This window comes from Oncorhynchus masou, chromosome 11 (genome assembly GCF_036934945.1).
Source record: "Oncorhynchus masou masou isolate Uvic2021 chromosome 11, UVic_Omas_1.1, whole genome shotgun sequence".
Classification (NCBI taxonomy): Eukaryota; Metazoa; Chordata; class Actinopteri; order Salmoniformes; family Salmonidae; genus Oncorhynchus; species Oncorhynchus masou.
This window is the reverse complement of record NC_088222.1, coordinates 492883-564971: the sequence shown is the minus strand read 5'-3', so window position 1 is coordinate 564971 and position 72089 is coordinate 492883. Positions and strand designations below refer to the sequence as shown.

The window sequence follows — 72089 nt, the reverse complement described above, 5'->3', positions numbered from 1 at the left end:
GTGGGCCAAGACTATGGTGGAGTGGGGCCCACGTCCCGCGCCAGAGCCGCCACCGCGGACAGATACCCACCCAGACCCTCCCCTATGGGGTTAGGTTTTGCAGCCGGAGTCCGCACCTTTGGGGGGGGGGGGGTGGTACTGTCACGTCCTGACCTTAGTTCCTTTTTTATGTCTCTGTTTTAGTTTGGTCAGGGCGTGAGTTGGGGTGGGCATTCAATGTTTTTGTTCTATGTTTTGTATTTCTGCTTTTGGCCTGGTATGGTTCCCAATCAGAGGCAGCTGTCAATCGTTGTCTCTGATTGAGAACCATACTTAGCTAGCCTGTTTTCCCACTCTTGTTTGTGGGTGGTTATTTTCCATTTCAGTGTTTTCACCATACGGGACTGTTTCGGCTTTCCTTTATTCTCTTGTTTTCTGTATTCATTAAATAATTATGACGAACACTTACCACCCTGCATCTTGGTCCTCACCTTCTAACACCAACGGTCGTTACAATTGAACTCTTTGGCCTTAATGCCAAGCGTCAGGTCTTAAGGAAACCTGGTACCATCCCTACGGTGAAGCATGGTGGTGACAGCATCAAGCTGTGGGGATTTTTTTCAGCAGCGAGACTGGGAGCCTAGTCAGGATCAGGGCAAAGATGAACAGAGCAAAGTACAGAGAGATCCTTGGTGAAAACCTGCTCCAGAGCACTCATGACCTCAGACTTGGGCGAAAGTTCACCTTCCCCCAGGACAATGACCCTAAGCCCACAGCCAAGACAATGCAGGAGTGGCTTCATTTCTGAATGTCCTTGAGTGGCCCAGCCAGAGCACAGACTTGAACCCGATCGAACAGCTCTGGAGGGACCCAAAAATAGCTGTGCATCATCGCTCCCCATCCAACCTGACAGTGGATCTACAGAGAAGGAATGCGAGGAACTCCCCAAATACAGGTGTGTCAAGCAAGAAGACTCGAGGCTGTAATCCCTGCCAAAAGTGCTTCAACAAAGTACTGAGTAAAAGGTCTGAATACTTGTGTAAATATGATTTTTGTTATTTCTGTGATTTCTAAATTCCTGTTTTTGCTTTGTCATTATGGGGTATTGTGTGTAGATTGATGAAAAAACAACAACAATTTAATACATTTTAGAATAAGGCTGTAACGTAACAAAATGTGGGAAAAAGTCAAGGTGTCTGAATTCTTTCCGAATACACTGTATAACCTTTCAAACATTTGCAACATGCCATCAAACCTCCAACACCATGTACTTCCATAAACAATATCATTAATTTAATCATTTTTAATAACTAATACACATGTTCTCCTCCATAACAATCTTCCTCAATGCCTTTACAAAACACTTACAGAAACCATCAATATGTTATTTAGCTGTTAAGATGTGACGTGATCTTTTCTTTCCAGATGTTGTTTCTGGATGGAATCTGAAGAACAAGACAGAGTAAAAAAATACATTATTCCAGTGTAGTTACATTTCTTAAAAACATACATTTGTAGAAAATGAGCCCTGGGCCGCCCCCAGGTGGTGAAGGTAGGAAACAACACCTCCACTTCGCTGGGGCCCTCAATCATCATCTCAATCATCAAGTTTGCAGACAACACAACAGTGGTGGGTTTGATTACCAACAATGACGAGACAGCCGACATGGAGCAGGTGAGAGCCCTCGGAGTGTGGTGCCAGGAAAATAACCTCTTACTCAATGTCAACAAAACAAAGGAGATGATCGTGTACTTCAGGAAACAGCAGAGGAAGCACCCCCCTATCCACATTGACGGGACCAAAGTGGAGAAGGTGGAAACCTTCAAGTTCCTCGGCGTACACATCGATGACAAACTGAAATGGTCCACCCACATGGACAGTGTGGTGAAAGTGCAACAGCGCCTCTTCACCCTCAGGAGGCTGAATTAATTTGCCTTGGCATCTAAACCCCTCATAAACTTTTACAGATGACAATTGAGAGCATCCTGTCCGGCTGTATCAGCGCTTCACGGCTACATCTAACACGGCTACATCTAACACGGCTATAGTATATCAACACGACAACATCTAACACGGCTACATCTAACAGGGCTCCATCTAACACGGCTACATCTAACAGGGCTCCATCTAACACGGCTACATCTAACAGGGCTCCATCTAACACGGCTACATCTAACACGGCTCCATCTAACACGGCTACATCTAATAAAGCTACATCTAACACGGCTACATCTAATAAAGCTACATCTAACACGGTAACATCTAACACGGCTACATCGAACACGGCTATAGTATATCTAACACGACGACATCTAACAGGGCTACATCTAACACGGATACATCTAACACGGCTACATCTAACACGGCTACATCTAATAAAGCTACATCTAACACGGCTACATCTAACACGGCTATAGTATATCTAACACGGCTACATCTAACACGGCTATAGTATATCTAACACGACTACATCTAACACGGCTACATCTAACACGACTACATCTAACATGACTACTTCTAACACGGCTATAGTATATCTAACACGGCTACATCTAACACGGCTACATCTAACACGGCTACATCTAACACGGCTACATCTAACACGGCTACATCTAACACGGCTACATCTAACACGGCTATAGTATATCTAACACGGCTATAGTATATCTAACACGGCTACATCTAACAGGACTACATCTAACACGGCTAGATCTAACACGGCTATAGTATAACTAACACGGCAACATCTAACACGCCTACATCTAACACGGCTACATCTAACACGGCTACATCTAACACGGCTATAGTATAACTAACACGGCAACATCTAACACGGCAACATCTAACACGGCTACATCTAACACTGCTATAGTATATCTAACACGACTACATCTAACAGGACTACATCTAACACGGCTACATCTAACAAGGCTACATCTAACACGACTACATCTAACACGGCTACATCTAACACGGCTACATCTAACACGGCTACATCTAACACAGCTACATCTAACACGGCTATAGTATATCTAACACGGCTACATCTAACACGGCTATAGTATATCTAACACGGCTACATCTAACACGGCTACATCTAACACGGCTATAGTATATCTAACACGGCTACATCGAACACGGCTATAGTATATCTAACAAACTACATCTAACACGACATCTAACACGGCTATAGTATATCTAACACGGCTATAGTATATCTAACACGGCAACATCTAACACGGCTATAGTATATCTAACACGGTTACATCTAACACGGCTACATCTAACAGGGCTATAGTATATCTAACACGGCTACATCTATAGTATATCTAACACGGCAACATCTAACACGGCTATAGTATATCTAACACGGCTACATCTAACAGGGCTACATCTAACACGGCTACATCTAACACGGCTACATCTAACACGGCTACATCTAACACGGCTATAGTATATCTAACACGGCTATAGTATATCTAACACGGCTACAGCTAATAAAGCTACATCTAACACGGCTACATCTAACACTGCTACATCTAACACGGCTATAGTATATCTAACACTGCTATAGTATATCTAACACGACTATATCTAACAGGGCTACATCTAACAGGGCTACATCTAACAGGGCTACATCTAACACGGCTACATCTAACACGGCAACATCTAATAAACCTACATCTAACACGGCTACATCTAACACGGCTATAGTATATCTAACACTGCTATAGTATATCTAACACGACTATATCTAACAGGGCTACATCTAACAGGGCTACATCTAACACGGCTACATCTAACACGGCTACATCTAACACGGCTACATCTAACACGGCTACATCTAACACGGCTACAGTATATCTAACACGGCTACATCTAACACGGCAACATCTAACACGGCTATAGTATATCTAACACTGCTATAGTATATCTAACACGACTACATCTAACACGGCAACATCTAACACGGCTATAGTATATCTAACACTGCTATAGTATATCTAACACGACTACATCTAACACGGCTACATCTAAAACGGCTACATCTAACACGGCTACATCTAACACGGCTACATCTAATAAAGCTACATCTAATAAAGCTACATCTAACACGGCTACATCTACATCTAACACGGCTATAGTATATCTAACACTGCTATAGTATATCTAACACGACTATATCTGCTAGGGCTATATCTAACAGGGCTACATCTAACAGGGCTACATCTAACAGGGCTACATCTAACACGGCTACATCTAACACGGCTACAGTATATCTAACACGGCTATATCTAACACGGCGACATCTAACACGGCGACATCTAACACGGCGACATCTAACACGGCGACATCTAACACGGCGACATCTAACACGGCGACATCTAACACGGCTATAGTATGTCTAACAATGCTATAGTATATCTAACACGTCAACATCTACCACGACTATAGTATATCTAACAGGGCTACATCTAACACGGCTATAGTATATCTAACACGGCTAAATCTAACACAGCTACAGCTAACACGGCTATAGTATATCTAACACGGCTACATCGAACACGGCTATATTATATCTAACACGGCTACATCGAACACGGCTATAGTATATCTAACACGACTACATCTAACAGGGCTAGATCTAACACGGCTGGCTGTATCTAACACGGCTATAGTATATCTAACACGGCTATAGTATATCTAACACGGCAACATCTAACACGGCTATAGTATATCTAACACGGTTACATCTAACACGGCTACATCTAACAGGGCTACATCTAACACGGCTACATATAACACGGCTACATCTAACACGGCTACATCTAACACGGCTATAGTATATCTAACATGACTATAGTATATCTAACACGGCTATATCTAATAAAGCTACATCTAACAGGGCTACATCTAACACGGCTATAGTATATCTAACACGGCTATAGTATATCTAACACGGCTACATCTAATAAAGCTACATCTAACACGGCTATAGTATATCTAACACGACTACATCTAACACGACTACATCTAACACGGCTACATCTAACACGGCTACATCTAACACGGCTACATCTAACACGGCTACATCTAACACGGCTACATCTACACATCTAACACGGATACATCTAACACGGCTACATCTAACATCACAGGTACATCTAACACGGCTATAGTATATCTAACACGGCTACATCTAACACGGCTATAGTATATCTAATCTAACGGCTACATCTAATCTAACGGCTACATCTAACATGGCTACATCTAACACAGCTACATCTAACACGGCTATAGTATATCTAACAGGTCTATCTAACACGGCTACATCTAACAAGGCTACATCTAATCACGCAACATCTAACACGGCTATAGTATATCTATAGTACATCTAATCTAATCTAACACGGCAACATCTAACACGGCTACATCTACATCTAACACGGCTAGATCTAACACGGCTATAGTATATCTAACACGGCTAGATCTAACACGGCTGGCTGTATCTAACACGGCTATAGTATATCTAACACGGCTATAGTATATCTAACAGGGCTACATCTAACACGGCTACATATAACACGGCTACATCTAACGGCTATAGTATATCTAACACGGCTACATCTAACTAACGGCTATAGTATATCTAACACGGCTATAGTATATCTAACACTATAGTATATCTATAGTATATCTAACACACGGCTACATCTACATCTAACACGGCTATAGTATATCTAACACGGCTATAGTATATCTAACACGGCAACATCTAACACGGCTATATATATCTAACACGGTTACATCTAACACGGCTACATCTAACAGGGCTATAGTATATCTAACACGGCTATAGTATATCTAACACGGGCTACAACATCTAACACGGCTATAGTATATCTAACACGGCTACATCTAACAGGGCTACATCTAACACGGCTACATCTAACATAGGCTACATCTAACACGCTATATCTAACTACATCTAACACGGCTATACATCTCTAACACGGCTATAGTATATCTAACACGGCTAATAGCTACATCTAAACGTAGCTACATCTAACACGGCTACATCTAACACGGCTACATCTAACACGGCTATAGTATATCTAACACTGCTATAGTATATCTAACACGACTATATCTAACAGGGCTACATCTAACAGGGCTACATCTAACAGGGCTACATCTAACACGGCTACATCTAACACGGCTACATCTAACACGGCTACATCTAACACGGCTACAGTATATCTAACACGGCTATATCTAACACGGCTATATCTAACAGGGCTACATCTAACAGGGCTACATCTAACAGGGCTACATCTACATCTAACACGGCGGCTACATCTAACACGGCTACATCTAACACGGCTACATCTAACACGGCTACATCTAACACGGCTACAGTATATCTAACACGGCTATATCTAACACGGCTACATCTAACACGGCTATAGTATATCTAACACGACTACATCTAACACGGCTACATCTAACACGGCAACATCTAACACGGCTATAGTATATCTAACACTGCTATAGTATATCTAACACGACTACATCTAACACGGCTATAGTATATCTAATCACGGCTATAGTATATCTAACACAACTACATCTAATAGTATACATCTAACACGACTACATCTAACACATCTAACATCTAACACGGCTACATCTAACACGGCTACATCTAACACGGCTACATCTAATAAAGCTACATCTAATAAAGCTACATCTAATCTAACGGCTACATCTAACACGGCTATAGTATATCTAACACTGCTATGGTATATCTAATCTAATATCTAACAGGGCTACATCTAACAGGGCTACATCTAACACGGCTACATCTAACACGGCTACATCTAACACGGCTATAGTATATCTAACATGCTATTCTACATCTAACTACACACGGCTACATCTAACACGGCTACATCTAACACGGCGTACATCTAACACGGCGACATCTAACTAGTATCTAATACACGTACATCTAAAATACATCTAACACGGCTACATCTAAAATAGTACATCTAATCACGGCTACATCTAACACGGCTACATCTAACACGGCTATAGTATATCTAACAATGCTATAGTATATCTAAACGCTATAGTATATCTCAACATCTAACACGGCTATAGTATATCTAACAGGGCTACATCTAACACGGCTACATCTAATAGCTATATCTAACACGGCTACATCTAACACGGCTATAGTATATCTAACAATGCTATAGTATATCTAACAGTATATCTAACATGGCTACATCTAAAACGGCTATATTAGCTACATCTAACACTATAGTATATCTAATCACTACATCTAACAGGGCTATAGTATATCTAACCCACTGTATCTAACACGGCTATATCTACATCTAACACGGTACATCTAACACGGCTATAGTATAGCAACATCTAACACGGCTATAGTATATCTAACACGGCCTACATCTAACACGGAAACATCTAATCTAACGGCTATAGTATATCTAACACGGCTATAGTATCTAATCTAACTATAGTATATCTAACACGACTATAGTATATCTAACATAATATCTACATCTAACGGCTACATCTAACACGCTATAGTATATCTAACACTGCTATAGTATATCTAACACGGCTACATCTACATCTAACACGGCTACATCTAACACGGCTATAGTATATCTAACACGACTACATCTCTATATCTAACAGGCTACATCTAACTAACAGGGCTACATCTAACAAGGCTACATCTAACACGGCTATAGTATATCTATATCTAACACGACAACATCTAACACGGCTACATCTAACACTGGCTATAGTATATCTAACACGGCTACGGCTATCTAACACAGGTACATCTAACGCTACATCTAACAGGCTACATCTATAGTACTATAGTATATCTAGCTACATCTAACAGGGCTACATCTAACACGGCTATAATATCTGTTGGCTATAGTATATCTCACATTATAGTATATCTGTACATCTAACACAGCTAACCCATCTAACACAGCTACATCTAACACGGCTACATCTATCTAAATAAGTATATCTGCTACATCTAACACGGCTTATATCTAACACGGACATCTGCTACATCTAGCTACATCTTATATCTAACACGGCTATAGTATATCATGAATAAAAAAAATACATCTAACACGGCTATAGTATATCTACGACAATAACAGGGCTACATCTAACACGGCTACATCTAACACGGCTATAGTATATCTAACATGGCTATAGTATATCTAACACAACTACATCTAACACGGCTATAGTATATCTAACACGGCTATAGTATATCTAACAGGCTACATCTAATAAAGCTACATCTAACACGGCTACATCATCTAACACGGCTATAGTACATCTAACACGACTACATCTAACGGCGGCTATAGTATATCTAACACGGCTACATCTAGCTACATCTAACACGGCTACATCTAACAGGGCTACATCTACATCTAACAGGGCTACATCTAACACGGCTATAGTACATCTAACACGCTATAGTATATCTAACAAATCTACATCTAATAACACGGCTACATCTAACACGGCTACATCTAACACTGCTATAATATATCTAATATATCTAACAAGGCTACATCTAATCTAACTACATCTAACACGGCTACATCTAACACGGCTACATCTAACACGGCTAGTATATCTAACACGGCTACATCTAACACGGCTACATCTAATAAACGGCTACATCTAACACGGCTACATCTAACACGGCTATAGTATATCTAACAAGGCTATAGTACATCTAACACTGCGGCTATAGTATATCTAACATCGGCTATATCTAACACGGCTACATCTAACACGGCTATAGTATATCTAACACGGCTACATCTAACGGCTACATCTAACACGGCTATAGTATATCTAACACGGACTACATCTAACAGGGCTAGATCTAATCTAACACGGCAACATCTATATCTAACTAACACGGTACATCTAACAAAGCTACATCTAACACAGCTACATCTAACACTACATCTAACATCTAACACGGCTATAGTATATCTAACATGACTATAGTATATCTAACACGGCTATAGTATATCTAATAAACGGCTACATCTAACAGGGCTACATCTAACACGGCTATAGTATATCTAACACGGCTATAGTATATCTAACACGGCTACATCTAATAAAGCTACATCTAACAGTAACATCTAATCACATGGCTATACATCTAACACGGCTATATCTAATAAAGCTACATCTAACAGGGCTACATCTAACACGGCTACATCTATAGTACATCTAACACGACTACATCTAACAGGACTACATCTAACACGGCTACATCTAACACGGCTACATCTAACACGGCTACATCTAACACGGCTATAGTATATCTAACACGGCTACATCTAACACGGCTACATCTAACACGGCTACATCTAACACGGCTATAGTATATCTAACACGACTACAACATCTAACACGGCTACATCTAACACGGCTACAGTATATCTAACACGACTACATCTAACACGGCTACATCTAACACGGCTACATCTAGTATATCTAACATACATCTAACACGGATACATCTAACACAGGGCTACATCTAACACGGCATACATCTAACACGGCTATAGTATATCTATACATAAAGCTAACTAACGGCAACATCTAACACGGCTACATCTAAACGGCTACATCTAACACGTCTATATCTAACAGGACTACATCTAACACGGCTACATCTAACAAGGCTACATCTAACACGGCTACATCTAACACGGCTACATCTAACACGGCTACATCTAACACGGCTATAGTATATCTAACACGACTACATCTAACACGACTACATCTAACAGGGCTACATCTAACACGGATACATCTAACTCGGCTACATCTAACACGGCAACATCTAACACGGCAACATCTAACACGGCAACATCTAACACGGCTACATCTAATAAAGCTACATCTAACACGTCTATATCCAACACGGCTACATCTAACACGGCTATAGTATATCTAACACGGCTACATCTAACACGGCTACATCTAACACGGCTATACTACATCAAACACGGCTACATCTAACTCGGCTATAGTATATCTAACACGGCTATAGTATATCTAACACGACTACATCTAACATGGCTATATCTAACACGGCTATACTATATCTAACACGGCTACATCTAACACGGCTATAGTATATCTAACACGGCTACATCTAACACGGCTACATCTAACACGGCTATATCTAACACGGCTATAGTATATCTAACAGGTCTACATCTAACACGGCTACATCGAACACGGCTATAGTATATCTAACACGACAACATCTAACACGGCTAAATCTAACACGGCTACATCTAACAAAGCTACATCTAACAAAGCTACGGCTACATCTAACACGGCTACATCTAACACGGCTATAGTATATCTAACACGACAACATCTAACAGGGCTACATCTAACAGGGCTACATCTAACACGGCTACATCTAACAAAGCTACATCTAACAAAGCTACATCTAACAAAGCTACATCTAACAGGGCTACGTCTAACACGGCTACATCAAACACGGCTACATCAAACACGGCTACATCAAACACGGCTACATCTAACACGACTATAATATATCTAGCAAGGCTACATCTAACACGGCTACATCTAACGCGGCGACATCTAACGCGGCTACATCTAACGCGGCTACATCTAACACGGCTATAGTATATCTAACACGGCTATATCTAACACGGCTACATCTAACACGGCTACATCTAACACGGCTATAGTACATCTAACACGGCTACATCTAACACGGCAACATCTAACACGGCAACATCTAACACGGCTACATCTAACACGGCTACATCTAACACGGCTACATCTAATAAAGCTACATCTAATAAAGCTACATCTAACACGGCTATATCTAACACGCCTACATCTAACACGGCTATAGTATATCTAACACAACTACATCTAACACGGCTACATCTAACACGGCTACATCTAACACGGCTATAGTATATCTAACACGACAACATCTAACACGGCTAAATCTAACACGGCTATATCTAACACTGGGTGGCAGGGTAGCCTAGTGGTTAGAGTGTTGGACTAGTAACCGAAAGGTTGCAAGTTCGAATCCCCGAGCTGACAAGGTAAAAATCTGTTGTCGTTCTGCACCTGAACAGGCAGTTAACCCACTGTTCCTAGGCCGTCATTGAAAATAAGAATTTGTTCTTAACTGACTTGCCTAGTAAAATAAAAAGGTAAAATACATAAATATTTCTAACACGGCTACATCTAACACGGCTACATCTAACACGGCTATAGTATATCTAATACGGCTACATCGAACACGGCTATAGTATATCTAATACGGCTACATCGAACACGGCTACATCGAACACGGCTATAGTATATCTAACACAGCTACATCGACCACGGCTATAGGATATCTAACATGGCTACATCTAACAGGGCTTTGGTAACCGAAAGGTTGCAAGTTAAAATCCAAGAGCTGACAACACAAATCTGTAGTTCTGCCACTGAACAGGCAGTTAACCCACTGTTCCTAGGCTGTCATTGAAAATAAGAATTTGTTCTTAACTGCCTTGCCTAGTAAAATAAAGGAAAAATAAAAAAATTAATCTAACACGGCTATAGTATATCTAACACGGCTATAGTATATCTAACACGGCTATAGTATATCTAACACGACTACATCTAACACGGCTATATCTAACACGGCTACATCTAACACGGCTACATCTAACACGGCTACATCTAACACGGCTACATCTAACACGGCTATAGTATATCTAACACGACTACATCTAACACGGCTACATCTAACACGGCTATAGTATATCTAACACGGCTACATCTAACACGGCTACATCTAACACGGCTACATCTAACACGGCTATAGTATATCTAACACGACAACATCTAACACGGCTATATCTAACACTGGGTGGCAGGGTAGCCTAGTGGTTAGAGTGTTGGACTAGTAACCGAAAGGTTGCAAGTTCGAATCCCCGAGCTGACAAGGTAAAAATCTGTTGTCGTTCTGCACCTGAACAGGCAGTTAACCCACTGTTCCTAGGCCGTCATTGAAAATAAGAATTTGTTCTTAACTGACTTGCCTAGTAAAATAAAAAGGTAAAATACATGAATAAAAAAATTAATCTAACACGGCTATAGTATATCTAACACGACAATATCTAACACGGCTATAGTATATCTAACACGGCTATAGTATATCTAACACGGCTACACCTAACACGGCTATAGTATATCTAACACGGCTATAGTATATCTAACACGACTACATCTAACACGGCTACATCTAACACGGCTACATCTAACACGGCTACATCTAACACGGCTACATCTAACACGGCTATAGTATATCTAACACGGCTACATCTAACACGGCTACATCTAACAAAGCTACATCTAACAGGGCTACGTCTAACACGGCTACATCTAACACGACTATAATATATCTAGCAAATCTACATCTAACACGGCTACATCTAACACGACTATAATATATCTAGCAAGGCTACATCTAACGCGGCTACATCTAACACGGCTACATCTAACACGGCTATAGTATATCTAACACAGCTATATCTAACACGGCTACATCTAATAAAGCTACATCTAACACGGCTACATCTAACACGGCTATAGTATATCTAACACAGCTACATCTAACAAGGCAACATCTAACACGGCTATAGTATATCTAACACGGCTACATCTAATAAAGCTACATCTAACACAGCTACATCTAACACGGCTATAGTATATCTAACACGACTACATCTAACACGGCTACAACTAACACGGCTATATCTAACACGGCTACATCTAACAAAGCTACATCTAACACAGCTACATCTAACACAGCTACATCTAACACGGCTATAGTATATCTAACACGACAACATCTAACACGGCTACATCTAACACGGCTACAATCTAATCACGGCTATATCTAACAAAGCTACATCTAACAAAGCTACATCTAACACATAGTATATCTAACACGCTATAGTATATCTAACACGACTACATCTAACAGGTCTACATCTAACATGGCTACATCTAATAAAGCTACATCTAACACAGCTACATCTAACACGGCAACATCTAACACGGCTATAGTATATCTAACACGGCGACATCTAACACGGCTATTGTATATCTAACACGGCTATATCTAACATGGCTACATCTAACACTGCTATATCTAACACGGCTACATCTAACATGGCTATAGTATATCTAACACGGCTACATCTAACACGGCTATAGTATATCTAACACGGCTATATTATATCTAACACGACTACATCTAACACGGCTACATCTAACACGGCTATATTATATCTAACACGACTACATCTAACACGGCTACATCTAACACGGCAACATCTAACACGGCTATAGTATATCTAACACGACTACATCTAACACGGCTAAATCTAACACGGCCACATCTAACACAGCTACATCGAACACGGCTATAGTATATCTAACACGACAACATCTAACACGGCTACATCTAATAGGGCTACATCTAACAGGGCTACATCTAACACGGCTACATCTAACACGGCTCCATCTAACACGGCTACATCGACCACGGCTATAGTATATCTCGGCTTTCTATTCCGTAACAAAGCCTCCTTCACTCACGCTGCCAAGCTTACCCTAGTAAAACTGACTATCCTACCGATCCTCGACTTCGGCGATGTCATCTACAAAATTGCTTCCAACACTCTTCTCAGCAAACTGGATGCAGTTTATCACAGTGCCATCCGTTTTATCACTAAAGCACCTTATACTACCCACCACTGCGACTTGTATGCTCTAGTCGGCTGGCCCTCGCTACATATTCGTCGCAAGACCCACTGGCTCCAGGTCGTCTACAAGGCCATGCTAGGTAAAGCTCCGCCTTATCTCAGTTCACTGGTCACGATGGCAACACCCATCCGTAGCACGCGCTCCAGCAGGTGTATCTCACTGATCATCCCTAAAGCCAACACCTCATTCGGCCGCCTTTCGTTCCAGTACTCTGCTGCCTGTGACTGGAACGAATTGCAAAAATCGCTGAAGTTGGAGACCTTTATCTCCCTCACCAACTTCAAACATCAGCTATCTGAGCAGCTAACCGATCGCTGCAGCTGTACATAATCTATTGGTAAATAGCTCACCCATTTTCACCTACCTCATCCCCACAGTTTTTATTTATTTACTTTTCTGCTCTTTTGCACACCAATATCTCTACCTGTACATAACCATTTATCAATCCAGTGTTAATCTGCAATATTGTAATTATTCGCCTACCTCCTCATGCCTTTTGCACACATTGTATATAGACCCCCCCTTTTTTTCTACTGTGTTATTGACTTGTTAATTGTTTACTCCATGTGTAACTCTGTGTTGTCTGTTCACACTGCTATGCTTTATCTTGGCCAGGTCGCAGTTGTAAATGAGAACTTGTTCTCAACTAGCCTACCTGGTAAATAAAGGTGAAATAAAAAAAATAAAAAAAAATCTAACACGACTATATCTAACACGGCTACATCTAACAGGGCTACGTCTAATAAAGCTACATCTAACACGGCTACATCTAACACGGCTAGATCTAACACGGCTATAGTATATCTAACACGACTACATCTAACAAGGCTACATTTAACAGGGCTACATCTAACACGGCTACATCTAACACGGCAATAGTATATCTAACACGGCTACATCTAACACGGCTACATCTAACATGGCTACATCTAACACAGCTACATCTAACACAGCTACATCTAACACAGCTACATCTAACACGGCTATAGTATATCTAACACGGCTACATCTAACACGGCTACATCTAACACGGCAACATTAAACACGGCTATAGTATATCTAACACGGCTATATCTAACACGGCTGCATCTAATAAAGCTACATCTAACACGGCTATATCTAACACGGCTATATCTAACACGGCTACATCTAACACGGCTATACTATATCTAACACGACTACATCTAACACGGCTATAGTATATCTAACACGGCTACATCTAACACGGCTACATCTAACACGGCTACATCTAACACGGCTACATCTAACACGGCTATAGTATATCTAACACGACTACATCTAACACGGCTACATCTAACACGGCTATAGTATATCTAACACGACAACATCTAACACGGCTACATCTAACAGGGCTACATCTAACACGGCTTCATCTTACACGGCTACATCTAACACGGCTCCATCTAACAGGGCTACATCTAACTGGGCTACATCTAACACGGCTATATCTAACACGGCTACATCTAACAAAGCTACATCTAACAAAGCTACATCTAACAGGGCTACGTCTAACACGGCTACATCAAACACGGCTACATCTAACACGGCTACATCTAACACGGCTACATCTAACACTACTATAATATATCTAACAAGGCTACATCTAACACGGCTACATCTAACGCGGCGACATCTAACGCGACTACATCTAACGCGGCTACATCTAACACGGCTACATCTAACACGGCTATAGTATATCTAACACAGCTACATCTAACACGGCTACATCTAACACGGCAACATCTAACACGGCTATAGTATATCTAACACGGCTATATCTAACACGGCTACATCTAATAAAGCTACATCTAACACGGCTACATCTAACACGGCTATAGTATATCTAACACGACTACATCTAACACGGCTAAATCTAACACGGCTACATCTAACACGGCGACGTCTAACATGGCTACATCTTACACGGCTACATCTAACACGGCTATAGTATATCTAACACGACTACATCTAACAGGGCTACATCTAACACGGCTATATCTAACAAAGCTACATCTAACACGGCTACATCAAACAGGGCTACATCTAACACGGCGACGTCTAACACGGCTACATCTAACACGGCTACATCTAACACGGCCTCATCTAACACGGCTACATCTAACACGACTATAATATATCTAACACGGCTACATCTAACACGGCTACATCTGACACGGCTATAGTATATCTAACACGGCTATATCTAACACGGCTACATCTAATAAAGCTACATCTAACACGGCGATGGCCAAGATAAAGCAAAGCAGTTTGACACATAGAACGACACAGAGTTACACATGGAGTAAAACAAACATTCAGTCAATAATACAGTATAAACAAGTCTATATACGATGTGAGCAAATGAGGTAAGATAAGGGAGTTAAGGCAATAAATAGGCCATGGTGGCGAAGTGATTACAATATAGAAATTAAACACTGGAATGGTAGATGTGCAGAAGATGAATGTGCAAGTAGAGATACTGGGGTGCAAAGGAGCTAGATAAATAAATAAATACAGTATTGGGATGAGGGAGTTGGTTGGGCTATTTACAGATGGGCTACGTACAGGTGAAATTATCTGTGAGCTGCTCTGACAGCTGGTGCTTAAAGCTAGTGAGGGAGATAAGTGTTTCCAGTTTCAGAGATTTTTGTAGTTCGTTCCAGTCATTGGCAGCAGAGAACTGGAAGGAGAGGGGGCCAAATAAATAATTGGTTTTGGGGGTGACTAGAGAGATATACCTGCTGGAGCGTGTGCTACAGGTGGGAGATGCTATGGTGACCAGTGAGCTGAGATAAGGGGGGACTTTACCTAGCAGGGTCTTGTAGATGACATGGAGCCAGTGGGTTTGGCGACGAGTATGAAGCGAGGGACGGCCAACGAGAGCGTACAGGTCGCAATGGTGAGTAGTATATGGGGCTTTGGTGACAAAACGGATTGCACTGTCATAGACTGCATCCAATTTGTTGAGTAGGGTATTGGAGGCTATTTTGTAAATGACATCGCCAAAGTCGAGGATTGGTAGGATGGTCAGTTTTACAAGGGTATGTTTGGCAGCATGAGTGAATGATGCTTTGTTGTGAAATAGGAAGCCAATTCTAGATTTAACTTTGGATTGGAGATGTTTGATATGGGTCTGGAAGGAGAGTTTACAGTCTAACCAGACACCTAAGTATTTGTAGTTGTCCACGTATTCTATGTCAGAGCCGTCCAGAGTAGTGATGTTGGACAGGCGGGTAGGTGCAGGTAGCGATCGGTTGAAGAGCATGCATTTAGTTTTACTTGTATTTAAGATCAATTGGAGGCCACGGAAGGAGAGTTGTATGGCATTGAAGCTTGCATGGAGGGTTGTTAACACAGTGTCCAAAGAAGGGCCAGAAGTATACAGAATGGTGTCGTCTGCGTAGAGGTGGATCAGAGGCTCACCAGCAGCAAGAGCAACCTCATTGATGTATACAGAGAAGAGAGTCGGTCCAAGAATTGAACCCTGTGGCACCCCCATAGAGACTGCCATAGTTCCGGACAGCAGACCCTCCGATTTGACACACTGAACTCTATCAGCTTAGTCCTCTCCTGTATTACATGTTCACCCACAACTGCTTGGCCAAACACGTCTCCAACACCGTCATTAAGTTTGCTTAATCTGACGACACAACAGTGGTTGCCGACACCGACAACTTTGAGACAGCCTATAGGGAAGACAGCACAACAACCTCTCCCTCAATGTGAGCAAGACAAAGGAGCTGATCGTGGACTACAGGAAAAGGCAGGCCGAACAGGCCCCCATTAACATCGACGGGGCTGTATTGGAGCGGGTCGAGAGTTTCAAGTTCGTTGGTGTCCACATCACCAACGAACTATCATGGTCCAAACATACCAAGACAGTCATGAAGAGGGCACGACAAAACCTTATCCCCCTCAAGGGGCCGAAAAGATTTGGCATGGGCCCCCAGATCCTCAAAAGGTTCTACAGCTGCACCATCGAGAGCATCCTGACCGGTTGCATCACCTCCTGGTATGGCAACTGCTCGGCAACTGACCGCAAGGCGCTACAGAGGGTGGTGCGTACGGCCCAGTATGTCACTTGGGCCAAGCTTCCTGCCATCCGGGATCTATATAGTAGGCGGTGTCAGAGGAAAGCCCATAAAATTCAGCAAGCGCTCAGCAAGCGGTACCGGATTGCCACGTCTAGGATCAAAAGGCTCCTCAACAGCTTTAACCCCCAAGCCATTAGACTGCTGAACAATTCATTATTATCGCCAACTGACAATTTACATTGACACCCCCCCTCTTGTACACTGCTGCTACTCGCTGTTTGTTTGTTGCCTATGAATAGTTACTTCGCCCCCACCTACATGTACAGATTACCTCAACTAGCCTGTACCTCTACACACTGACTCTGTACAGGTGCTCCCCGTATATAGACTCGTTATGGGTATTTTTATTGTGTTACTTTTTATTATTACTTTTTATTTTAGTCTACTTGGTAAATATTTTCTTCTTCTTGAACTGCACTGTTGGTTGCATCATTTCATGGTAAAGTCTACACTTCCTGTACTCGACGCATGTGACAAATAAAGATTTAATTTACTGTATTCTATTCTACTTTATTTTTGTCAATTCCACTCCGACATTGCTGGTCCTAATATTTATTTTCTTAATCCGTCCTTTTACTTTTAGATGTGTGTGTATTATTGTGAATTGTGAGATACTACTGCACTGTTGGAGCTAGGAACGCAAGCATTTAGTTAGATACTACTGCACTGTTGGAGCTAGGAATGCAAGCATTTAGTTAGATACTACTGCACTGTTGGAGCTAGGAATGCAAGCATTTAGTTAGATATAACTGCACTGTTGGAGCCAGGAACACAAGCATTTTGTTAGATACTACTGCAGTGTTGGAGCCAGGAACACAAACATTTTGTTAGATACTACTGCACTGTTGGAGCCAGGAACACAAGCATTTTGTTAGATACTACTGCACTGTTGGAGCTAGGAACACAAGCATTTTCGTTAGATACTACTGCACTGTTGGAGCCAGGAACACAAGCATTTAGTTAGATATTACTGCACTGTTGGAGCCAGGAACACAAGCATTTTCGTTAGATACTACTGCACTGCTGGAGCCAGGAACGCAAGCATTTAGTTAGATACTACTGCACTGTTGGAGCTAGGAACGCAAGCATTTAGTTAGATACTACTGCACTGTTGGAGCTAGGAACGCAAGCATTTAGTTAGATACTACTGCCCTGTTGGAGCCAGGAACACAAGCATTTTCGTTAGATACTACTGCACTGTTGGAGCTAGGACCGCAAGCATTTAGTTAGATACTACTGCACTGTTGGAGCTAGGAACGCAAGCATTTAGTTAGATACTACTGCACTGTTGGAGCTAGGAACGCAAGCATTTAGTTAGATATTACTGCACTGTTGGAGCTAGGAACACAAACATTTTGTTAGATACTACTGCACTGTTGGAGCCAGGAACACAAGCATTTTGTTAGATACTACTGCACTGTTGGAGCTAGGAACACAAGCATTTTCGTTAGATACTACTGCACTGTTGGAGCCAGGAACACAAGCATTTAGTTAGATATTACTGCACTGTTGGAGCCAGGAACACAAGCATTTTCGTTAGATACTACTGCACTGTTGGAGCCAGGAACGCAAGCATTTAGTTAGATACTACTGCACTGTTGGAGCTAGGAACGCAAGCATTTAGTTAGATACTACTGCACTGTTGGAGCTAGGAACGCAAGCATTTAGTTAGATACTACTGCCCTGTTGGAGCCAGGAACACAAGCATTTTCGTTAGATACTACTGCACTGTTGGAGCTAGGAACGCAAGCATTTAGTTAGATACTACTGCACTGTTGGAGCTAGGAACGCAAGCATTTAGTTAGATACTACTGCACTGTTGGAGCTAGGAACGCAAGCATTTAGTTAGATATTACTGCACTGTTGGAGCTAGGAACGCAAGCATTTAGTTAGATACTACTGCACTGTTGGAGCTAGGAACGCAAGCATTTAGTTAGATACTACTGCACTGTTGGAGCTAGGAACGCAAGCATTTAGTTAGATATTACTGCACTGTTGGAGCTAGGAACGCAATCATTTTAGTTAGATACTACTGCACTGTTGGAGTGAGGAACGCAAGCATTTTAGTTAGATATTACTGCACTGTTGGAGCTAGGAACGCAAGCATTTAGTTAGATATTACTGCACTGTTGGAGCTAGGAACGCAAGCATTTCGATATACCGTAATAACATTTGCTAAACATGTATGTGACCATTACAATTTGATTTGATCTGACTGGTAATCAGATGCACTGTGTGATTGATAAAATGTTCCACTGGTAAACTCCTTGACTACAGATTCAGGGTCATAGGCCTATGAGTAATTATTTCCATTACACCATATTTACCAACACCATACAAGAGTAAACAAAGGTAAAGACCATTCTACAGGAATCCAGACAATACATAATAATCATCATGACAAATACAATAGATCTGTAGCTTTATCCTAAACCAATTCAGAAGTCCCAGTGGAGATTCCAGGTGTCTAAAACAGCCACAAGATGGAGACAAATTACTGGCAGGCTTAGTATTTCTCCTTAAGGTCTAGAGCACTGGTTCCCAAACTGTTTATAGTGCTGTACCCCATCAAACATTCAACCTACAGCTGTAGCCCCTCTAGCAACAGGGTCAGCACAGTCTCAAATGTTGTTTTTTGTCATCATTGTAAACCTGCCACACACACACACTACGAAACATAATGGTTAGAGTGTTGGACTAGTAACTGGAAGGTTGCTAGATCAAATCCCTGAGCTGACAAGGTACAAATCTGTAATTCTGCCCCTGAACAAAGCAGGTAACTCACTGTTCCCCAGTAGGATGTCATTGTAAATAAGAATTTGTTCTTTAACTGACTGCCTAGTGTAATAAAGGTTAAATAAAAAATGTAACCCAGCTCGTGGGAAGTGACAAAGAGCTCTTATAGGACCAGCGCACAAATAATAATAATAATCAATCATTTTGCTCTTTATTTAGCTTTCTTACATATAAGGGTGTGCTTGAAAGGATGCACATAACTCTGCAATGTTGGGTTGTATTGGAGAGAGTCTTAGTCTTAAATCATTTTCCACACACAGTCTGTGCCTGTGTAGTTTTCATGCTAGTGAGGGCCGAGAATCCACTCTCACATAGGTACGTGGTTGCAAAGGGCATCAGTGTCTTAACAGCACAATTTGCCATGGCAGGATAATCTGAACGCAGATCATTTTGCTGAGGTCTAGCAAAATGAAGGCAGTTATACATTTAAAAACATAAGACATTCATAACAGATTTCACAACATTAAGTGTGTGCCCTCAGACATCTTCTCTATGACCACATATCTATCACACAAAATCCATGTAGTGTGTGTATAGTGCATATGTTATTGTGTGTGTATGTATGTGTCTGTGTGTGTCTCTTCACAATCCCCGCGGTTCCATAAGGGGTTTTTCAAGCTGGTTTTAACATATAATTTCAGTGCTGCCATGAGTTACTTGAGTTCCATGTAGTCATGGCTCTATGTAGTACTGTGCACCTCCCAGAGTTTGTTCAGACTTGGGGACTGACCTACAGACTTGGGGACTGTGAAGAGACCTCTGGTGGCATGTCTTGTGGGGTATTATTATTATTATTTTTTTTACATTTTACCTTTATTTAACTAGGCAAGTCAGTTAAGAACAAATTCTTATTTTCAATGACGGCCTAGGAACAGTGGGTTAACTGCCTGTTCAGGGGCAGAACGACAGATTTGTACCTTGTCAGCTCGGGGGTTTGAACTTGCAACCTTCCGGTTACTAGTCCAACGCTCTAACCACTAGGCTACCTACCTGCCGCCCCGTATGCAGGTGTCCGAGCTGTGCGCCAGTAGTTCAAACAGACAGCCCGGTACATTCAACATGTCAATACCTTCACTTTTAGCCAGGAGAGATTGACATGCCTATTATTACAAGATTTAGTTGAGGTTTAGGATTTTAGTGAATGATTTGTCCCAACTACAAATGCTTTTAGTTTTTGAAATATTTTGGATTAATTTATTCCTTGTCACCCATTTTGAAACTAACTGCAGCTCTTTGCTAAGTGTTGCAGTCATTTCAGTCGCTGTGGTAGCTGATGTGTATAGTGTTGAGTCATTTGCATACATAGACACTCTGGCTTTACTCAAAGCCAGTGGCATGTCATTAGTCAAGATTGAAAAAAGTAAGGGGCCTAGACAGCTGCCCTGGAGAATTCCTGATTCTACCTGGATTATGTTTGAGAGGCTTCCATTAAAGGACACCCTCTGTGTTCTGTTAAGGTAGGCAAAATTACAATACTTGTCTTTCAGAATTTTGGCAGATATACTTGGATGTGTAGGGTCAGCGTTTGTTGCTGGCATGTCATGCCTAAATATGCTAATCTTGCCAATTAAATAGTAGTTACAGTTTGAAGCTGTCTCTTGAGTGGGTAGCCTGATGAAAGCCAGTCAATATTGTAAATCACCCAGGAAATATACCTCTCTAGTGATATCACATACATAATCAAGCATTTCACGATCCCTTGGTGGTCCCTTGGTGGTCTAGAGCAGCTTCCCAACAGGGCTAGAGTGTGAGGGGTTAGGGTGTGAGGGGTTAGGGTTAGAGACAGAGAGGTAGACTTACGAAACACAGGGAAGGGGGATGGTTAGGGTTAGGGTATGAGGGGTTAAGGTGTGAGGGTTAGGGTTAGGGTTAGAGACGGAGAGATAGACCTACGGAACACAGGGAAGGGTTAGGGTTAGAGCTAGGGTATGAGGGGTTAGGCTGTGAGGGTAAGGTTTAGATACAGAAAGGTAGCCTTATGGAACACAGGGAAGGGTTACGGTTAGGGTATGAGGGGTTAAGGTGTGAGGGTTAGGGTTAGGGTTAGAGACAGAGAGGTAGACCTACAGAACACAGGGAAGGGGGAGTTTCCCTTCAGAGCGTGGAAGTCCTGTTCTAGTCGTCTTCGTAGATCGATCTGTTCCAATAGAACCTTCTGGAGTTCCTCTTTCTCCATGTTCTCAACATCCTCCTTTAGTGGAACAGGGGAACTTCCATCTTGAGTTTGATCCCCTGGAACAAATGAAAGAAAATACGTTTTTGAATCAATAAGACAGTGAGTTATATTATCCAAACATACCCTCGTAAAACTGACTATCCTACTGATCCTTGACTACGGCGATGTCATTTACAAAATAGCCTCCAACACTCTACTCAGCAAATTGGATGTAGTCTATCACAGTGCCATCCATTTTGTCACCAAAGCACCATATACTACCCAACACTGCAACCAGTATGCTCTCGTTGGCTCGCCCTCGCTTCATATTCGTCGCTAAACCCACTGGCTCCAGGTCATCTATAAGTCTTTGCTAGGTAAAGCCCCGCCTCATCTCAGCTCACTGGTCACCATAGCAGCACCCACCCATTGCACTCGCTCCAGCAGGTATATCTCACTGGTCATCAATCAAAGCCTACTCCTCCTTATGCCGCCTCTCCTTTCAGTTCTCTGCTGCCAATGACTGGAACAAATTGCAAAAATACCTGAAGCTGGAGACTTATATCTCCCTCTCTAATTTTAAGCACCAGCTGTCAGAGCAGCTTACCGGTCACTGTACCTGTACACAGCCCATCTGTAAACAGCCCACCCAACTTCCTCATCCCCATATTGTTATTTATTTTATTGCTCCTTTGAACCCCAGTATCTCTACTTGCACATCTTCTGCACATCTATAACTCCAGTGTTAAATTGTAATTATTTCACCACTATGGCCTATTTATTGCCTTACCTCCCTAATCTTACTACATTTGCACACACAGTATATTTATTGTTCTATTATGTTATTGACTGTACGTTTGTTTATTCCATGTGTAACTCAGTGTTGTTGTTTGTGTCGCACTGCTTTCCTTTATCTTGGCCAGGTCGCAGTTGTAAATGAGAACTTGTTCTCAACTGGCCTACCTGGCTAAAAAAAGGTGAAAAAAAATCACTCGAATAATCTGTAGTACTCTGATTGCAATGCAACCATTGGCCTATAGGTGTGAGTCTAACTGCATATTTCCAGCGGACTACAACCAGAGAGCTTTTTTATAGACTACCACTCTTTCCTGTAGCCCTTTCACTGAATAACTGTAACAAACTCAAATAAAATCTCACTGGTCATTGCATTCCGTTAAGAACACCTTGGTTTTGATTGAAATTAGAAACTACATTTAAAATCTCTATAACAATCGCTCATATCTATTACATCAGAATAATCATGCTCACTATTAATTTGCCAAATAAGACAATCGAAATGTTTTACGCATTGCTGAATAGTATTACATCAGTATTAATTCCATTTTACATGTTGAACACACCTTGATGATTTAAATAACTAATTAATCAAATTGTTCAATGCTAAATGCATTAAACATTCAATAAAATAAGTGCAAGAAATAGAAAATTAACCTGAAAATGTCTTGTGTGTTTGTGTCTGAATTCTGACAATGTGGCAAATCAAACGGCTTAATGAAACGATCCAGCACATTCGTTTATATAATCTCCCACCACCCCTCTCCCCCTCTCTCTATATAATCTATCCTTCTCTCCATTTCTCATTCTCTCTCTTTAACTCTTTTGTCATTTCATGTCTTGCCTCCTTCAGCCTCCCAACGCTTCCCTCATTTCAAATGGTTTGCTCTCGCTCTCTCGCCGCTCTCTCTGTCTCATTTGACAAGCAAATCAGCAGACATTGCCTCGGGATATACGCCTCGTTTGACAGTCAATTAACCAGGAATAGTCAAAGCCAAAGCAGTTTGCATTACATAAATGGAAAATTAGATAATTTTTCTACCAAGAAACAGCACTCCCTTTTAGACAGAGTGTCTTTGGATTCAGAAAGTCCAATCACGTCGCCCATCGCCCAGGGAGACGTTTAGCAATCAGACAAAGGTGGTCTCATTTAATTTGTATTGTGTAATTTAAAAAAATATATTCTATATTATGTGAGGACATCATTATGGGCTAGATAATATAAATGTTGCCATAGATGTCATAAAATACTGAATGTTTCTGAGATAGATATAAAAGGCAATAAACTGTGATCCTTATAGTGGAAGGTTTTGCCAAGGAAAAGGCAATTATATGGGTTTGATATGGTTGAAATGGAGATAGTCAACTACCCTGTGTTGAGCTGAATGTCTTGTAGAAAACATTGTAGAACTGTAATGATTCCCTGTTGAACAAATTCTACAACACATTTTGGACAACATTGGAACATTGGAAACAGCCGTACTTCCATTCCACAGTCTATCGGCTATTCCATCTGTTTATGTTGTTCTAATAATCCCTAAACCTATGGTCTGTGAGAGGAGAATGAATCCCTAAAGCTATGGTCTGTGAGATGAGAATGAGTCTCTAATAATCCCTAAACCTATTGTCTGTGAGAGGAGAATGAGTCTCTAATAATCCCCAAACCTATGGTCTGTGAGAGGAGAATGAGTCTCTAATAATCCCTAAACCTATGGTCTGTGAGAGGAGAATGAGTCTCTAATAATCCCCAAACCTATGGTCTGTGAGAGGAGAATGAGTCTCTAATAATCCCTAAACCTATGGTCTGTGAGAGGAGAATGAGTCTCTAATAATCCCTAAACCTATGGTCTGTGAGAGGAGAATGAGTCTCTAATAATCCCTAAACCTATGGTCTGTGAGATGAGAATAAGTCTCTAATAATCCCTAAATCTATGGTCTGTGAGAGGAGAATGAGTCTCTAATAATCCCCAAACCTATGGTCTGTGAGAGGAGAATGAGTCTCTAATAATCCCTAAACCTATGGTCTGTGAGAAGAGAAAGAGTCTGAAATAATCCCTAAACCTATGGTCTGTGACTGGAACATGAGTCTCTAAAAATCCCTAAACCTATGGTCTGTGAGAGGAGAATGATTCTCTAATAATCCCTAAACCTATGGCCTGTGAGAGGAGAATGAGTCTCTAATAATCCCTAAACCTATGGTCTGAGAGGAGAATGAGTCTCTAAGAATTCTTAAACCTATGGTCTGTGAGAGGAGAATGAGTCTCTAATAATCCCTAAACCTATGGTCTGTGAGAGGAGAATGAGTCTCTAATAATCCCTAAACCTATGGTCTGTGAGAGGAGAATGAGTCTCTAACAATCCCAAAATCTATGGTCTGCGAAAGGAGAGTGAATCTCTAATAATCCCTAAACCTATGGTCTGCGAGAGGAGAATGAGTCTCTAATAATCCCTAACCTATGGTCTGTGAGAGGAGAATGAGTCTCTAATAATCCCTAAACCTATGGTCTGTGAGAGGAGAATGAGTCTCTAATAATCCCTAAACCTATGGTCTGTGAGAGGAGAATGAGTCTCTAATAATCCCTAAACCTATGGTCTGTGAGAGGAGAATGAGTCTCTAATAATCCCTAAACCTATGGTCTGTGAGAGGAGAATGAGTCTCTAATAATCCTTAAACCTATGGTCTGTGAGAGGAGAATGAGTCTCTAATAATCCCTAAACCTATGGTCTGTGAGAGGAGAATGAGTCTCTAATAATCCCTAAACCTATGGTCTGTGAGAGGAGAATAAGTCTCTAATAATCCCTAAACCTATGGTCTGTGAGAGGAGAATGAGTCTCTAATTATCCCTAACCTATGGTCTGTGAAAGGAGAATGGGTCTCTAATAATCCTTAAACCTATGGTCTGTGAGAAGAGAATGAGTCTCTAATAATCCCTAAACCTATGGTCTGTGAGAGGAGAAAAAGTCTCTAATAATCCCTAAACCTATGGTCTGTGAGAGGAGAATAAGTCTCTAATAATCCCTAAACCTATGGTCTGTGAGAGGAGAAAAAGTCTCTAATAATCCTTAAACCTTTGGTATGTGAGAGGAGAATGAGTTTCTAATAATCCCTAAACCTATGGTCTGTGAGAGGAGTATGAGTCTCTAATAATCCCTAAAGCTATGGTCTGTGAGAGGAGAATGAGTCTCTAATAATCCCTAAAGCTATGGTATGTGAGAGGAGAATGAGTCTCTAATAATCACTAAACCTATGGTCTGTGAGAGGAGAATGAGTCTCTAATAATCCCTAAACCTATGGTCCGAGAGAAGAGAATGAGTCTCTAATAATCCTTAAACCTATGGTCTGTGAGAGGAAAATGAGTCTCTAAGAATTCTTAAACCTATGGTCTGTGAGAGGAGAATGAGTCTCTAATTATCCCTAACCTATGGTCTGTGAAAGGAGAATGGGTCTCTAATAATCCTTAAACCTATGGTCTGTGAGAAGAGAATGAGTCTCTAATAATCCCTAAACCTATGGTCTGTGAGAGGAGAATGAGTCTCTAATAATCCCTAAACCTATGGTCTGTGAGAGGAGAATGAGTCTCTAATAATCCTTAAACCTATGGTCTGTGAGAGGAGAATGAGTCTCTAATAATCCCTAAACCTATGGTCTGTGAGAGGAGAATGAGTCTCTAATAATCCCTAAACCTATGGTCTGTGAGAGGAGAATGAGTCTCTAATAATCCCTAAACCTATGGTCTGTGAGATGAGAATGAGTCTCTAATAATCCCTAAACCTATGGTCTGTGAGAGGAGAATGAGTCTCTAATAATCCCTAAACCTATGGTCTGTGAGAGGAGAATGAGTCTTTAATAATCCCTAAACCTATGGTCTGTGAGAGGAGAATGAGTCTCTAATAATCCCCAAACCTATGGTCTGTGAGAGGAGAATGAGTCTCTAATAATCCCTAAACCTATGGTCTGTGAGAGGAGAATGAGTCTCTAATAATCCCTAAACCTATGGTCTGTGAGAGGAGAATGAGTCTCTAATAATCCCTAAACCTATGGTCTGTGAGATGAGAATAAATCTCTAATAATCCCTAAATCTATGGTCTGTGAGAGGAGAATGAGTCTCTAATAATCCCCAAACCTATGGTCTGTGAGAGGAGAATGAGTCTCTAATAATCCCTAAACCTATGGTCTGTGAGAGGAGAATGAGTCTCTAATAATCCCTAAACCTATGGTCTGTGAGAGGAGAATGAGTCTCTAATAATCCCCAAACCTATGGTCTGTGAGAGGAGAATGAGTCTCTAATAATCCCAAAACCTATGGTCTGTGAGAGGAGAATGAGTCTCTAATAATCCCTAAACCTATGGTCTGTGAGAGGAGAATGAGTCTCTAATAATTCTTAAACCTATGGTCTGTGAGAGGAGAATGAGTCTCTAATAATCCCTAAACCTATGGTCTGTGAGAGGAGAATGAGTCTCTAATAATCCCTAAACCTATGGTCTGTGAGAGGAGAATGAGTCTCTAATAATCCCTAAACCTATGGTCTGTGAGAGGAGAATGAGTCTCTAATAATCCCTAAACCTATGGTCTGTGAGAGGAGAATGAGTCTCTAATAATCCCTAAACCTATGGTCTGTGAGAGGAGAATGAGTCTCTAATAATCCCTAAACCTATGGTCTGTGAGAGGAGAATGAGTCTCTAATAATCCCTAAACCTATGGTCTGTGAGAGGAGAATGAGTCTCTAATAATCCCTAAACCTATGGTCTGTGAGAGGAGAATGAGTCTCTAATAATCCCTAAACCTATGGTCTGTGAGAGGAGAATGAGTCTCTAATAATCCCTAAACCTATGGTCTGTGAGAGGAGAATGAGTCTCTAATAATCCCTAAACCTATGGTCTGTGAGAGGAGAATGAGTCTCTAATAATCCCCAAACCTATGGTCTGTGAGAGGAGAATGAGTCTCTAATAATCCCTAAATCCCTAAACCTATGGTCTGTGAGATGAGAATAAGTCTCTAATAATCCCTAAATCTATGGTCTGTGAGAGGAGAATGAGTCTCTAATAATCCCCAAACCTATGGTCTGTGACTGGAACATGAGTCTCTAATAATCCCTAAACCCATGGTCTGTGAGAGGAGAATGGGTCTCTAATAATCCCTAAACCTATGGTCTGTGAGAGGAGAATGAGTCTCTAATAATCCCTAAACCTATGGTCTGTGAGAGGAGAATGAGTCTCTAATAATCCCTAAACCTATTGTCTGTGAGAGGAGAATGAGTCTCTAATAATCCCTAAACCTATGGTCTGTGAGAGGAGAATGAGTCTCTAATAATCCCTAAACCTATGGTCTGTGAGAGGAGAATGATGGTCTCTAATAATCCCTAAACCTATGGTCTGTGAGAGGAGAATGAGTCTCTAAACCTATGGTCTGTAATCCCTAAACCTATGGTCTGTGAGAGGAGAATGAGTCTCTAATAATCCCTAAACCTATGGTCTGTGAGAGGAGAATGAGTCTCTAATAATCCCTAAACCTATGGTCTGTGAGAGGAGAATGAGTCTCTAATAATCCCTAAACCTATGGTCTGTGAGAGGAGAATGAGTCTCTAATAATCCCTAAACCTATGGTCTGTGAGAGGAGAATGAGTCTCTAATAATCCCTAAACCTATGGTCTGTGAGAGGAGAATGAGTCTCTAATAATCCCTAAACCTATGGTCTGTGAGATGAGAATAAGTCTCTAATAATCCCTAAATCTATGGTCTGTGAGAGGAGAATGAGTCTCTAATAATCCCTAAACCTATGGTCTGTGAGAAGATAATGAGTCTCTAATAATCCCTAAACCTATGGTCTGTGAGAGGAGAATGAGTCTCTAATAATCCCTAAACCTATGGTCTGTGAGAGGAGAATGAGTCTCTAATAATCCCTAAACCTATGGTCTGTGAGAGGAGAATGAGTCTCTAATAATCCCTAAACCTATGGTCTGTGAGAGGAAATGAGTCTCTAATAATCCCTAAACCTATGGTCTGTGAGAGGAGAATGAGTCTCTAATAATCCCTAAACCTATGGTCTGTGAGAGGAGAATGAGTCTCTAATAATCCCTAAACCTATGGTCTGAGAGGAGAATGAGTCTCTAACAATCCCTAAACCTATGGTCTGTGAGAGGAGAATGAGTCTCTAATAATCCCTAAACCTATGGTCTGTGAGAGGAGAATGAGTCTCTAAGAATTCTTAAACCTATGGTCTGTGAGAGGAGAATGAGTCTCTAATAATCCTTAAACCTATGGTCTGCGAGAGGAGAGTGAATCTCTAATAATCCACAAATCTATGGTCTGCGAAGGAGAGTGAATCTCTAATAATCCCTAAACCTATGGTCTGTGAGAGGAGAATGAGTCTCTAATAATCCCTAAACCTATGGTCTGTGAGAAGAGAATAAGTCTCTAATAATCCCCAAATCTATGGTCTGCGAAAGGAGAGTGAATCTCTAATAATCCCTAAACCTATGGTCTGTGAGAGGAGAATGAGTCTCTAATAATCCCTAAACCTATGGTCTGTGAGAGGAGAATGAGTCTCTAATAATCCCTAAACCTATGGTCTGTGAGAGGAGAATGAGTCTCTAATAATCCCCAAACCTATGGTCTGTGAGAGGAGAATGAGTCTCTAATAATCCCTAAACGTATGGTCTGTGAGAGGAGAATGAGTCTCTAATAATCCCTAAACCTATGGTCTGTGAGAGGAGAATAAGTCTCTAATAATCCCTAAACCTATTGTCTGTGAGATGAGAATAAGTCTCTAATAATCCCCAAACCTATGGTCTGTGAGAGGAGAATGAGTCTCTAATAATCCCTAAACCTATGGTCTGTGAGAGGAGAATGAGTCTCTAATAATCCCTAAACCTATGGTCTGTGAGAGGAGAATGAGTCTCTAATAATCCCTAAACCTATGGTCTGTGAGATGAGAATAAGTCTCTAATAATCCCTAAATCTATGGTCTGTGAGAGGAGAATGAGTCTCTAATAATCCCCAAACCTATGGTCTGTGACTGGAACATGAGTCTCTAATAATCCCTAAACCCATGGTCTGTGAGAGGAGAATGGGTCTCTAATAATCCCTAAACCTATGGTCTGTGAGAGGAGAATGAGTCTCTAATAATCCCTAAACCTATGGTCTGTGAGAGGAGAATGAGTCTCTAATAATCCCTAAAGCTATGGTCTGTGAGAGGAGAATGAGTCTCTAATAATCCCTAAACCTATGGTCTGAGAGAGGAGAATGAGTCTCTAATAATCCCTAAACCTATGGTCTGTGAGAGGAGAAAAAGTCTCTAATAATCCCTAAACCTATGGTCTGCGAGAGGAGAATAAGTCTCTAATAATCCCTAAACCTATGGTCTGTGAGAAGAGAATGAGTCTCTAATAATCCCTAAACCTATGGTCTGTGAGAGGAGAATGAGTCTCTAATAATCCCTAAACCTATGGTCTGTGAGAGGAGAATGAGTCTCTAATAATCCCTAAACCTATGGTCTGTGAGAGGAGAATGAGTCTCTAATAATCCCCAAACCTATGATCTGTGAGAGGAGAATGAGTCTCTAATAATCCCCAAACCTATGGTCTGTGACTGGAACATGAGTCTCTAATAATCCCTAAACCCATGGTCTGTGAGAGGAGAATGGGTCTCTAATAATCCCTAAACCTATGGTCTGTGAGAGGAGAATGAGTCTCTAATAATCCCTAAACCCATGGTCTGTGAAATTTGAATGAGTCTCTAATAATCCCTCAACCTATGGTCTGTGAGAGGAGAATGGGTCTCTAATAATCCCTAAACCTATGGTCTGTGAGAGGAGAATGAGTCTCTAATAATCCCTAAACCTATGGTCTGTGAGAGGAGAATGAGTCTCTAATAATCCCTAAACCTATGGTCTGTGAGAGGAGAATGAGTCTCTAATAATCCCTAAACCTATGGTCTGTGAGAGGAGAATGAGTGTCTAATAATCCCAAACCTATGGTCTGTGAGAGGAGAATGAGTCTCTAATAATCCCTAAACCCATGGTCTGTGAGAGGAGAATGAGTCTCTAATAATCCCTAAACCTATGGTCTGTGAGAGGAGAATGAGTCTCTAATAATCCCTAAACCTATGGTCTGTGAGAGGAGAATGAGTCTCTAATAATCCCTAAACCTATGGTCTGTGAGAGGAGAATGAGTCTCTAATAATCCCTAAACCTATGGTCTGTGAGAGGAGAATGAGTCTCTAATAATCCCTAAACCTATGGTCTGTGAGAGGAGAATGAGTCTCTAATAATCCCTAAACCTATGGTCTGAGAGGAGAATGAGTCTCTAACAATCCCTCAACCTATGGTCTGTGAGAGGAGAATGAGTCTCTAATAAACCCTAAATTTAAGGTCTGTGAGAGGAGAATGAGTGTCTAATAATCCCCAAATCTATGGTCTGCGAGAGGAGAATGAGTCTCTAATAATCCCTAAACCTATGGTCTGTGAGAGGAGAATGAGTCTCTAATAATCCCTAAACCTATGGTCTGTGAGAGGAGAATGAGTCTCTAATAATCCCTCAACCTATGGTCTGTGAGAGGAGAATGAGTCTCTAATAAACCCTAAATTTAAGGTCTGTGAGATGAGAATAAGTCTCGAACAATCCCTAAACCTATGGTCTGTGAGAGGAGAAAAAGTCTCTAATAATCCCTAAACCTATGGTCTGCGAGAGGAGAATGAGTCTCTAATAATCCCTAAACCTATGGTCTGTGAGAGGAGAATGAGTCTCTAATAATCCCTAAACCTATGGTCTGTGAGAGGAGAATGAGTCTCTAATAATCCCTAAACCTATGGTCTGTGAGAGGAGAATGAGTCTCTAATAATCCCTAAACCTATGGTCTGTGAGAGAGGAGAATGAGTCTCTAATAATCCCTAAACCTATGGTCTGTGAGAGGAGAATGATTCTCTAATAATCCCTAAACCTATGGTCTGTGAGAGGAGAATGAGTCTCTAATAATCCCTAAACCTATGGTCTGTGAGAGGAGAATGAGTCTCTAATAATCCCTAAACCTATGGTCTGTGAGAGGAGAATGAGTCTCTAATAATCCCTAAACCTATGGTCTGTGAGAGGAGAATGAGTGTCTAATAATCCCTAAACCTATGGTCTGTGAGAGGAGAATGAGTCTCTAATAATCCCTAAACCTATGGTCTGCGAGAGGAGAATGAGTCTCTAATAATCCCTAAACCTATGGTCTGTGAGAGGAGAATGAGTCTCTAATAATCCCTAAACCTATGGTCTGTGAGAGGAGAATGAGTCTCTAATAATCCCTAAACCTATGGTCTGTGAGAGGAGAATGAGTCTCTAATAATCCCTAAACCTATGGTCTGTGAGAGGAGAATGAGTCTCTAATAATCCCTAAACCTATGGTCTGTGAGAGGAGAATGAGTCTCTAATAATCCCTAAACCTATGGTCTGTGAGAGGAGAATGAGTCTCTAATAATCCCTAAACCTATGGTCTGTGAGAGGAGAATGAGTCTCTAATAATCCCTAAACCTATGGTCTGTGAGAGGAGAATGAGTCTCTAATAATCCCTAAACCTATGGTCTGTGAGAGGAGAATGAGTCTCTAATAATCCCTAAACCTATGGTCTGTGAGAGGAGAATGAGTCTCTAATAATCCCTAAACCTATGGTCTGTGAGAGGAGAATGAGTCTCTAATAATCCCTAAACCTATGGTCTGTGAGAGGAGAATGAGTCTCTAATAATCCCTAAACCTATGGTCTGTGAGAGGAGAATGAGTCTCTAATAATCCCTAAACCTATGGTCTGTGAGATGAGAATGAGTCTCTAATAATCCCTAAACCTATGGTCTGTGAGAGGAGAATGAGTCTCTAATAATCCCTAAACCTATGGTCTGTGAGAGGAGAATGAGTCTCTAATAATCCCTAAACCTATGGTCTGTGAGAGGAGAATGAGTCTCTAATAATCCCTAAACCTATGGTCTGTGAGAGGAGAATGAGTCTCTAATAATCCCTAAACCTATGGTCTGTGAGAGGAGAATGAGTCTCTAATAATCCCTAAACCTATGGTCTGTGAGAGGAGAATGAGTCTCTAATAATCCCTAAACCTATGGTCTGTGAGAAGAGAAAGAGTCTGAAATAATCCCTAAACCTATGGTCTGTGAGAGGAGAATGAGTCTCTAATAATCCCTAAACCCATGGTCTGTGAGAGGAGAATGAGTCTCTAATAATCCCTAAACCTATGGTCTGTGAGAGGAGAATGAGTCTCTAATAATCCCTAAACCTATGGTCTGTGAGAGGAGAATGAGTCTCTAATAATCCCTAAACATATGGTCTGTGAGAAGAGAATGAGTCTCTAATAATCCTTAAACCTATGGTCTGTGAGAGGAGAATGAGTCTCTAAGAATTCTTAAACCTATGGTCTGTGAGAGGAGAATGAGTCTCTAATAATCCTTAAACCTATGGTCTGTGAGAGGAGAATGAGTCTCTAATAATCCTTAAACCTATGGTCTGTGAGAGGAGAATGAGTCTCTAATAATCCCTAAACCTATGGTCTGTGAGAGGAGAATGAGTCTCTAATAATCCCTAAACCTATGGTCTGTGAGAGGAGAATGAGTCTCTAATAATCCCTAAACCTATGGTCTGTGAGAGGAGAATGAGTCTCTAATAATCCCTAAACCTATGGTCTGTGAGAGGAGAATGAGTCTCTAATAATCCCTAAACCTATGGTCTGTGAGAGGAGAATGAGTCTCTAATAATCCCTAAACCTATGGTCTGTGAGAGGAGAATGAGTCTCTAATAATCCCTAAACCTATGGTCTGTGAGAGGAGAATGAGTCTCTAATAATCCCTAAACCTATGGTCTGTGAGAGGAGAATGAGTCTCTAATAATCCCTAAACCTATGGTCTGTGAGAGGAGAATGAGTCTCTAATAATCCCTAAACCTATGGTCTGTGAGAGGAGAATGAGTCTCTAATAATCCCTAAACCTATGGTCTGTGAGAGGAGAATGAGTCTCTAATAATCCCTAACCTATGGTCTGTGAAAGGAGAATGGGTCTCTAATAATCCTTAAACCTATGGTCTGTGAGAGGAGAATGAGTCTCTAACAATCCCTCAACCTATGGTCTGTGAGAGGAGAATGAGTCTCTAATAAACCCTAAATTTAAGGTCTGTGAGATGAGAATAAGTCTCGAACAATCCCTAAACCTATGGTCTGTGAGAGGAGAAAAAGTCTCTAATAATCCCTAAACCTATGGTCTGCGAGAGGAGAATAAGTCTCGAACAATCCCTAAACCTATGGTCTGTGAGAGGAGAATGAGTCTCTAATAATCCCTAAACCTATGGTCTGTGAGAGGAGAATGAGTCTCTAATAATCCCTAAACCTATGGTCTGTGAGAGGAGAATGAGTCTCTAATAATCCCTAAACCTATGGTCTGTGAGAGGAGAATGAGTCTCTAATAATCCCTAAACCTATGGTCTGTGAAAGGAGAATGAGTCTCTAATAATCCCTAAACCTATGGTCTGTGAGAAGAGAATGAATCTCTAATAATCCCTAAACCTATGGTCTGTGAGAGGAGAATGAGTCTCTAATAATCCCTAAACCTATGGTCTGCGAAAGGAGAATGAATCTCTAATAATCCCTAAACCTATGGTCTGTGAGAGGAGAATGAGTCTCTAATAATCCCTAAACCTATGGTCTGTGAGAGGAGAATGAATCTCTAATAATCCCTAAACCTATGGTCTGTGAGAGGAGAATGAGTCTCTAATAATCCCTAAACCTATGGTCTGCGAAAGGAGAATGAATCTCTAATAATCCCCAAATCTATGGTCTGTGAGAAGAGAATGAATCTCTAATAATCCCTAAACCTATGGTCTGTGAGAGGAGAATGAGTCTCTAATAATCCCTAAACCTATGGTCTGTGAGAAGAGAATGAGTCTCTAATAATCCCTAAACCTATGGTCTGTGAGAGGAGAATGGGTCTCTAATAATCCTTTACCTATGGTCTGCAAAAGTAGAGTGAATCTCTAATAATCCCTAAACCTATGGTCTGTGAGAGGAGAATGAGTCTCTAATAATCCCTAAACCTATGGTCTGTGAGAGGAGAATGAGTCTCTAATAATCCCTCAAACCTATGGTCTGTGAGAGGAGAATGAGTCTCTAATAATCCCTAAACCTATGGTCTGTGAGAGGAGAATGAGTCTCTAATAATCGCTAAACCCATGGTCTGTGAAATTTGAATGAGTCTCTAATAATCCCTCAACCTCTGGTCTGTGAGAGGAGAATGGGTCTCTAAAAATCCCTAAACCTATGGTCTGTGAGAGGAGAATGAGTCTAGTCTCTAATAATCCCTAAACCTGTGGTCTGTGAGAGTAGAATGAATCCATAAACCTATGGTCTGTGAGATGAGAATGAGTCTCTAATAATCCCTAAACCTGTGGTCTGTGAGAGGAGAATGAGTCTCTAATAATCCCTAAACCTATGGTCTGTGAGAGGAGAATGAGTCTCTAAAGCTATTGTCTGTGAGATGAGAATGAGTCTCTAATAATCCCTAAACCTATGGTATGTGAGAGGAGAATGAATCCATAAACCTATGGTCTGTGAGATGAGAATGAGTCTCTAATAATCCCTAAACCTATGGTCTGTGAGAGGGGAATGAGTCTAATCTCTAATAATCCCTAAACCTGTGGTCTGTGAGAGTAGAATGAATCTCTAATAATCCCTAAACCTATGGTCTGTGAGAGGAGATGGTCTGTGATGTCTCTAATAATCCCTAAACCTATGGTCTGTGAGAGGAGAATGAGTCTCTAATAATCCCTAAACCTATGGTCTGTGAGAGGAGAATGAGTCTCTAATAATCCCTAAACCTATGGTCTGTGAGAGAGAGAATGAGTCTATAATAATCCCTAAACCTATGGTCTGTGAGAGGAGAATGAGTCTAGTCTCTAATAATCCCTAAACCTATGGTATGTGAGAGGAGAATGAATCCCTAAACCTATGGTCTGTGAGATGAGAATGAGTCTCTAATAATCCCTAAACCTATGGTCTGTGAGAGGAGAATGAGTCTCTAATAATCCCTAAACCTATGGTCTGTGAGAGCAGAAGTCTCTAATAATCCCTAAACCTATGGTCTGTGAGAGGAGAATGAGTCTCTAATAATCCCTAAACCTATGGTCTGTGAGAGGAGAATGAGTCTCTAATAATCCCTAAACCTATGGTCTGTGAGAGGAGAAATAATAATCCCTAAACCTATGGTCTGTGAGATGAGAATGAGTCTCTAATAATCCCTAAACCTATGGTCTGTGAGAGGAGAATGAATCTCTAATAATCCCTAAACCTATGGTCTGTGAGAAGAGAATGAGTCTCTAATAATCCCCAAACCTATGGTCTGCGAGAGGAGAGTGAATCTCTAATAATCCCTAAACCTATGGTCTGTGAGAGGAGAATGAGTCTCTAATAATCCCTAAACCTATGGTCTGTGAGAGGAGAATGAGTCTCTAATAATCCCTAAACCTATGGTCTGTGAGAGGAGAATGAGTCTCTAATTATCCCTAACCTATGGTCTGTGAAAGGAGAATGGGTCTCTAATAATCCCTAAACCTATGGTCTGTGAGAGAGAATGAGTCTCTAATAATCCCTAAACCTATGGTCTGTGAGAGGAGAATGAGTCTCTAATAATCCCTAAACCTATGGTATGTGAGAGGAGAATGAGTCTCCAATAATCCTTAAACATATGGTCTGTGAGAGGAGAATGAGTCTCTAATAATCCCTAAACCTATGGTCTGTGAGAGGAGAATGAGTCTCTAATAATCCCTAAAACTATGGACTGTGAGAGGAGAATGAGTCTCTAATAATCCCTAAAACTATGGACTGTGAGAGGAGAATGGGTCTCTAATAATCCCTAAACCTATGGTCTGTGAGAGGAGAATGAGTCTCTAATAATCCCTAAACCTATGGTCTGTGAGTGGAGAATGAGTCTCTAATAATCCCTAAACCTATGGTCTGTGAGAGGAGAATGAGTCTCTAATAATCCCTAAACCTATGGTCTGTGAGAGAGAATGAGTCTCTAATAATCCCTAAACCTATGGTCTGAGAATGAGTCTCTAATAATCCCTAAACCTATGGTCTGTGAGTGGAGAATGAGTCTCTAATAATCCCTAAACCTATGGTCTGTGAGAGGAGAATGAGTCTCTAACAATCCCTAAACCTATGGTCTGTGAGAGGAGATTGAGTCTCTAACAATCCCTAAACCTATGGTCTGTGAGAGGAGAATGAGTCTCTAATAATCCCTAAACCTATGGTCTGTGAGAGGAGAATGAGTCTCTAATAATCCCTAAACCTATGGTCTGTGAGAGGAGAATGAGTCTCTAATAATCCCTAAACCTATGGTCTGTGAGAGGAGAATGAGTCTCTAATAATCCCTAAACCTATGGTATGTGAAACCTATGGTCTGTGAGAGGAGAATGAGTCTCTAATAATCCCTAAACCTATGGTCTGTGAGTGAGAATGAGTCTCTAATAATCCCTAAACCTATGGTCTGTGAGAGGAGAATGAGTCTCTAATAATCCCTAAACCTATGGTCTGTGAGAGGAGAATGAGTCTCTAATAATCCCTAAACCAATGGTCTCTAATAATCCCTAAACCTATGGTCTGTGAGAGGAGAATGAGTCTCTAATAATCCCTAAACCTATGGTCTGTGAGAGGAGAATGTCTCTAATAATCCTAATCCTATGGTCTGTGAGATGAGAATGAGTCTCTAATAATCCCTAAACCTATGGTCTGAGAGGAGAATGAATCCCTAAAGCTATGGTCTGTGAGAGAATGAGTCTCTAATAATCCCTAAACCTATGGTCTTGAGAGGAGAATGAGTCTCTAATAATCCCTAAACCTATGGTCTGTGAGAGGAGAATGAGTCTCTAATAATCCCTAAACCTATGGTCTGTGAGAGGAGAATGAGTCTCTAATAATCCCTAAACCTATGGTCTGTGAGAGGAGAATGAGTCTCTAATAATCCCTAAACCTATGGTCTGTGAGAGGAGAATGAGTCTCTAATAATCCCTAAACCTATGGTCTGTGAGAGGAGAATGAGTCTCTAATAATCCCTAAACCTATGGTCTGTGAGAGGAGAATGAGTCTCTAATAATCCCTAAACCTATGGTCTGTGAGAGGAGAATGAGTCTCTAATAATCCCTAAACCTATGGTCTGTGAGAGGAGAATGAGTCTCTAATAATCCCTAAACCTATGGTCTGTGAGAGGAGAATGAGTCTCTAATAATCCCTAAACCTATGGTCTGTGAGAGGAGAATGAGTCTCTAATAATCCCTAAACCTATGGTCTGTGAGAGGAGAATGAGTCTCTAATAATCCCTAAACCTATGGTCTGTGAGAGGAGAATGAGTCTCTAATAATCCCTAAACCTATGGTCTGTGAGAGGAGAATGAGTCTCTAATAATCCCTAAACCTATGGTCTGTGAGAGGAGAATGAGTCTCTAATAATCCCTAAACCTATGGTCTGTGAGAGGAGAATGAGTCTCTAATAATCCCTAAACCTATGGTCTGTGAGAGGAGAATGAGTCTCTAATAATCCCTAAACCTATGGTCTGTGAGAGGAGAATGAGTCTCTAATAATCCCTAAACCTATGGTCTGTGAGAGGAGAATGAGTCTCTAATAATCCCTAAACCTATGGTCTGTGAGAGGAGAATGAGTCTCTAATAATCCCTAAACCTATGGTCTGTGAGAGGAGAATGAGTCTCTAATAATCCCTAAACCTATGGTCTGTGAGAGGAGAATGAGTCTCTAATAATCCCTAAACCTATGGTCTGTGAGAGGAGAATGAGTCTCTAATAATCCCTAAACCTATGGTCTGTGAGAGGAGAATGAGTCTCTAATAATCCCTAAAACCTATGGTCTGGTCTGTGAGAGGAGAATGAGTCTCTAATAATCCCTAAACCTATGGTCTGTGAGAGGAGAATGAGTCTAGTCTCTAATAATCCCTAAACCTATGGTCTGTGAGAGGAGAATGAGTCTCCAATAATCCCTAAACCTATGGTCTGTGAGAGGAGAATGAGTCTCTAAAACTAAACCATGGTCTGTGAAAGAATGAGTCTCTAATAATCCCTAAACCTATGGTCTGTGAGAGGAGAATGAGTCTCTAATAATCCCTAAACCTATGGTCTGTGAGAGGAGAATGAGTCTCTAATTATCCCTAACCTATGGTCTGTGAAAGGAGAATGGGTCTCTAATAATCCTTAAACCTATGGTCTGTGAGAGGAGAATGAGTCTCTAATAATCCCTAAACCTATGGTCTGTGAGAGGAGAATGAGTCTCTAATAATCCCTAAACCTATGGTCTGTGAGAGGAGAATGAGTCTCTAATAATCCCTAAACCTATGGTCTGTGAGAGAGAATGAGTCTCCAATCATCCCTAAACCTATGGTCTGTGAGAGGAAAGTGAATCTCTAATAATCCCTAAACCCATGGTCTGTGAAATTTGAATGAGTCTAGTCTCTAATAATCCATAAACCTATGGTCTGTGAGAGGAGAATGAGTCTCTAATAATCCTAAACCTATGGTCTGTGAGAGGAGAATGAGTCTCTAATAATCCCTAAACCTATGGTCTGTGAGAGGAGAATGAGTCTCTAATAATCCCTAAACCTATGGTCTGTGAGAGGAGAATGAGTCTCTAATAATCCCTAAACCTATGGTATGTGAGAGGAGAATGAGTCTCTAATAATCCCTAAACCTATTGTCTGTGAGAGGAGAATGAATCCCTAAACCTATGGTCTGTGAGAGGAGAATGAGTCTCTAATAATCCCTAAACCTATGGTCTGTGAGAGGAGAAAGTCTCCTAAACCTATGGTCTGTGAGAGGAGAATGAGTCTCTAATAATCCCTAAACCTATGGTCTGTGAGAAGAGAATGAGTCTCTAATAATCCCTAAACCTATGGTCTGTGAGAAGAGAATGAGTCTTTAATAATCCCTAAACCTATGGTCTGTGAGAAGAGAATGAGTCTCCAATAATCCCTAAACCTATGGTCTGTGAGAGGGGAATGAGTCTCTAATAATCCCTAAACCTATGGTCTGTGAGAGGAGAATGAATCCCTAAAGCTTTGGTCTGTGAGATGAGAATGAGTCTCTAATAATCCCTAAACCTATGGTCTGCGAGAGGAGAATGAGTCTAGTCTCTAATAATCCCTAAACCTATGGTCTGTGAGAGCAGAATGAGTCTCCAATCATCCCTAAACCTATGGTCTGTGAGAGGAAAATGAATCTAATCCCTAAACCTATGGTCTGTGAGATGAGAATGAGTCTCTAATAATCCCTAAACCTATGGTCTGTGAGAGGAGAATGGTCTCTAATAATCCCTAAACCTATGGTCTGTGAGAGGAGAATGAGTCTCTAATAATCCCTAAACCTATGGTCTGTGAGAGGAGAATGAGTCTCTAATAATCCCTAAACCTATGGTCTGTGAGAGGAGAATGAGTCTCTAATAATCCCTAAATTTGGTCTGTGAGAGGAGAATGAGTCTCTAATAATCCCTAAACCTAATGTGAGAGGAGAAGAATCCCTAAACCTATGGTCTGTGAGAGGAAAATGAATCTCTAATCATCCCTAAACCCATGGTCTGTGAAATTTGAATGAGTGAGTCTCTAATAATCCATAAACCTATGGTCTGTGAGAGGAGAATGAGTCTCTCCAATAATCCCTAAACCTATGGTCTGTGAGAGGAGAATGAGTCTCTAATAATCCCTAAACCTATGGTCTGTGAGAGGAGAATGAGTCTCTAATAATCCCTAAACCTATGGTCTGTGAGAGGAGAATGAGTCTCTAATAATCCCTAAACCTATGGTCTGTGAGAGGAGAATGAGTCTCTACTAAACCCTAAACCTATGGTCTGTGAGAGGAGAATGAGTCTCTAATAATCCCTAATCCTATGGTCTGTGAGGGGAGAATGAGTCTCTAATAATCCCTAAACCTATGGTCTGTGAGAGGAGAATGAATCCCTAAAGCTATGGTCTGTGAGATGAGAATGAGTCTCTAATAATCCCTAAACCTATGGTCTGTGAGAGGAGAATGAGTCTCTAATAATCCCTAAACCTATGGTCTGTGAGAGGAGAATGAGTCTCTAATAATCCCTAAACCTATGGTCTGTGAGAGGAGAATGAGTCTCTAATAATCCCTAAACCTATGGTCTGTGAGAGGAAATGAATCTCTAATCATCCCTAAACCCATGGTCTGTGAAATTTGAATGAGTCTAGTCTCTAATAATCCCTAAACCTATGGTCTGTGAGAGGAGAATGAGTCTAATAATCCCTAAACATATAATCCCTAAACCTATGGTCTGTGAGAGGAGAATGAGTCTCTAATAATCCCTAAACCTATGGTCTGTGAGAGGAGAATGAGTCTCTAATAATCCCTAAACCTATGGTCTGTGAGAGGAGAATGAGTCTCTAATAATCCCTAAACCTATGGTCTGTGAGAGGAGAATGAGTCTCTAATAATCCCTAAACCTATGGTCTGTGAGAGAGAATGAGTCTCTAATAATCCTTAAACCTATGGTCTGTGAGAGGAGAATGAATCCCTAAACCTATGGTCTGTGAGAATGAGAATAATCCCTAAACCTATGGTATGTGAGAGGAGAATAATCCCTAAACCTATGGTCTGTGAGAGGAGAATGAGTCTCTAATAATCCCTAAACCTATGGTCTGTGAGAGGAGAATGAGTCTCTAATAATCCCTAAACCTATGGTCTGTGAGAGGAGAATGAGTCTCTAATAATCCCTAAACCTATGGTCTGTGAGAGGAGAATGAGTCTCTAATAATCCTAAACCTATGGTCTGTGAGAGTAGAATGAGTCTCTAATAATCCCTAAACCTATGGTCTGTGAGTGAGAATGAGAATAAAACTCTGGTCTGTGAGAGGAGAAGTCTCTAATAATCCCTAAACCTATGGTCTGTGAGAGGAGAATGAGTCTCTAATAATCCCTAAACCTATGGTCTGTGAGAGGAGAATGAGTCTCTAATAATCCCTAAACCTATGGTCTGTGAGAGGAGAATGAGTCTCTAATAATCCCTAAACCTATGGTCTGTGAGAGGAGAATGAGTCTCTAATAATCCCTAAACCTATGGTCTGTGAGAAGAGAATGAGTCTCTAATAATCCCTAAACCTATGGTCTGTGAGAGGAGAATGAGTCTCTAATAATCCCTAAACCTATGGTCTGTGAGAGGAGAATGAGTCTCTAATAATCCCTAAACCTTCGATCTGTGAGAAGAGAATGAGTCTCTAATAATCCCTAAACCTATGGTCTGTGAGAAGAGAATGAGTCTTTAATAATCCCTAAACCTATGGTCTGTGAGAAGAGAATGAGTCTCCAATAATCCCTAAACCTATGGTCTGTGAGAGGGGAATGAGTCTCTAATAATCCCTAAACCTATGGTCTGTGAGAGGAGAATGAATCCCTAAAGCTTTGGTCTGTGAGATGAGAATGAGTCTCTAATAATCCCTAAACCTATGGTCTGCGAGAGGAGAATGAGTCTAGTCTCTAATAATCCCTAAACCTATGGTCTGTGAGAGCAGAATGAGTCTCCAATCATCCCTAAACCTATGGTCTGTGAGAGGAAAATGAATCTCTATTCATCCCTAAACCCATGGTCTGTGAAATTTGAATGAGTCTCTAATAATCCCTCAACCTATGGTCTGTGAGAGGAGCATGGGTCTCTAATAATCCCTAAACCTTTGGTCTGTGAGAGGAGAATGAGTCTCTAATAATCAAATAACCTATGGCCTGTGAGAGGAGAATGAGTCTCTAATAATCCCTAAACCTATGGTCTGTGAGAGGAGAATGAGTCTAGTCTCTAATAATCCCTAAACCTATGGTCTGCGAGAGGAGAATGAGTCTCTAATAATCCCTAAACCTATGGTATGTGAGAGGAGAAGAATCCCTAAACCTATGGTCTGTGAGAGGAGAATGAGTCTCTAATAATCCCTAAACCTATGGTATGTGAGAGGAGAATGAGTCTCTAATAATCCTTAATCCTATTGTCTGTGAGAGGAGAATGAATCCCTAAAGCTATGGTCTGTGACATTTGAATGAGTCTCTAATAATCCCTAAACCTATGGTATGTGAGAGGAGAATGAATCCCTAAACCTATGGTCTGTGAGTGGAGAATGAGTCTCTAATAATCCCTAAACCTATGGTCTGTGAGTGGAGAATGAGTCTCTAATAATCCCTAAACCTATGGTCTGTGAGAGGAGAATGAGTCTCTAACAATCCCTAAACCTATGGTCTGTGAGAGGAGATTGAGTCTCTAACAATCCCTAAATTGATGGTCTGTGAGAGTAGAATGAGTCTCTAATAATCCCTAAACCGATGGTCTGTGAGTGTAGAATGAGTCTCTAAAAGTCCCTAAAACTCTGGTCTGTGAGAGGAGAGTGAGTCTCTAATAATCCCTAAACCTATGGTCTGTGAGAGGAAAATGAGTCTCTAATAATCCCTAACCCTATGGTCTGTGAGAGGAGAATGAGTCTCTAATAATCCCCAAATCTATGGTCTGCGAGAGGAGAGTGAGTCTCTAATAATCCCTAAACCTATGGTCTGTGAGAGGAGAATGAGTCTCTAATAATCCCTAAACCTATGGTCTGTGAGAAGAGAATGAGTCTCTAATAATCCCTAAACCTATGGTCTGTGAGAGGAGAATGAGTCTCTAATAATCCCTAAACCTATGGTCTGTGAGAGGAGAATGAGTCTCTAATAATCCCTAAACCTATGGTCTGTGAGAAGAGAATGAGTCTCTAATAATCCCTAAACCTATGGTCTGTGAGAGGAGAATGAGTCTCTAATAATCCCTAAACCTATGGTCTGTGAGAAGAGAATGAGTCTCTAATAATCCCTAAACCTATGGTCTGTGAGAGGAGAATGAGTCTCTAATAATCCCTAAACCTATGGTCTGTGAGAGGAGAATGAATCCCTAAAGCTATGGTCTGTGAGATGAGAATGAGTCTCTAATAATCCCTAAACCTATGGTCTGTGAGAGGAGAATGAGTCTAGTCTCTAATAATCCCTAAACCTATGGTCTGTGAGAGAGAGAATGAGTCTCCAATAATCCCTAAACCTATGGTCTGTGAGAGGAAAATGAATCTCTAATAATCCCTAAACCTATGGTCTGTGAAAGAAGAATGAGTCTCTAATAATCCATAAACCTATGGTCTGTGAGAGGAGAATGAGTCTCTAATAATCCTTATACATATGGTCTGTGAGAGGAGAATGAGTCTCTAATAATCCCTAAACCAATGATCTGTGATAGGAGAATGAGTCTCTAATAATCCCTCAACCTATGGTCTGTGAGAGGAGCATGGGTCTCTAATAATCCCTAAACCTTTGGTCTGTGAGAGGAGAATGAGTCTCTAATAATCAAATAACCTATGGCCTGTGAGAGGAAAATGAGTCTCTAATAATCCCTAAACATATGGTCTGTGAGAGGAGAATGAGTCTAGTCTCTAATAATCCCTAAACCTATGGTCTGCGAGAGGAGAATGAGTCTCTAATAATCCCTAAACCTATGGTATGTGAGAGGAGAAGAATCCCTAAACCTATGGTCTGTGAGAGGAAAATGAATCTCTAATCATCCCTAAACCCATGGTCTGTGAAATTTGAATGAGTCTAGTCTCTAGTAATCCATAAACCTATGGTCTGTGAGAGGAGAATGATTCTCCAATAATCCTTATACATATGGTCTGTGAGAGGAGAATGAGTCTCTAATAATCCCTAAACCAATGGTCTGTGATAGGAGAATGAGTCTCGAATAATCCCTAAACCTATGGTATGTGAGAGGAGAATGAGTCTCTAATAATCCCTAATCCTATGGTCTGTGAGAGGAGAATGAGTCTCTACTAAACCCTAAACCTATGGTCTGTGAGAGGAGAATGAGTCTCTAATAATCCCTAATCCTATGGTCTGTGAGGGGAGAATGAGTCTCTAATAATCCCTAAACCTATGGTCTGTGAGAGGAGAATGAATCCCTAAAGCTATGGTCTGTGAGATGAGAATGAGTCTCTAATAATCCCTAAACCTATGGTCTTTGAGAGGCGAATGAGTCTCTAATAATCCCTAAAGCTATGGTCTGTTAGAGGAGATTGAGTTGAGTCTCTAATAATCCCTAAACCTATGGTCTGTGAGAGCAGAATGAGTCTCCAATCATCCCTAAACCTATGGTCTGTGAGAGGAGAATGAGTCTCTAATCATCCCTAAACCTATGGTCTGTGAGAGGAGAATGAGTCTCTAATAATCCATAAACCTATGGTCTGTGAGAGGAGAATGATTCTCCAATAATCCTTAAACATATGGTCTGTGAGAGGAGAATGAATCCCTAAACCTATGGTCTGTGAGAGGAGAATGAGTCTCTAAAGATCCCTAAACCTATGGTCTGTGAGAGGAGAATGAGTCTCTAATAATCCCTAAACCTATGGTCTGTGAGAGGAGAATGAGTCTCTAATAATCCCTAAACCTATGGTATGTGAGAGGAGAATGAGTCTCTAATAATCCCTAATCCTATTGTCTGTGAGAGGAGAATGAATCCCTAAACCTATGGTCTGTGAGAGGAGAGTGAGTCTCTAAAGATCCCTAAACCTATGGTCTGTGAGAGGAGAATGAGTCTCTAATAATCCCTAAACCTATGGTCTGTGAGAGGAGAATGAGTCTCTAATAATCCCTAAACCTATGGTCTGTGAGATGAGAATGAGTCTCTAATAATCCCTAAACCTATGGTCTGTGAGAAGAGAATGAGTCTCTAATAATCCCTAATCCTATAGTCTGTGAGGGGAGAATGAGTCTCCAATAATCCCTAAACCTATGGTCTGTGAGAGGAGAATGAGTCTCTAATAATCCCTAAACCTATGGTCTGTGAGAGGAGAATGAATCCCTAAACCTTGGTCTGTGAGATGAGAATGAGTCTCTAATAATCCCTAAACCTATGGTCTGCGAGAGGAGAATGAGTCTAGTCTCTAATAATCCCTAAACCTATGGTCTGTGAGAGCAGAATGAGTCTCCAATCATCCCTAAACCTATGGTCTGTGAGAGGAAAATGAATCTCTAATCATCCCTAAACCCATGGTCTGTGAAATTTGAATGAGTCTCTAATAATCCCTCAACCTATGGTCTGTGAGAGGAGAATGGGTCTCTAATAATCCCTAAACCTATGGTCTGTGAGAGGAGAATGAGTCTCTAATAATCAATTAACCTATGGCCTGTGAGAGGAGAATGAGTCTCTAATAATCCCTAAACCTATGGTCTGTGAGAGGAGAATGAGTCTAGTCTCTAATAATCCCTAAACCTATGGTCTGTGAGAGGAGAATGAGTCTCTAATAATCCCTAAACCTATGGTATGTGAGAGGAGTATGAATCCCTAAACCTATGGTCTGTGAGAGGAAAATGAATCTCTAATCATCCCTAAACCCATGGTCTGTGAAATTTGAATGAGTCTAGTCTCTAGTAATCCATAAACCTATGGTCTGTGAGAGGAGAATGATTCTCCAATAATCCTTATACATAAGGTCTGTGAGAGGAGAATGAGTCTCTAATAATCCCTAAACCAATGGTCTGTGATAGGAGAATGAGTCTCGAATAATCCCTAAACCTATGGTATGTGAGAGGAGAATGAGTCTCTAATAATCCCTAATCCTATGGTCTGTGAGAGGAGAATGAGTCTCTACTAAACCCTAAACCTATGGTCTGTGAGAGGAGAATGAGTCTCTAATAATCCCTAATCCTATGGTCTGTGAGGGGAGAATGAGTCTCTAATAATCCCTAAACCTATGGTCTGTGAGAGGAGAATGAATCCCTAAATCTATAGTCTGTGAGATGAGAATGAGTCTCTAATAATCCCTAAACCTATGGTCTGTGAGAGGAGAATGAGTCGAGTCTCTAATAATCCCTAAACCTATGGTCTGTGAGAGCAGAATGAGTCTCTAATCATCCCTAAACCTATGGTCTGTGAGAGGAAATGAATCTCTAATAATCCCTAAACCTATGGTCTGTGAGATTTGGAGAATGAGTCTCTAATAATCCCTAAACCTATGGTCTGTGAGAGGAGAATGATTCTCCAATAATCCTAATAATCCCTAAACATATGGTCTGTGAGAGGAGAATGAATCCCTAAACCTATGGTCTGTGAGAGAGAATGAGTCTCTAAAATCCCTAAACCTATGGTCTGTGAGAGGAGAATGAGTCTCTAATAATCCCTAAACCTATGGTCTGTGAGAGGAGAATGAGTCTCTAATAATCCCTAAACCTATGGTCTGTGAGAGGAGAATGAGTCTCTAATAATCCCTAAACCTATGGTCTGTGAGAGGAGAATGAGTCTCTAATAATCCCTAATCCTATGGTCTGTGAGAGGAGAATGAATCTCTAAATCCCTAATCCTATGGTCTGTGACAAGAATGAGTCTCTAATAATCCCTAAACCTATGGTATGTGAGAGGAGAATGAATCCCTAAACCTATGGTCTGTGAGATGAGAATGAGTCTCTAATAATCCCTAAACCTATGGTCTGTGAGAGGAGAATGAGCCTAGTCTCTAATAATCCCTAAACCTATGGTCTGTGAGAAGAGAATGAGTCTCTAATAATCCCTAAACCTATGGTCTGTGAGAGGAGAATGAATCCCTAAACCTATGGTCTGTGAGATGAGAATGAGTCTCTAATAATCCCTAAACCTATGGTCTGTGAGAGGAGAATGAGTCTAGTCTCTAATAATCCCTAAACCTATGGTCTGTGAGAGGAAAATGAGTCTCTAATAATCCCTAAACCTATGGTCTGTGAGAGGAGAATGAGTCTCGAATAATCACTAAAACTATGGTATGTGAGAGGAGAATGAGTCTCTAATAATCCCTAATCCTATGGTCTGTGAGAGGAAAATGAATCTCTAATCATCCCTAAACCCATGGTCTGTGAAATTTGAATGAGTCTAGTCTCTAATAATCAATTAACCTATGGCCTGTGAGAGGAGAATGAGTCTCTAATAATCCCTAAACCTATGGTCTGTGAGAGGAGAATGAGTCTAGTCTCTAATAATCCGTAAACCTATGGTCTGCGAGAGGAGAATGAGTCTCTAATAATCCCTAAACCTATGGTATGTGAGAGGAGAAGAATCCCTAAACCTATGGTCTGTGAGAGGAAAATTAATCTCTAATCATCCCTAAACCCATGGTCTGTGAAATTTGAATGAGTCTAGTCTCTAATAATCCATAAACCTATGGTCTGTGAGAGGAGAATGATTCTCCAATAATCCTTAAACATATGGTCTGTGAGAGGAGAATGAATCCCTAAACCTATGGTCTGTGAGAGGAGAATGAGTCTCTAATAATCCCTAAACCAATGGTCTGTGATAGGAGAATGAGTCTTGAATAATCCCTAAACCTATGGTATGTGAGAGGAGAATGAGGCTCTAATAATCCCTAATCCTATGGTCTGTGAGAGGAGAATGAGTCTCTAAGAAACCCTAAACCTATGGTCTGTGAGAGGAGAATGAGTCTCTAATAATCCCTAATCCTATGGTCTGTGAGGGGAGAATGAGTCTCTAATAATCCCTAAACCTATGGTCTGTGAGAGGAGAATGAATCCCTAAACCTATGGTCTGTGAGAGGAGAATAATTCTCCAATAATCCCTAAACCTATGGTCTTTGAGAGGCGAATGAGTCTCTAATAATCCCTAAAGCTATGGTCTGTGAGAGGAGAATGAGTCGAGTCTCTAATAATCCCTAAACCTATGGTCTGTGAGAGCAGAATGAGTCTCCAATCATCCCTAAACCTATGGTCTGTGAGAGGAAAGTGTATCTCTAATCATCTCTAAACCCATGTTCTGTGAAATTTGAATGAGTCTCTAATAATCCATAAACCTATGGTCTGTGAGAGGAGAATGATTCTCCAATAATCCTTAAACATATGGTCTGTGAGAGGAGAATGAGTCTCTAAAGATCCCTAAACCTATGGTCTGTGAGAGGAGAATGAGTCTCTAATAATCCCTAAACCTATGGTCTGCGAGAGGAGAATGAGTCTCTAATAATCCCTAAACCTATGGTATGTGAGAGGAGAAGAATCCCTAAACCTATGGTCTGTGAGAGGAAATGAGTCTCTAAATCCCTAAACCTATGGTCTGTGACATTTGAATGAGTCTCTAATAATCCCTAAACCTATGGTCTGTGAGAGCAGAATGAGTCTCCAATCATCCCTAAACCTATGGTCTGTGAGAGAAAGTGAATCTCTAATCATCTCTAAACCCATGTTCTGTGAAATTTGAATGAGTCTAGTCTCTAATAATCCATAAACCTATGGTCTGTGAGAGGAGAATGAGTCTCCAATAATCCTTAAACATATGGTCTGTGAGAGGAGAATGAGTCTCTAATAATCCCTAAACCTATGGTCTGTGAGAGGAGAATGAGTCTCTAATAATCCCTAAACCTATGGTCTGTGAGAGGAGAATGAGTCTCTAATAATCCCTAAACCTATGGTATGTGAGAGGAGAATGAGTCTCTAATAATCCTTAATCCTATTGTCTGTGAGAGGAGAATGAATCCCTAAAGCTATGGTCTGTGACATTTGAATGAGTCTCTAATAATCCCTAAACCTATGGTATGTGAGAGGAGAATGAATCCCTAAACCTATGGTCTGTGAGATGAGAATGAGTCTCTAATAATCCCTAAACCTATGGTCTGTGAGAGGAGAATGAGTCTAGTCTCTAATAATCCCTAAACCTATGGTCTGTGAGAAGAGAATGAGTCTCTAATAATCCCTAAACCTATGGTCTGTGAGATGAGAATGAGTCTCGAATAATACCCAAAGCTATGGTATGTGAGAGGAGAATGAGTCTCTAAAGATCCATAAACCTATGGTCTGTGAGAGGAGAATGAGTCTCTAATAATCCCTAAACCTATGGTCTGTGAGAGGAGAATGAGTCTCTAATAATCCCTAATCCTATGGTCTGTGAGGGGAGAATGAGTCTCTAATAATTCATAAATCTATGGTCTGTGAGAGGAGAATGAATCCCTAAAGCTATGGTCTGTGAGATGAGAATGAGTCTCTTAATAATCCCTAAACCTATGGTCTGTGAGAGGAGAATGAGTCTCTAATAATCCCTAAACCTATGGTCTGTGAGATGAGAATGAGTCTAGTCTCTAATAATCCCTAAACCTATGGTCTGTGAGAGGAGAATGAGTCTCTAATAATCCCTAAACCTATGGTCTGTGAGAGGAGAATGAGTCTCTAATAATCCCTAAACCTATGGTCTGTGAGAGGAGAATGAGTCTCTAATAATCCCTAAACCTATGGTCTGTGAGAGGAGAATGAGTCTCTAATAATCCCTAAACCTATGGTCTGTGAGATGAGAATGAGTCTCTAATAATCCCTAAACCTATGGTCTGTGAGAGGAGAATGAATAATCCCTAAAGCTATGGTATGTGAGAGGAGAATGAGTCTCTAATAATCCCTAAACCTATGGTCTGTGAGAGGAGAATGAGTCTCTAATAATCCCTAAACCTATGGTATGTGAGAGGAGAATGAGTCTCCAATAATCCCTAAACCTATGGTCTGTGAGAGGAAAATGAATCTCTAATCATCCCTAAACCGATGGTCTGTGAAAGGAGAATGAGTCTCTAATAATCCCTAAACCTATGGTCTGTGAGAGGAGAATGAGTCTCTAATAATCCCTAAACCTATGGTCTGTGAGAGGAGAATGAGTCTCTAATAATCCCTAAACCTATGGTCTGTGAGAGGAGAATGAGTCTAGTCTCTAATAATCCCTAAACCTATGGTCTGTGAGAGGAGAATGAGTCTCTAATAATCCCTAAACCTATGGCCTGTGAGAGGAGAATGAGTCTCTAATAATCCCTAAACCCATGGTCTGTGACTTTTGAATGAGTCTCTAATAATCCCTAAACCTATGGTATGTGAGAGGAGAATGAATCCCTAAACCTATGGTCTGTGAGATGAGAATGAGTCTCTAATAATCCCTAAACCTATGGTCTGTGAGAGGAGAATGAGTCTAGTCTCTAATAATCCCTAAACCTATGGCCTGTGAGAGGAGAATGAGTCTAGTCTCTAATAATCCCTAAACCTATGGTCTGTGAGAGGCGAATGAGTCTCTAATAATCCCTAAACCTATGGTCTGTGAGAGGAGAATGAGTCTCTAATAATCCCTAAAGCTATGGTCTGTGAGAGGAGAATGAGTCTCTAATAATCCCTAAACCTATGGTCTGAGAGAAGAGAATGAGTCTCTAATAATCCCTAAACCTATGGTCTGTGAGAGGAGAATGAGTCTCCAATAATCCCTAAACCTATGGTCTGTGAGAGGAAATGAATCTCTAATCATCCCTAAACCCATGGTCTGTGAAATTAGAATGAGTCTAGTCTCTAATAATCCATAAACCTAAGGTCTGTGAGAGGAGAATGATTCTCCAATAATCCTTAATCATATGGTCTGTGAGAGGAGAATGAATCCCTAAACCTTTGGTCTGTGAGAGGAGAATGAGTCTCTAAAATCCTAAACCTTTGGTCTGTGAGAGGAGAATGAGTCTCTAATAATCCCTAAACCTGTGGTCTGTGAGAGGAGAATGAGTCTCGAATAATCCCTAAACCTATGGTATGTGAGAGGAGAATGATTCTCTAATAATCCCTAATCCTATGGTCTGTGAGAGGAGAATGATTCTCTAATAATCCCTAATCCTATGGTCTGTGAGAGGAGAATGAGTCTCTAATAATCCCTAAACCTATGGTCTAGTGAGAAGAGAATGAGTCTCTAATAATCCCTAATCCTATGGTCTGTGAGAGGAGAATGAGTCTAGTCTCTAATCATCCCTAAACCTGTGGTCTGTGAGAGTAGAATGAATCTCTAATAATCCCTAAACCTATGGTCTGTGAGAGGAGAATGAGTCTCTAATAATCCCTAAACCTATGGTATGTGAGAGGAGAATGAATCTCATCCCTAAACCTATGGTCTGTGAGATGAGAATGAGTCTCTAATAATCCCTAAACCTATGGCCTGTGAGAGGAGAATGAGTCTAGTCTCTAATAATCCCTAAACCTATGGTCTGTGAGAGGAGAATGAGTCTCTAATAATCCCTAAACCTATGGTCTGTGAGAGGAGAATGAGTCTCGAATAATCCCTAAAGCTATGGTATGTGAGAGGAGAATGAGTCTCTAATAATCCCTAATCCTATGGTCTGTGAGAGGAGAATGAGTCTCGAATAATCCCTAAACCTATGGTATGTGAGAGGAGAATGAGTCTCCAATCATCCCTAAACCTATGGTCTGTGAGAGGAAAATGAATCTCTAATCATCCCTAAACCCATGGTCTGTGAAATTAGAATGAGTCTAGTCTCTAATAATCCATAAACCTAAGGTCTGTGAGAGGAGAATGATTCTCCAATAATCCTTAATCATATGGTCTGTGAGAGGAGAATGAATCCCTAAACCTTTGGTCTGTGAGAGGAGAATGAGTCTCTAATAATCCCTAAACCTGTGGTCTGTGAGAGGAGAATGAGTCTCGAATAATCCCTAAACCTATGGTATGTGAGAGGAGAATGATTCTCTAATAATCCCTAATCCTATGGTCTGTGAGAGGAGAATGAGTCTCTAATAATCCCTAATCCTATGGTCTGTGAGAGGAGAATGAGTCTCTAATAATCCCTAAACCTATGGTCTAGTGAGAAGAGAATGAGTCTCTAATAATCCCTAATCCTATGGTCTGTGAGAGGAGAATGAGTCTAGTCTCTAATCATCCCTAAACCTGTGGTCTGTGAGAGTAGAATGAATCTCTAATAATCCCTAAACCTATGGTCTGTGAGAGGAGAATGAATCCCTAATAATCCCTAAACCTATGGTATGTGAGAGGAGAATGAATCCATAAACCTATGGTCTGTGAGATGAGAATGGGTCTCTAATAATCCGTAAACCTATGGTCTGTGAGAGGAGAATGAGTCTCTAATATTCCCTAAACCTCTGGTCTGTGAGAGGCGAATGAGTCTCTAATAATCCCTAAACCTATGGTATGTGAGAGGAGAATGAATCCATAAACCTATGGTCTGTGAGATGAGAATGAGTCTCTAATAATTCCTAAACCTGTGGTCTAGTGAGAAGAGAATGAGTCTCTAATAATCCATAAAAATATGGTCTGTGAGAGGAGAATGAATCCATAAACCTATGGTCTGTGAGAGGCGAATGAGTCTCTAATAATCCCTAAACCTATGGTCTGTGAGAGGAGAATGAGTCTAGTCTCTAATAATCCCTAAACCTATGGTCTGTGAGAGGAGAATGAATCCCTAATAATCCCTAAACCTATGGTATGTGAGAGGAGAATGAATCCATAAACCTATGGTCTGTGAGATGAGAATGAGTCTCTAATAATCCCTAAACCTATGGTCTGTGAGAGGAGAATGAGTCTCTAATAATCCCTAAACCTATGGTCTGTGAGAGGAGAATGAGTCTCTAATAATCCCTAAACCTATGGTATGTGAGAGGAGAATGAATCCATAAACCTATGGTCTGTGAGATGAGAATGGGTCTCTAATAATTCCTAAACCTATGGTCTGTGAGAGGGGAATGAGTCTAGTCTCTAATAATCCCTAAACCTGTGGTCTGTGAGAGGAGAATGAGTCTCTAATAATCCCTAAACCTATGGTCTGTGAGAGGAGAATGAGTCTCTAAAGCTATGGTCTAATGAGAAAGTCTCTAATAAACCCTAAACCTATGGTATGTGAGAGGAGAATGAATCCATAAACCTATGGTCTGTGAGATGAGAATGAGTCTCTAATAATCCCTAAACCTATGGTCTGTGAGAGGGGAATGAGTCTAGTCTCTAATAATCCCTAAACCTGTGGTCTGTGAGAGTAGAATGAATCTCTAATAATCCCTAAACCTATGGTCTGTGAGAGGAGAATGAATCCCTAAAGCTATGGTCTGTGAGATGAGAATGAGTCTCTAATAATCCCTAAACCTATGGTCTGTGAGAGGAGAATGAGTCTAGTCTCTAATAATCCCTTAACCTATGGTCTGTGAGAGGAGAATGAGTCTCTAATAATCCCTAATCCTATAGTCTGTGAGGGGAGAATGAGTCTCTAATAATCCCTAAACCTATGGTCTGTGAGAGGAGAATGAGTCTAGTCTCTAATAATCCCTAAACCTATGGTCTGTGAGAGCAGAATGAGTCTCCAATCATCCCTAAACCTATGGTCTGTGAGAGGAAAATGAATCTCTAATCATCCCTAAACCCATGGTCTGTGACATTTGAATGAGTCTCTAATAATACCTAAACCTATGGTATGTGAGAGGAGAATGAATCCCTAAACCTATGGTCTGTGAGATGAGAATGAGTCTCTAATAATCCCTAAACCTATGGTCTGTGAGAGGAGAATGAGTCTAGTCTCTAATAATCCCTAAACCTATGGTCTGTGAGAAGAGAATGAGTCTATAATAATCCCTAAACCTATGGTCTGTGAGAGGAGAATGAGTCTCTAATAATCCCTAAACCTATGGTCTGTGAGAGGAGAATGAGTCTCGAATAATCCCTAAAGCTATGGTATGTGAGAGGAGAATGAGTCTCTAATAATCCCTAATCCTATGGTCTGTGAGAGGAGAATGAGTCTCGAATAATCCCTAAACCTATGGTATGTGAGTGGAGAATGAGTCTCCAATCATCCCTAAACCTATGGTCTGTGAGAGTAAAATGATTCTCTAATCATCCCTAAACCCATGGTCTGTGAAATTTGAATGAGTCTCTAATAATCCCTCAACCTATGGTCTGTGAGAGGAGAATGGGTCTCTAATAATCCCTAAACCTATGGTCTGTGAGAGGAGAATGAGTCTCTAATAATCAATTAAATTATGGCTTGTGAGAGGAGAATGAGTCTCTAATAATCCCTAAACCTATGGTCTGTGAGAGGAGAATGATTCTCTAATAATCCCTAAACCTATAGCCTGTGAGAGGAGAATGAGTCTCTAATAATCTCTAAACCTATGGTATGTGAGAGGAGAATGAGTCTCCAATAATCCTTAAACATATGGTCTGTGAGAGGAGAATGAGTCTCTAATAATCCCTAAACCTATGGTCTGTGAGAGGAGAATGATTCTCTAATAATCCCTAAACCTATGGCCTGTGAGAGGAGAATGAGTCTCTAATAATCTCTAAACCTATGGTATGTGAGAGGAGAATGAGTCTCCAATAATCCTTAAACATATGGTCTGTGAGAGGAGAATGAGTCTCTAATAATCCCTAAACCTATGGTCTGTGAGAGGAGAATGAGTCTCTAATAATCCCTAAAACTATGGACTGTGAGAGGAGAATGGGTCTCTAATAATCCCTAAACCTATGGTCTGTGAGAGGAGAATGAGTCTCTAATAATCCCTAAACCTATGGTCTGTGAGAGGAGAATGAATCCCTAAAGCTATGGTCTGTGAGATGAGAATGAGTCTCTAATAATCCCTCAACCTATGGTCTGTGAGAGGAGAATGGGTCTCTAATAATCCCTAAACCTATGATCTGTGTGAGTAGAATGAGTCTCTAATAATCAATTAACCTATGGCCTGTGAGAGGAGAATGAGTCTCTAATAATCCCTAAACCTATGGTCTGTGAGAGGAGAATGATTCTCTAATAATCCCTAAACCTATTGCCTGTGAGAGGAGAATGAGTCTCTAATAATCCCTAAACCTATGGTATGTGAGAGGAGAATGAGTCTCCAATAATCCTTAAACATATGGTCTGTGAGAGGAGAATGAGTCTCTAATAATCCCTAAACCTATGGTATGTGAGAGGAGAATGATTCTCCAATAATCCTTAAACATATGGTCTGTGAGAGGAGAATGAATCCCTAAACCTATGGTCTGTGAGAGGAGAATGAGTCTCTAATAATCCCTAATCCTATGGTCTGTGAGAGGAGAATGAGGCTGTTGTTCTCCTTGTCTTGATAAACCAGTTGTGATAGTTTGGCATAATAGCTGAAATGGTATAATAGCTGCAATGGCATGATATGATAGCTGTAATGGTATGATAGCTGTAATGGTATGATAGCTGTAATGGTATGGTATAAGAGCTGTAATGGTATGATAGCTGCATTGTTATAGTGTAATAGCTGTCATGGTTTGATATGATATAATGTTTTGATATGATAGCTGTAATGGTATGATATAGCTGTAATGGTATGGATATGATATAATAGCTGTAATGGTTTGATATGATAGCTGTAATGCTATGGTATAATAGCTGTAATGGTATGATAGCTGTAATGGTTTGATATGATAGCTGTAATGCTATGGTATAATAGCTGTAATGGTATGGTATATGCTGTAATGTATGGTATAATAGCTGTAATGGTATGGTATAATAGCTGTAATATGATATAATAGCTGTAATGGTATGGTATGATATAGCTGTAATTGTATGGTATAATAGCTGTAATGGTATGGTATAATAGCTGTAATGGTATGGATATAGATGTAATGGTATGTATAATAGCTGTAATGGTATGATATAATAGCTGTAATGGTATGGTATAATAGCTGTAATGGTATGGTATAATAGCTGTAATGGTATGGTATAATAGCTGTAATTGTATGGTATAATAGCTGTAATGGTATGGTATAATAGATGTAATGGTATGGTATAATAGCTGTAATGGTATGGTATAATAGATGTAATGGTATGGTATAATAGCTGTAATGGTATGGTATAATAGCTGTAATGGTATGGTATAATAGCTGTAATGTTATGGTATAATAGCTGTAATGGTATGATTGCTGTAATTGTGTTATAGGTGAAGTTTTACCTGCCATCTCTCTCCGGTACTCAGGGTCAGATGAATTAGTCTCTGATACAAAGAAGTTGCTAGGTTCTTTGGTTTCATCATGAGGAGAAGGAGAGAACAGAAGGACAATAATTCATCAGTTCATCTGGAGCCTCAGTTGATTTGGTCCCATGCACACAGAAAACGAAAGGAACCAATGTCTTTAAACACCTCGGTAACACCTAGGTAACACTGCGTACCAGCTGTTTTGGAGTTTTCTTTGGTTGCATAAACAGGCAGTCCATGGTCTCTGCTTTTATGAGTCTGAGAACACAGAGAGGGATAGAGGTTTGAACATCTAGATATCAGAGATAGTGTTGAATAATGCTACACAGGATGCTGGTGTAGACTAGACTACCAGCTGGCTTTCACAGACTTGAAGAATCAATGGAGTGGAACAACTCTCCTTTTGGCCTAATCTTGTATGTCCAGAACGACACTGTTAACAACACTGTAGACTTGAGCGTAGGGTTTCTTTCAAGTAAATCACCTTTATGATGAAGCATGCATCTAAATCACCTCGATTTTATTTTTATATTTTTTATTTCACCTTTAGTTAACCAGGTAGGCAAGTTGAGAACAAGTTCCCATTCACAATATATGGTAGTTAAAAATAAGTTCTCATTTGCAACTGCGACCTGGCCAAGATAAAGCAAAGCAGTTAGACACATACAACAACACAGAGTTACACATGGAGTAAAACAAACATACAGTCAATAATACAGTAGAAACAAGTCTATATACGATGTGAGCAAATGAAGTAGGATAAGAGATGTAGTAAGGTAATAAATAGGCCATGGTGGTGAAGTATAGCAATTAAACACTGGAATGATAGGATGTGCAGAAGATGAATGTGCAAATAGAGATACTGGGGTGCAAAGGAGCAAGATAAATAAATAAATACAGTATGGGGATGAGGTAAATTAGATGGGCTATTTACAGATGAGCTATGTACAGGTGCAGTAATCTGTGAGCTGCTCTAACAGCTGGTGCTTAAAGCTAGTGAGGGAGGTAAGAGTCTCCAGCTTCAGAGATTTTTGCAGTTCGTTCCAGTCATTGGCAGCAGAGAACTGGAAGGAAAGGCGGCCAAAGGAGGAATTGGCTTTGGGGGTGACGAGTGAGATATACCTGCCGGAGTGCGTGCGATGGGTGGGTGCTGCTATGGTGACCAGTGAGCTGAGATAAGGCAGGGCTTTACCTAGCAGAGACTTGTAGATGACCTGGAGCCAGAGGGTTTGGCGACGAGTATGAAGTGAGGGCCATCCAACGAGAGCATACAGGTTGCAGTGGTGGGTAGTACATGGGGCTTTGGTGACAAAACAGATGGCATCCAATTTGCTGAGTAGGGTGCTGGAGGCTATTTTGTAAATTACATCGCCGAAGTCGAGGATTGGTAGGATAGTCAGTTTTACGAGGGTGTTTGGCAGCATGATTGAAGGATGCTTTGTTGCGAAATAGGAAGCCGGTTCTAGATTTAATTTTGGATTGGAGATGTTTAATGTGAGTCCGGAAGGAGAGTTTACAGTCTTACCAGACACCTAAGTATTTGTAGTTGTCCAAATATTCTAAATCAGAGCCGTCCAGAGTAGTGATGCTGGACCGGCGGGCAGGTGCGGGCAGCGAATGGGTTGTGGATAAATCGGTAGTGACAGTGTTTCCTAGCCTCAGTGCAGTGTGCAGCTGGGAGGAGGTGCTCTTATTCTCCATGGACTTTACAGTGTCCCAGAACTTTTTTGAGTTTTTACTACAGGATGCAAATTTCAGTTTGATAAAGCTCGCCTTAGATTTCCTAAATGCCTGTGTATATTGGTTCCTAACTTCCCTGAAAAGTTGCATATCACGGGGCTGTTCGATGCTATTCGATGCTAATGCAGAATGCCAGAGGATGTTTTTCTGCTGGTTAAGGGCAGACAGGTCTGGAGTGAACAAAGGGCTACATCTATTCCTGGTTCTACATTTTTGGAATGGAGAGTGCTTATTTAAGATAGTTATTAGACTGTGAATGTATCTTTCATTAGTGTTACTATTCGACTGTGATTGTCTTTTCAATAGTGTTTTTATTAGACTGTGAATGTCCCGACATTAGTGAACTTAACAGACTGTGAATGTCTCTTCATTGGTGTTACTATTAGACTGTGAATGTCTCTTCATTAGTTACATTACTGTCTCTTCATTGGTGTTACTATTAGACTGTGAATGTCTCTTCATTGGTGTTACTATTAGACTGTAAATGTCTCTTCATTAGTTACATTACTAGACTGTGAATTTCTCTTCATTAGTTACATTACTAGACTGTGAAAGTCTTCTTCATTAAAGTTATTTGACTGTGAAAATCTCCTTCATTCGTGTTATTAGACTGTTTGTCGTCTTCATTAGTATTATTATACTGTGAATGTATCTTCTTTACTGTTGTTATTAGACTGTGAATGTCTCTTACATATCATTACTATTAGACTGTGAATGTCTCTTAGATATCATTACTATAAAACTGTGAATGTCTCTTAAATATCATTACTATTAGACTGTGAATGTCTCTTAAATATCATTACTATTAGACTGTGAATGTCTCTTACATATCTTTACTATTAGACTGTGAATGTCTCTTACATATCATTACTATTAGACTGTGAATGTCTCTTACATATCATTACTATTAGACTGTGAATGTCTCTTACATATCATTACTATTAGACTGTGAATGTCTCTTACATATCATTACTATTAGACTGTGAATGTCTCTTCAATATCATTACTATAAGACTGTGATAGTCTCTTCATTAGTGTTGTTATTAGACTGTAAATGTCTCTTACATATCATTACTATTAGACTGTGATAGTCTCTTCTTTATTGTTGTTATTAGACTGTGAATGTCTCTTACATATCATCACTATTAGACTGTGAATGTCTCTTCAATATCATTACTATTAGACTGTGAATGTCTCTTCAATATCATTACTATAAGACTGTGATAGTCTCTTCATTAGTGTTGTTATTAGACTGTGAATGTATCTTACATATCATTACTATTAGACTGTGAATGTCTCTTACATATCATTACTATTAGACTGTGATAGTCTCTTCATTAGTGCTGTTATTAGACTGTGAATGTCTCTTACATATCATTACTATCAGACTGTGAATGTATCTTACATATCATTACTATTAGACTGTGAATGTCTCTTACATATCATTACTATTAGACTGTGAATGTCTCTTACATATCATTGCTATTAAACTGTGAATGTCTCTTACATATCATTACGATGAGACTATGAATTTCTCTTCATTAGTGTCGTTATTTGAATGTGAATGTCCCTTCATTAGTGTTGTTATTAGACTGTGAATGTCTCTTACATATCATTACTATCAGACTGTGAATGTCTCTTAAATATCATTACTATTAGACTGTGAATGTCACTTACATATCATTTCTATAAAACTGTGAATGTCTCTTACATATCATTACTATTAGACTGTGAATGTCTCTTACATATCATTACTATAAGACTGTGATAGTCTCTTCATCAGTGTTGTTATTAATGTTAATGTTAGACTGTGAATGTCTCTTAATTTGTGTTACAATTAGTCTGTGAATGTCTCTTCATTAGTGTCGTTATTAGAATGTGAATGTCTCTTCATTAGTGTCGTTATTAGAATGTGAATGTCTCTTCACTAGCATAACTATAAGACTGTGAATGTCTCTTCACTAGCGTAACTATAAGACTGTGAATGTCTCTTCACTAGCGTAACTATAAGACTGTGAATGTCTCTTCATTATCATTACTATTTGACTGTGAATGTCTCTTCATTAGTGTTGTTATTAGTCTGTGAATGTCTCCTTCAATATTGTTACTTTTAGACTGTGAATGTCTCTTCACTAGTGTTACTATTAGACTGTGAATGTCTATTATTATAATTACTTTTTGACTGTGAATGTCTCTTCATTAGTGTTGTTATTAGTCTGTGAATGTCTCCTTCAATATTGTTACTTTTAGACTGTGAATGTCTCTTCACTAGTGTTACTATTAGACTGTGAATGTCTATTATTATAATTACTTTTTGACTGTGAATGTCTCTTCGTTAGTTTTACTATTAGACTGTGAATGTCTCTTTGTTTGTTTTACTATTAGACTGCGAATGTCTCTTCGTTAGTTTTACTATAAGACTGTGAATGTCTCTTCACTAGCGTAACTATAAGACTGTGAATGTCTCTTCACTAGCGTAACTATATGACTGTGAATGTCTCTTCACTAGTGTAACTATATGACTGTGAATGTCTCTTCACTAGTGTAACTATAAGACTGTAAATGTCTCTTCACTAGCGTAACTATAAGACTGTGAATGTCTCTTCACTAGCATAACTATAAGACTGTGAATGTCTCTTCACTAGCATAACTATAAGACTGTGAATGTCTCTTCACTAGCGTAACTATAAGACTGTGAATGTCTCTTCCTTAGTGTCGTTATAAACTGTACATATCTCCATCATCTGTGCTTCTATTAGACTGTGAATGTCTCTTCGTTAGTTTTTCTATTAGACTGTGAATGTCTCTTCACTAGTGTTACTATTAGACTGTGAATGTCTCTTCGTTTAGATTTACCATTAGACTGTGAATGTCTCTTCGTTTGTTTTACTATTAGACTGCGAATGTCTCTTCGTTAGTTTTACTATTAGACTGTGAATGTATCTTCATTAGTGTTATTAGACTGTGAATGTCTCATTCATTGTTTTTGTAATTAGACTGTGAATGTCTCTTCATTAGTGTTGTTATTGGACTGTGAATGTCTATTATTATAATTATTTTTAGACTGTGAATGTCTCTTCACTAGTGTTACTATTAGACTGTGAATGTCTCTTCATTAGTGTTGTTATTGGACTGTGAATGTCTATTATTATAATTACTTTTAGACTGTGAATGTCTCTTCACTAGTGTTACTATTAGACTGTGAATGTCTCTGCATTACTGTTCTATTAGACTGTGAATGTCTCTTCATTAGTGTTACTATTAGACTGTGAATGTCTCTTCATTAGTGTTAAAATTAGCCTATGAATGTCTCTTCATTAGTGTTGTTATTAGTCTGTTAATGTCTCCTTCAATATTGTTACTATTAGACTGTGAATGTCTCTTCATTATCATTACTATTTGACTGTGAATGTCTCTTCATTAGTGTCGTTATTAGACTGTGAATGTCTCTTCATTAGCGTTGTTATTAGTCTGTGAATGTCTCCTTCAATATTGTTACTATTAGACTGTGAATGTCTCTTCATTATAATTACAATTTGACTGTGAATGCCTCTTCATTATTGTTGTTATTAATCTGTGAATGTCTCTTCATTAATGTTGTTATTAATCTGTGAATGTCTCCTTCGTTATTGTTATTATTAGACTGGGAATGTCTCTTAATTAATGTTGTTATTGGACTGTGAATGTCTACATCATTATTGCTACTTTTTGACTGTGAATGTCTCTTGATTAGTGTTGTTATTAGAATGTGAATGTCTCCTTCATTAGTGTTGTTATTAGAATGTGAATGACTCCTTGATTAGTGTTGTTATTAGAATGTGAATGTCTCCTTCATTAGTGTTGTTATTAGAATGTGAATGTCTCCTTCATTAGTGTTGTTATTAGAATGTGAATGACTCCTTGATTAGTGTTGTTATTAGAATGTGAATGTCTCCTTCATTAGTGTTGTTATTAGAATGTGAATGTCTCCTTCATTAGTGTTGTTATTAGAATGTGAATGACTCCTTCATTAGTGTTGTTATTAGAATGTGAATGTCTCCTTCATTAGTGTTGTTATTAGAATGTGAATGTCTCCTTCATTAGTGTTGTTATTAGAATGTGAATGTCTCCTTCATTAGTGTTGTTATTAGAATGTGAATGTCTCCTTCATTAGTGTTGTTATTAGAATGTGAATGACTCCTTGATTAGTGTTGTTATTAGAATGTGAATGTCTCCTTCATTAGTGTTGTTATTAGAATGTGAATGTCTCCTTCATTAGTGTTGTTATTAGAATGTGAATGACTCCTTCATTAGTGTTGTTATTAGAATGTGAATGACTCCTTCAATAGTGTTGTTATTAGAATGTGAATGTCTCTTCATTAGTGTTGTTATTAGAATGTGAATGACTCCTTCAGTTGTGTTAATAGACTGAATATTTCCTTCTTTAATGTGACTATTAGACTGTTCTTTAATATGGCTATTAGACTTACTATTAGACAAAATTATATTATAAAAAATTATATTATATTATATTATTATTTATTATAAAATGTCTCTTAATTAGTGTTGTTGTTAGACTGTGCATGTATTTTCATTTGTGTTACAATTAGTCTGAGAATGTCTCTTCATTCGTGTTATTAGACTGAGAATGTCTCTTCGTTGTTGTCATTATTAGACTGTGAATGTCTCCTAATTAGTGTTACTATTAGAATGTGAATGTCTCTTCATTGGTGTAACTATTAGACAAAATGTCTCATATTTAGTGTCGTTATTAGACTGTGGATGTATTTCCATTTGTGTTACAATTAGTCTGAAAATGTCTCTTGATTTGTGTCGTTATTAGACTGTGAATGTCTTTTCATTAGTGTCGTTATTAGACTGTGAATGTCTCTTCATTAGTGTTGTTATTAGACTATGAATGTCTCTTCATTAGTGTTGTTATTAGACTATGAATGTCTCTTCATTAGTGTTGTTATTAGACTATGAATGTCTCTTCATTAGTGTTATTATTAGACTGTGAATGTCTCTTCATTAGTGTTGTTATTAGACTATGAATGTCTCTTCATTAGTGTCGTTATTAGACTGTGAATGTCTTCTTCATTAGTGCTATTCGACTGTGAAAGTCTCTTCATTATTGTCATTATCAGACTGTGAATGTCTCTTCATTGGTGTTATTATTAGACTGTGAATGTCTCTTCATTAGTGTTATTATTAGACTGTGAATGTCTCTTCATTAGTGTTATTATTAGACTCTGAATGTCTCTTCATTAGTGTTGTTATTAGACTGTGAATGTCTCTTCATTAGTGTTATTATTAGACTCTGAATGTCTCTTCATTAGTGTCGTTATTAGACTGTGAATGTCTTCTTCATTAGTGCTATTCGACTGTGAAAGTCTCTTCATTATTGTCATTATCAGACTGTGAATGTCTCTTCATTAGTGTCATTAGACGTTGAATGTCTCTTCATTAGTGTTGTTATTAGACTGTGAATGTCTCTTCATTAGTGTTATTAGACTGTGAATGTCTCTTCATTAGTGTTGTTAGACTGTGAATGTCTCGTCATTAGTGTCATTAGACTGTGAATGTCTCGTCATTAGTGTCATTAGACTGTGAATGTCTCGTCATTAGTGTCATTAGACTGTGAATGTCTCGTCATTAGTGTCATTAGACTGTGAATGTCTCTTCATTAGTGTTGTTAGACTGTGAATGCCTCTTCATTAGTGTCATTAGACTGTGAATGTCACTTCATTAGTGTTGTTAGACTGTGAATGTCTCTTCATTGATGTCATTAGACTGTGAATGTCTCTTCATTAGTGTTTTTAGACTGTGAATGTCTCTTCATTAGTGTTGTTAGACTTTGAATGTCTCTTCATTAGTGTTATTAGACTGTGAATGCCTCTTCATTAGTGTTGTTAGACTGTGAATGTCTCGTCATTAGTGTCATTAGACTGTGAATGTATCTTCATTAGTGTCATTAGAATGTGAATGTATCTTCATCAATGTGATTAGACTGTGAATGTATCTTCATTAGTGTTACCATTAGACTGAGAATGACTCCTCCCTTTTACAATGCGACTGTTTCCCCTGGTTGTGGACCAACTCCCTTGGCTTTGTTTATGTGGAGTCGACAGGTTCCAGATTCGAAAGGCTAAATGGCACAAAGTGACAATTAGAGAACCGATATAATGTGACCATTAAACAATACCGGACTGTTCCTATTATCAGCTATCAGAGCACTGTGGATTTTTCAATTCTTCAGGGAGATGCTGATATTAAAATGTTTATGCATATTACATCAGCCAGGCAACAATGCCATTTAAGTAATAATTAAAGTGCCTTACTTTTACATGTTTGTAGGACTGGTCCTCCAGTTGCAGCAAGGTGTGTGTGGGGCTGGGGAGAGAGAGTGTGAGGCTGGCAGGTGGAGCAGAATGAGAGGCAGGCAGGCTTGTACTGCTCTGGTCCTGGCTGGGATCTGCAGGGCTGCAGGGGAAGTTGACAGCTTCTTTCTCTCTTCTCTCCCATAGTCCTGATCCTTCACTTTGCCCTCGGAGGTGCAGGCCGCTGTGTGCCTGTGGTGGGGTTGGTCTTTTGAAATGTTCCTCTTCCTCATCCTGCTTGGTCTCTACATCCACCTCTCCTTCCTCCTCACTCTCTTCTCGCTCTTCCTCCCCCTCTCCTCCGCTCTCAGAGGCGTAGCTGCAGCTGGTCCCGGGGGACAGGTGGAGCTCTGACCCAAACTCCTCCAGGTTGCCATGGAGCTTGGCGATGCTTTCTGCATCTTTGACGACGGGTCGGAAGGCTGAGTGGTAGTAGGCTTTCCTAGCCTGGAGAGACGGGGTGTCCAACACCTTCAGCCAGCCCTCTGAGGTCACAGGGTGCAAGTCAGAGTTCAGGGTGGAGGAGTCAAGGTCAAACAGACCTGACCTGGGTGTGGCTCCCATGCCTGGCCCGGCCCCTGGGTTTGGGGGCTCTGATAGGTCGAGGAAGGCCTGCCTGAGGGAGGGGCTCTCGGCCAATGAGGACAGAGTGTTGACGGAGCGCTGTGGCTGCAGGTAGGTGGGCACTGGGAGGCCCCCAGCAGTCCTAGGGGGCCAGAACATGCAGAATGGAGGATAGAAGGTGTCTTTACGACCGGGCCACAACAGACCTGATAAACCAGTGTTCTTCTGTCCTCCAGCCACCTCACTGTCATCTTTCTTCTGCTGACAGAGGCTGAAGGCTGGGAAGGAGTAAGGGTTGGGGAACAGGGAGGTAGGGGGGAACTTCTGCAGCATGCCGAACCCTTTACTGGGCACAGGGATCACCGGGTAGCTGCGAGGGTTCTTATGGGGAGACAGGCTGCTTCCATCCAGGTCCTCCTCCTCCTCGAAGCGGCTCCTCTTCTGGACCAGGTCAGGGGTCATCATGTGGGGCAGACCAGAGTTCACAACCTTCCCCGGCCCCATGGTGGAGCAGTGAGATGAGGGTAGACACCGCTTCCTGCTGCCACCATTAAACATGGCCTTCACGTCCTCCCAGGCAAACGCCAGGTCATCAGGAGGGGTTTTATCTGACAGCTTCAGGTGGCGTCTCCAGGAGTTGAAGTTAGCAGCGTCCGGCTGGATGTACTTGGCTTCAGGAGTACGGTGAGAGTGGAAGATGAACTTGTTAGGAGAGAAGTACATGCTGCAGTAGGAACATTTGATGCACTTGGCTCTGCTGCTGTTGTAGCGCGCTGGGATGAAGTTACCACGACTACCCCAGGCACACTCGTGTGACACATCAAAGGCGAAGTTGTCAGGCAGTTTGGGGGGGTTGTTCTCCCCCAGGAAGGACTTACACAGCCGCTCTGCCTCTCGCTTGGTGATCATGCCACAGCGGCGGGAGGAGATGGGCATGGCACCAGCTCGCCTCAGGATCTCCAGCTGGACAGGGGTGCACTGAACACAGGTGATACCCAGCGCCACGCGGCGGTTGTGGATCTCGTTATAGCTGTAGTTCTTCAGCAAAGTGTTGGAGATCTGGGCCAGACACAACCGCTCCTGATGGTCGATCACCAAGGAGACGATGGGTACACCATACAGAACCACTTGACCCACCTGGTTGGGCTTCAGGGAGGAGTGGGGGTCTGGGGGGGGTCAGGGGCTCCTGCTGGAATGAGCTGGGGGGGGTCGTCATGGTAGCGCTGGTGTAGGTTGTGTTGCTGTGGAGTCCGATTGGAGGATACTGTGCTGAACATATGAGTCAGGAGTTCAAACTGAACATCAGTCAGACACTCTTTTAGTTGTAATAATAATGACAATAACAACAATCATCACTTTGTATTATTATCAAAAAATATTTGCCAAATGGTGAAGAATTTGATTGTGATTAAATAGCAACACCGCATTTGATTTCGTATGTTGCTTATTTGTATTATTTTATTATAAACATTCAATTAAGTTTGTACTGTGAAAAAAATCGCATTTTGAAGAACAAGTTTAACTCCGCCTGAGCCCTCTGCATCTTCCACTTTAATGCGCATCGAAGACAAGAAGTAGCTGTTTACAACAAATTAATATCTGGGACAACGTTACAGACATAGGCTTTACGGTAAAAAAAAGGGATCAATAGTTGCTTTACTTTGGGTGTCATTTGTTGATAGCCTACATATATACGTTGATTAAAAAAAGTATAGAATTATAGAATTTAATTGATTAACACGTTAATCTGAGAGGCAGTATAGAACTTTAATTGATTTACACATCAATCTGAGAGGCAGTATAGAACTTTGATTGTAAATGTATTATTATATATTATTAACCGAATATACCTTATTATATATGTGACGTATCATAGTGTGAACTTTGCTTAATAATAATGGATATTCGCCAGGCGTTACATTAGGCTATATACAAAAAAATACAGGTTGAGCTGCAGATCAAACCGACACGTGAGGCCATCCCGACCAGTGCCAAGAAACACAGGACAACGAAATATCCTCCCTAACAGTGGAGGATGTTTAGTGAGATTCTAAATTAAAAGGTCAAATTAAAATAAAAGGTACCACATTATGTCTCTTCTGGATTTTACTGCAGCTTTAGACTAGAATGCATTTAACATATATACATGATTATAGCCTACTAATAATAGCCCATTGATGCCGATAGACACAACACGAATATTACTAAATCATAGCCCACTAATAATAGCCCATTGATGCCGATAGACACAACACGAATATTACTAATCATAGCCTACTAATAATAGGCCTACTGAAAATAATAATAATTTAAAAAAATAAAGGCTAGTGTAGGCTAATAATACAGTAGTCTACTCTTCCTATTTACACCAATTAGTTGTTCACAAAACAGGATATCTTACCTCCTCTCCTCTGATGAGAGAAATCAAAATGTTATGAAAATAAAAACATCCCTGATCTCCCGCCCAAAACAACCGATAAATTAAAACCCACGTGCCCTATAAAATGTCTCCTATAAACAGCAGTACATTAAGTCAGAATATAGAAGAAGAGAATGTATGATGTTCTATAAAATAACATTCGGTGAAGACTAACTCGTTCCGGAGTATTCCCTTTAGAAGACAAGGAGCGTGTCTGGAAGCCGCGCTGTTGGACCGGACTGTACAGCTCGAGCCAATGACCTTTCACTAACTGACACAACACCTGCAGAGACTAACTCCAGCTGGACCAGGGCTAACAACGGGCTGTGCATATCCAATCTGAATGAGGAGGATCACTCACAAATCCACAAACAACACATATATTGCAGAATTACCAACAATGACAGGAACAGTAAGTAGGTCGATGTCACCAACTAAAATCTTGCAGTGGCCTATTTTAAACGGTGTCTGTCCCAAATCACAGAACTCTGTAGGCCTATGTAAATCAAATGATAGGTCTAACCTAAAATGCTTTACTTAGGCCTATAGGCTATCAATTCAAACTAATATAATCAATACTAGCCTTCAGGTAATTCTTGATTGCACTTAATTTGTCATAAGCACATTTTCCTTATAACCCGTTTCTCTACCAAGACATCGAGAAAGGCATATAGCAGGCAATAGGCCTACCAAATAAATGTACAGGCCTGTAAGGCACCAACATGTCACATATGGGCCCACATCACAATATAAAATAGGCTAAAGAAAGGCCTGTGAAGGAGCGGGAAATTAACATTAACCAGTGTTGCATTTTACATTTCCGTTTTAGTCATTTAGCAGACTCTGTTATCCAGAGCGAAGTGAGTGCATACATTTGTCATACTACTTCGTACTGGTCCCTCGTGGGAATTGAACCCACAACCCTGGTGCTGTAAGCCATGTAGTGGTGTAGCTTACTAGAACTACACACTACTTATTTTTTTGCAAAAATAAAAGAGCATATGCGTGAAGTAGGCAATAATGTTATATCACCAATAATGTTTCACCATCACTGCCTAATTCTGACTGGAAACATGTTTTTTGTTGTTGTGTTTATAATAGGCAAAATTACACATTCTGTTAACATATGACCCCGAAGTGATCTGTATCAATTTTTAAGTCTATGACATTTCAGATTTATATATGATAATTTTCACAAAGTAGTTATAGTAAAACTAAACTATACTTTTATTGGTCAAATACACATATTTAGCAGATGTTATTGCGGGTGAAACAACATGCTTGTGTTCCTAGATCCAACAGTGTAGTAATATCTAACAATTCACAAAAATACACATAAATCTAAAAGTACAAAAATGGAATTAAGAAATGTATAATTTTAGGATGAATTGAATTATGGAGTATAAATACAGCATACATACTGTGTGTGTGTGTGTGTGTGTGTGTGTGTGTGTGTGTGTGTGTGTGTGTGTGTGTGTGTGTGTGTGTGTGTGTGTGTGTGTGTGTGTGTGTGTGTGTGTGTGTGTGTGTGTGTGTAAACATTATGGACAGAATGTGGATAGAATATTGAGTATATCTGTAGAAAACGAAGGATAGAATAGCACATGTACAGCTATAGTTGAATACGATGGCCTTGACTAGAATACAGTATATAGTGTACATATGAAATGAGTAAAACAGTATGTGAACATTATTAAAGTATGCATATGTACATAGGGCAGCAGCCTCCGAGGTGCAGGGTAGAGTATCCTGGTGAACTACTTTATCAAAATAACATTAGTTCAGTAAAATATATTTTTCGTAAGAGTACAGTGTAGCTTAACTTATTCCAGTATGAAGTAATTGGTAGCTTTGTAAACTCCATTTTTAGAGCTTCCCCGACACTGACATTAACTCAAATAGGCCTACATGGAAGAATACAATGAATAACAAGACTAGTTACCTGGAACAAGACAATAGGCCTAAATAGTATTTAATTATTCACTATAGGCCCTTTATTGCGTGACCATATGAGCCTTCTGTCAGCTGATTGGGTATAGTGAAAATGTTATGTAAATCATGCTGATTGTTAAAATCACTGAATCACTTAAGCCTAATTGGTTATATGTTTACAGACGCCAATATTTAGCACGTTTCTAACCGTTATCATCACCTCGAGATCCTTTCAGGGCTTTCATAGATTGGCCTTTAAAGACCAAGTAGGCAACATTCAGTTAAATACATCATCATGTTTCTGAGGAGGAGAGGGGAGATGAGGGGATGAAGAAGAGGAGGAAGAGGAGGAGATGATGAGGAGATGAGGAGGAGGAGATGATGAGGAGATGAAGAGGAGGAGATGATGATGAGGAGATGTAGAGGAGGAGATGATGAGGAGGAGGAGATGTAGAGGAGGAGATGATGAGGAGAGGAGGAGGAGAGGAGATGAAGCAGAGGAGGAGGAGGAGAGTGAAAAGGTAATAGAGATGATATTTCTTCATGATAATAGAAGGCTGCATATGAGACATACTCTATGCCTGCCATCACTAAGAATACACGGGATGGAGGAGAGAAACGGATCATCTGAAACAGATGACGTGTTTGTAGCCGAAACACCTCATCTATTACCTAAACTGTTTATTGATGAAAAGAGTATTGATATGTAGTCACATTATGTCATCAACATTGAAAAAAAACCGATTGGAATTCAATGAATTAAAGCCCACGGATGAATTACCACTCAATAGTCAGAGAGTTGACTGGATACATTTAGTCAATGAGATAGAATAGGATTACAACTGTTTAATATACAATAGATATTCCAATACAATATCTGTCAATACTTAGAAGGGGAAAATGCAATTTCACTCAATAGGATGAGACACATTTACATTTAGAATAGTCTACTTTGATTGCAAATAATATTGTAAATGGCATGAAATAAATTAATGCATGCAATTTAATTTAGTTTTTGTCCTAAACCTGACGGCAGTGACAGCACCCCAAGCCCCATCTGTTTCTCTTTAGACCAATTTAGATGTCATTGCTCGAGCTTTTGTCTCGCCTCCGGAGCACGCGGCCAGGCAGCAGCATCAAGCGGCAGGAGTTTCCCACTGTCCAACACGCACACTACAATGGTAAAGAAATGTTCACTGCATTTGATTATTAAAACTAACATATTGCTTTAACAAAGTATAGGCTAAATTAAGTCAATATAATAAAATCATATTTATTATTTATCTTACACTTCGATAGCTTAGGTTGCCTTTCCTTTCAATGAACGATCCCGGACATTCATTTGGGCAAGCTACCAAAGAACCTGGACATTCATTTGGGCAAGCTACCAAAGAACCTGGACATTCATTTGGGCAAGCTACCAAAGAACCCGGACATTCATTTGGGCAAGCTACCAAAAAACCCGGACATTCCTTTGGACAAGCTACCAAAGCTTTTGGTAGTGGTGGGCCGGT

At 40.2% G+C, this 72089-nt stretch overlaps 1 protein-coding gene across 1 annotated transcript; it reads right to left on the bottom strand.

Annotated features, from left to right (window-relative positions):
* Positions 1 to 20456: 20456 nt before the first annotated feature.
* Positions 20457 to 67440, bottom strand: skor2 (SKI family transcriptional corepressor 2). Its single transcript, XM_064979028.1, is given in 6 exon segments — positions 20457 to 20485; positions 22882 to 23046; positions 57538 to 57623; positions 57764 to 57819; positions 65628 to 67389; positions 67391 to 67440. Coding segments are annotated over 6 exon segments (2148 nt in total).
* Positions 67441 to 72089: the final 4649 nt, after the last annotated feature.